Source organism: Ixodes scapularis, unplaced genomic scaffold (genome assembly GCF_016920785.2).
Source record: "Ixodes scapularis isolate PalLabHiFi unplaced genomic scaffold, ASM1692078v2 PGA_scaffold13__105_contigs__length_92229423, whole genome shotgun sequence".
NCBI lineage: Eukaryota > Metazoa > Arthropoda > Arachnida > Ixodida > Ixodidae > Ixodes > Ixodes scapularis.
The window spans coordinates 5,393,996-5,465,119 of record NW_024609839.1 but is presented as its reverse complement, the minus strand read 5'-3'; the positions used below and the strand labels follow the sequence as shown (position 1 = coordinate 5,465,119).

General features: G+C 47.0%; 3 protein-coding genes and 1 long non-coding RNA gene across 4 annotated transcripts; 2 read left to right on the top strand and 2 right to left on the bottom strand.

The window, feature by feature from the left end:
- The first annotated feature begins 20,514 nt into the window (after positions 1-20,514).
- Positions 20,515-22,268, top strand: LOC121835483. The gene is made up of 2 exons (XR_006077611.1): positions 20,515-20,612; positions 21,752-22,268. It is a non-coding gene; the product is annotated as an uncharacterized LOC121835483 (long non-coding RNA).
- A 1,781-nt stretch (positions 22,269-24,049) lies between these two features.
- LOC115318143 (G2/mitotic-specific cyclin-A-like) lies at positions 24,050-48,114 on the bottom strand. Its single transcript, XM_040211890.2, has 8 exons — positions 47,964-48,114; positions 43,675-43,921; positions 42,313-42,437; positions 38,138-38,361; positions 35,461-35,665; positions 32,959-33,072; positions 28,537-28,670; positions 24,050-24,286 (listed from the first exon to the last, which is right to left on the bottom strand). Exons 1-8 carry the CDS (start codon positions 48,072-48,074, stop codon positions 24,238-24,240), a joined length of 1,209 nt encoding a protein of 402 aa, XP_040067824.2. The 5' UTR covers positions 48,075-48,114; the 3' UTR covers positions 24,050-24,237.
- Positions 48,115-49,600: 1,486 nt separating this feature from the next.
- LOC115318145 (vesicle transport through interaction with t-SNAREs homolog 1B-like) lies at positions 49,601-50,296 on the bottom strand. The gene has a single exon (XM_029977856.2). The coding sequence runs from the start codon at positions 50,294-50,296 to the stop codon at positions 49,601-49,603; it is 696 nt and encodes a 231-aa protein (XP_029833716.2).
- Positions 50,297-50,910: 614 nt separating this feature from the next.
- Positions 50,911-70,336, top strand: LOC115318153 (cysteine-rich hydrophobic domain-containing protein 2-like). Its single transcript, XM_029977858.4, has 6 exons — positions 50,911-51,231; positions 54,129-54,183; positions 56,946-57,101; positions 64,592-64,648; positions 68,927-68,986; positions 69,723-70,336. The coding sequence occupies exons 1-6, from the start codon at positions 51,089-51,091 to the stop codon at positions 69,771-69,773; spliced, it is 522 nt and encodes a 173-aa protein (XP_029833718.2). The 5' UTR covers positions 50,911-51,088; the 3' UTR covers positions 69,774-70,336.
- The last annotated feature ends 788 nt before the right edge of the window (positions 70,337-71,124 follow it).

The window sequence follows — 71,124 nt, the reverse complement described above, 5'->3', positions numbered from 1 at the left end:
TGAAGTTTTATGAGTTAGTTTCTTCAATGTTTCAACTTTCAGCGTGCCAACTGGGTAGTGTGTAATTGTTTTTTTCTTATAGCGCAAGCAATATCTTAATCCTGGCGGCAGGAAGATTCGGCTAGCAGTTGACATGGTTGGACAACGGTGTGCATGCTTGCTTTCTCTGAAGCGGCCAATGAAGCGAAATAACAGCATGTGCGGATTGTCCATGCATTTAATTTTTTGTTTGTTCTTTGTTTCAGACTACAAGTGCTCCCAGTACAAGGGGTTGGCCCTCCAGGCTCTGACGACCAGCATGTCGTCTCTGCTGTGCTGTTGAGGGAAATTTAAAGGGTAAATATTGCAGCTGCAGTTTTTTCTATTCTTTCCCTGCTGCACTTCCTGCATATTTCTGTGCATACTTGGTCTTTTTGTTTTCATGGTACTGTAAACTTTTGTTATAGTCCGTTGAAACTATAGAATAGCACAAGCCCCTCCCACAATTCCCTTTGCTCGCCATGATTGGCGGTGTCCTCTTGGCTCTCCTCCTCTCTAGTGTTTGCTTATTAAAAAGAGTGAAGGGCTTTGTGGGAGGGGCTTTGCTATTCTAGAGTGGCAACAGAGTATAGCATGACCTCAGTTAATTTAATCATTTCGAAGAGTCCTAGTGGGCACCCATGCATTTTTATGGGAAGGACTCTGTGTAATATTTTGAACCGAGAAAATGACCCTACAAATGGGAAAGCACGGGCCTTCTTGTACAAAATTAGCCGAACCAAACTTTGTTTTCAAGGTCAGACCGGAAAAAGTCGACTCCTGTCTTATAAACGGCAAGTAACAGAAATCCTGTGCTAGTCTCGCCACGTTGGGAAGCTAATGCTATGACCCCCATCTTGATTTCTTTAATGCTTGTTATGGCTGTTTTCACATCTGGTATTTTCACTGTTCTTTGGCCAAAAGTGAGTGGCAGGTCACCATAGGTTTCCAGAAAAAAGCGGTCGCATATGCAGAAATTTCTAGCAACTTCGTAGCGCAGTGGCGCTTCGTCGCAACCGAGGAAAAACTATGGTATTGTTGGTGCAAAACATTGAGCCTCACGACTAGCAGCAACTTAATCGTGTATATACTGCACCGTACGGCGTTTATTTGAGCTCTACTCAACACAAATTATAACAGGGGCACTTAGGTATCCCTTTGTGGATTGAATGCAAAAGCATTGCCATTCCTTACGACACTTCCTTTTTTTTTTTCCTCTATTGTTAGGAATGGCAATGCTTTCGCATTCAATCCATGTAGGGCCCCTCTAATATTTGTTTTACATTACATCATACGGCGTCGCACATCATGGTACGTCATGTCGTCACGTGGAGTGTGATGTCACCGAACCGAGGACATATTTTTATGACCATCTTTCGGGCACATCAACGCCGATGCCGTCAAACATGATGAAAAAACAGCCTCAGATAAACAGGGACGAAGAATGGGTAAAGACATGCCGTCTTTTGCTGTAATGGGACAAGCTTCTTTTTGAGGGGAGAGTAATGTCGCATTCCGAAGCGGCTGAGATAGCAGAGCAGCTAACATGCCCGGCTCTCACACAGCAGCACTGGGTTCAAATCTCAGCCGTGGAAGCACATTTTATTCTTTCTTTTATTCCTCTGTAAACGTTTGGTACAACTCGGATTTTCCGCTCCATAAACATATAATGCTTTCGCATTAAAAAGGCACATCCAGTCAGGAATGTGCCTTTTCGTGTGGTAGAGTCGCACAGCTGCTCACCACTTTGAAAATCACTACTGAAGTACGAGAGGGCACTAGTGATCACCAAATCAGGTTCACGCCATTCATAGGTGAAGGATCCTTTTGAGTGCACTGAAGATTTCTGTGGCATTTTCTTTCGTTGATTCACTGGCGCATCTCGCCGTTGATCGCTGTCCTGCACCTCGTTAGCTCTAACGGGCAGGATGGACAGCTCGGCAGACTCGTCGGCTGAATACTTTGTGTGTAGTTTAGCATTGTCCTTTGGCTGCTTCAAGTAGGGATGCATGTGAACAGTGCGCAAAACACATGCCTCTTGCCCACGTTTCTATATTCATTGCTGGTCGCGGCGAAATAGCCAAGTGATGTGCGGCCATGTTTGCCCTAAAAAGTTTGTGAGACACTTTGGATAATGTCGTAATATTTCGTTGTAAGTCACACAAAAGTTACGACAATTTTGTTTTGTTAATAAGGATTTCTTCTCGGGTTTTGTCATACGCAATTTTTTATCTTAAGTTTGCTTTTTGAATTCGGCCTCTGATGTCTCGATCCTCCCAATAATTCAAACTTAGTGTGGCGGATCCAGACCTCCATTTTGGTGTGGGCGGAAAATTTTTAAGGATACTATTCTCCCATTCTTATTTGTGCAAGGGGGGTCCACTCATGTCAAATTGCTCTCCGAGAAGGCGGGAGGGAGGGAGGTCAACTTTGTTTGGGGGAATAATGTTAGTAGTGCCACGCATTAAACTATCAAGGTAGTTTGTAAATTAAGTGCCTGGGTGAGCAAACATGTAGGAATTTTGAATGTGACTTTCCGCATTTAGGGCTGGTTCACACATACAGTGCAGCGCTAACTCAGTCCTGTTAAGGCAACGAGTCACTGCTACTTCCATAGCTTGTATCGTGTGTTCTGAGAGTCCTCCTTTCCTAGAGGACTGATGTCCCGGTTTGTAATACTGTTCAGCGCTGAGGTAGTGCTGCGCTGTGAACAGGATGCCTTGCGCGGACATTGAAGTTTAGATAAGCTGATCAACGTGTAACTGTGCATCTTTTTTCTTTATAGGTTACCAGTACAAAGTCTCCCATGGACATGAAGGCAGTACAAGGTCTCCCATGGACACGAAAGCAGTACAAGGTCCCCCATGGACACGGAGGCAGTGTACCGTATACTCGAATTTTGCATTTTTAATAAACCAGTTATTACTCCTTCCCACGGTTTTATGCAGGCATTTTCCGAACACTGCATGCGTATATAGGCATACATAAAAGTGACACTTGCACTCACTTTCCCCTTCCCTCAAAACAACGGTTAGATCCGGACCACATGTCATGCAACCTATTGCCGTCTTCCATCTTAGAGCCGTCTATCTAGAAACCCACGCTAGGAGTATAATTTCTAATACATTTCATTTGAAAGTCTAGATACACTGCTTTGAGTCTCTGTTGAAAATCAAATGTTATTTTCTACTGCGTTGCAATTCAGGTTTTGATGGGCCATCTCATTAGGTATATTCCAACTCGTCGGAATATACCTAATGAGATGGCACGTCAAAACCTCAAGTACAACGTGGTAGAAAAAAACATTTGAGTTTCAACAGAGACTCAAAGCAGTGTATCTAGACTTTCAAATGAAATCTATTAGAAATCCTTATGAGGTGGCACGGCTGAACCTCAATTGAAACGCGGTGGCCAATAGTTTTCGTAAACTCCTTAGGGACTTGTTACAAAACCTCAATTGCTTTTCAACACAGACTCGAAACGGTGTCAATAGACTTTCAAATTATATTCACATGAAATACATTAGAAACTTTATGCGGTTGCTTTGTCGAAACATCAATTGGAACGCGGTGGCCAATAGTTTTCGTAAACTCCTTACGGATTCGTTACAAAACTCATTTGCATTTCTATTGAGACTCGAAAAGACACAATGAGTAGACTCCTTAAACTTTCAAAAGAAATTCATTAAAATTTTTTTGTAAGGGTAGATATACCAGGGCTCGAGGCGCAATTTTTTCCACCAGCTTCTCGGCATTCAATGTGATCGGCAGGTAAAGGGGTGCCCTGATTTCGCCGCGTATTAGTGAATTGTAATGGCCCGGACGGCTTTTCTTGTTTACAACGCATTCGCGGTACGACGCGGCCGGAGTCTCCTGCCGAATTTGAAAGTAGGCATTCATTACGACCGCTCGCGCCTGACGCCCAAACGTGCCTTTGCGAAAGGACGTTCTGAAGCGACTCGGTGAGGAAAGCAGCGAAGCACATGATTTGGCCATTATAGGGAACGAAATCACACAGAAGAACCAAGCCGACCGAGCGCTGCAGCCGTGTTGCCAGCGGATGTACGCGTTTTCACCAAACCGCCTGCATTTACATATATTGATAAAAACATACACTTCAGATATTTAATTCCTTTCGTTGCAAATCATTCTCAGCAGTACACATCTGGAATGTTGTGCAATGTTTACGCACAAAACAGTAATTCTAAAAAAAAAATACTTTTGTGGACTACTTTGTGGTGCGTCGGAATGCTCTTCTCGCAGCCGCGAACCGTCCCTCAGCCTTTGACTGCGCTCGGACAGAAGCTGAAACGAAGTATAGGTTGTGGTCTCGTGCTGCTTGATTAGCCGGACGACCTAGTGCGGTCTAGGGAGCCTTCATGTGCGCTTTGCTAGGGTGGTGCCACCCTTTGTAATACCACTCGCCGACAACCAGCAGCCATTTTGGTCTCGGAGATAATTCGTGGGGCTTATAACCCTCCCGGAAACAAGCACCTTATCTCACAAGTTCGGAGCAGCGTTGTGGAACCCACGGAGGGAGGATTAGCATTTCCGCCCTCGGATGCGGGGACCGATGGAAACAAAGGCCACATTCCGGTGCACGGGAAACGCACGGGGAAACAATGAGGAACAAAATGGCGGCGGGGGAAAGGGAAACAGGCAGTTGGCATCACTCTATGCGAAGCGCACATGAAGGCATCTTAGTGCGGTCTCCTGACTTTAGAAGGTGACTTGGATGGGGAAAACTCGTTTTGCTCCAAAATTCTAAAAGCATTCTCGAACGTGAATTCTGGCCACAAATAAAAATAACACAACATGTATGAAAAACTACGAGGGCACCTCGTAGTTTTTCTCGTGTTTCTTTTTTTTTTGTTTTGTTTGGTCATGTGACCAGAAAAATCTCTGAACGGAGATGTTTTTCTTATTTTTTTCCTTTTTTCTGTCTTGTTTCCTTTTCTTTTCAGTTTACGTTTCTTTTCGCAAAACTCTTTGCACCTATTTTGCGCTACATTGGCTTGCAATTCGCCTAGACAATTTTGTCCGGCAACCAGTTTGGGATTGACGAGGCCAAATTTGTGTACTAATTTTTTAGAGGTTTAAGCATAATTTCGGCATCGTTATCCGTCGGTCTCTATGATTGGCTCTTCAAGTATCCTTTAGGAAAGTAGACGACGGGCATTTTTAGAGAGCACGTGTGTCGACCAGAGTGAACATTGCTGAAGCGCCTGCAGTGTGATTTTTAGCCATAAATAACTGGAGGCCCCGGGCAAACCCACCCAATTCAGAAAAGTATCTACCTTTCTGGTTTTATACAGAGCTATGAAAGCCAGAAGAGGCCGCATCCCAGCTGAGTCAAACAAACGGCTTGCAAACGCAATCATGTTGATAATAGCGCCAAGGAGTTTGTATGACTCTTTCTGGCAGCGTCCAGAGAGTGAAGTCAAGAGATAATATATGTCTTTGCCTAGTCACGTCGCGAACGGTTGGGTATTGGCTGCAGACATCCATTTTGCTTTGTTTTATTACCGTGATTATATTTTTATTTCTGTGTTCCTAATTTCACAAACAGAACAAAATCCCTTTCCTCGTGTGACGTCACGGCGGGGAAATGGAAATCAATCAGTGTACCGAAATTGTAGCGACGCTTGTGCTCGTTCTATATACGCTTTTAAAAGCCGTACGATCCCGGCTGTGCAACGTCACCATTGCATAAACTGCCGTTACCTGTACTCGTGCTGCATCGTGAGGGAACGACTATGACTGGGTGAACAGGAATAGGGAGAATGGTGCTTGTGATTTGTTGAAGTTCGATTCAACAAATCAAGCTTCAACGAATGCGATAGTATAAGCATAATCTTGGGTTCGATGCACGACGAGGGGTCTTCAATCATAAAAACAATATCTTCATTACGATTATTTTTAGCGCTAAAAATTTGAATGCCAAGCAGTGAAGACAACGGCGTTCTTATAAATATTATCTGCACTAAACCTACACTAAAGCTGCCGTGCTTTGAAAAAATGCTAGTCGAATGCATGCAAGCTTGTTCAAGGTGTACGTAGCGTTGCCCATCCGGCAGAGCACATTCGGTCGCTGCCCGCGGTGTTTTTTTTTTTTTTTTACTTCTTTTTTGAGCAGCGAAATAATTTTTAGTCAAGCAGCAGGCACCCTCTCCGGCGGGTTAAGCCTTAAGCCGGATTAACAGAGGCGTCTCCTAATTCATTCTCGGTGTTGGCCCCTCGGAGAGGGCGGTAAACAGAGGGCGCTGAAGGGATAAAAGGAGCAGAGCCGTTTATCGAGAGAGTTTGGTCATACATTGGTTTGAATAGGCGAGCATCTCGGGGCCAATCACAGGCCGCGAAACAGCCCCTAGCGGTGGTCGTGAACTCTAAATTTGTGACACGACTAATTCAAGCCGTTTTAGCGTCGCTAGAGTTAAAAGGTGTAACTCTCAGTGACTGAAAACTTTGTGCGTGTGAGGTTTTCGTCACGCCAATATTCAAGTGTAGAATAAACGAACGTGCGCTCCAAACCAGGGCCAACTTGCTAGAAACAGCGTCTCAGCTGAGACGGTGAAAGAAAGCACTGCCAAATTATAGTTAGCCTAAGCCAGCGCACGAGCTGAGCGGGACTCCGCGTCTCCAGAGGCTCGCGCGCCCCACCCGTTGCACTGTTTTCTTTCCGCCAGTTACAGGACGCTGTTCTAACAAGCAAACATCAGCAGTGCAGAGAAAGGCATGAGCACGAGCGCGTGGCTTTGGAAAGTGGCTCCTATGCACGAGTTCTCGTACAAACAAAAGCGTTTTGCTGAGCCAGCTTCACGCGCCTGTACCTTTGTCTTCACTGCCGACATTTGTGAGATGGAGCAGAGAGGCCGAGATTGAACGCCTCTATTTCACGCTTTGAATGTCGTTTGCAATATTGCGACGTCGCGGTCTCCTGATTGGTCGACGCTGTGTCACAAATTTAGTTTACGCTCTAAGCGCGGGGGGAATATTCGGCGCTGGCGGCGGCCTTTGCTCCGCCTATTGGCCAAACTCTCCCAATACACGGCTCTGGAAAGGAGGGCAGGAGAGGAGGAAACACGAAAAAGTGGAAAGAAGAAGGAAAAAGGAAGGGACAAACATTCGGGGTTCTTTTAAGTATAGGCCGCATTTACCTTTTCAACTTGCGACCGAAGAAGTGGCTATGTGATCTGGAGCCGATTCTGTGGTACCATAGTGGTACCACAAAATGGTGCCCTAAAAAGAAGGGGCTCACCAGTGCGCATGCGCCGAACCCAAAACACGTTTTGAATACGGAGCGTTGACAGTGACTGGAGGCGCAGTCGAGTCAGATCCGAGATAATATAGCAAGGGTGCAGGCGGAGCTGGTGAATGTTAACCATGTTGAATAAACCTGAGACGGGCGCAGAAATGAAGATATAAGTCGAAGGAACAGAAAAGGGAGAGGACGACGTCTCAAACTCAGCTAACAGGTTTATTTAGTTCGCCTCCTCATATAGCCCACAATCAGCCGCCACCAAGACAAAGGGGCAACCTCTAAGCAGTTCAAACGCCAAACCCTCCAATCAGCCACCACCAACAAAAAGGGACAACCTCTGAACAGTCCAAACGCCAACCCTCCAACACACAAAGTAGTACTATGGACGGCCTTCATGCCGATACACAAAGATAATTGTACAATCTCCCCCAAATTCATTTCTGCCCAGTCTAAGGTTTATTCAATATGAGTCACATCCGTTCCTAAGAAAGGCTACAACAAACAACACCTTGTGATTATCGCCCACTCACTGTCCGACACCTCCTAGATAGCAAAGCGTCGTAGTGCCGAATGAGATGGCGTCATCGGAGAAGGTCAACACTGGTCACAGATTGGACATGACGATTGCGTCAACGTTCGGCTCAAACTTGACTTGAAGCCGATCCGCTGACGCAGTACTCGTTTCCAATCCCAGCGTTGGCCTTCTCTTATGACCCCATCTCATGCAGCACTTGGGTCTTGTTATCTAGGAGGTGTTGCACTATCACGGCCCCTGCCTATAGGATGTTTGCCACTATATTCAATTAACGCATCTCATATTGGGCTGAGTGAGGGTGCTGGGGTTCTCACAGACCTGCAAGACGGCCTCCGCAGATATCGTCGATCGGATGACAACTCGTATACCCTGACGCAGTTCAGCTATATCGTGCGGGTGGAAAACGAAATTTATTACGTTGCTTTTTAGGCGTGGCTAAGTCGCACGACAGTGTCGATCATTAATTTTAATATGGGAGTCTCTAGCAGCTTGACATGCCGGATGCCTGGCTGAGCCAAATTCTTCAGCGACTTCGTGCCTGCAGGGTATCACCCGCAGACGTTCCGGTGCGCAGGGAACTCCCTCAGGGTTGCCTATTGTCTCCCGTTCTCTAGGTGCTATATAGATTCGGCATGGAGAAATCTTTGGAACAAACTCGCGTTGGCTTCCCTTGACAGGATATTCAGCACGGGGATGTGATGTAACAGCGGTTCCCTTGGCTTGCTTACGGTGACGATCTTTTTCTAATGTTCGACAATGTGTTAGACATGAGGGTACTGCTGATCGCCTGTGAAGCGGAAGCTAAACGGCTCCAACTGCAATTCAGTGTCAGGAAACCGGCTGTGGTGCTCGTTTCCAGGCAAAGCGAACGCCTTGAGACAACACCCAGAACTCTGCGCTCCCTGTTGGTACGAATTTCAAATGCCTTGAAGTGACGCTGTCTAAATCAGAAGGTTATCTCGCAGAACACCACGAAATTTATAATTAGCGCTAAGCAAGCAAAACGAGCCGTGTCGAAAATCAGTTGGAGCTGCGGCCGCTATTTTGTCACACGAGAGCTTTGTAAAGCTGCGCAGTAACTGGACTAACTTTCTGTAATGTTTTTGTGCCCCCGGCGAGATTCGCCATTCCCTCAAGCGACGACACATAGAGACATGATGACAGGCGCAAGGATGTGATGGTAGTGTTTCCAACCAACTTATCCAGGGACATGTTGAATGGTTCTTCTTTGAAGGGACTACTGCGGACCACGAGGCAGAACGCAAAGCGACGGCCTCCCGTACCAACTGGACCCAAAACACAGCGCTTACTGACGCAGGATTGGATGTCACTATTCGAAGTGGCAAGCTGGCAGTGATCTCACCACTAGACGAGAGCAGATGTATACATCAGTACGACCCATGGCTCAGGCCAACTGGAACTGTCTGCTACACTGTGTGCGGTCCACAAGGTGCGCGAAGTGGCGCGTCAAGGACTACGCCAGGCGGGAGAACGTGTGATTGTCTACACCGACAGCAGAGAGGCGATTAGGCGCCTTCGCAACACTCCCAGGAAGGGCACACTTGCCCGCGACATCAAAACCATGAGCTTAATGCTCCTCAGACCACGGTGTGGAGGTGAGAGTGGACTGGTCACCGGGACACGCAGGCGGCGTCGACAACGAAGCCGTGCACGCGCTGGCGAGCGAGAAGGAGGACAACCGCTCCGTCCCGGCGCTCCATGCCCTTCCCGCCCGCACCCGACGACCTGGATCCGACCGTCCGCATTAGTGCAGCGAAGCAAGAACGTAGACGTACCCGAGCAAGTTCCGGCGAACGATCACCCGCTGCCGCCAAGCTTGCCATGTGGAGCTCAAGTTATAATCGAAGGCCCGCGCAGGGCCCGGGCTAACCGAGGACAGCCAAATGGCGGACTCACCGGAAAGACTGACATCTAACCAGTCTTGGGTGAGTTACTTTTAAAAAGTAACTCGTTAGAGTTACAGCTACTTTCAGGAAAATGTAGCGAAGTTACCGTTACAGTTACCGCATCATAAGAGTAACTCGTTACAGTTACAGTTACTTTTAAAAAGTAACGACGTTACTTTACAGTTACTTCTCTATAACAGGAAAAATTGAGGAAATACTCGAAAACGCCCCTCACCAAGTTTTTTTTAATAAAAGTAAAAAAGTACGCTTTTTACTTCAGATTGTATCAAAGCAGCAGTTGCTTCTCGAAATTAGTATCTGAAAGTTTCCCTCGTTTGATGGTGAACAGGTCCCTGCCCTTGCTGAACAGATCCCGCGCAACCAGAGCAACGAGCAAACCCCGCGCAAACAGCAGTAAATTTTGCCTCGACTGTTGACACCATATCGGAGTAGTGGCGCGAATCAATATACGAAACATGCGCAGTGCCCTTCGTGTGTATTGTTGTTTCACGGTTGATTCACCCGATTAAAAAGCGTTTGCGCAGAAAAAAGAACAACCGCGCATAGATAGTGCTTCAAGATACTAAGATGTAAATGTTCAGTCATAAAGTGCACGCGCGTGCGTATAGATAACTAGATTTTTTTATCACATCAACACGTGTCTATTTTCGGGTCGTGACTCACGAGAAAGAACGTATTCACAAGTTTGTGCATGGCCAACTTGACACTTGAAATGTCGGAACAGGCAATTTTAAAAGTGCCAGAATAGCTAGATTCTACTCGTTATAACAAAACTGGGAAGTAACGACCAAAGTGACGTCGTAACTTTCATCGTTACCTCAGAAAAAAGTAATAGAACTACAGTTACAAGTTACATTTTTAAAAAGTAACTTGTTACAGTTACAAGTTACCAAAAAAGTAGCAAAGTTACGGTAACGCGTTACTTCCTAAGACTGCATCTAACCGTCGCTACCTGTGCAGACTCGGATGAAGAGGTTGCGTCCGCTGTATCGTGTTCGACGTGTACAACGGGAGCCAACCCGACCGTCAAGCACATGCTGCGGGACTGTCCTGGCTACCAGAACCTCCGACAGCAGCACTCCCCGCGAAACGTTCGGACTTTCCTCGAGTGGACCACTCCAGGCAACGATGGCCAGACCCGCGACACGCTGCTCTCCCTGTGGAGGTTTGCGTGTGGTTTTTGGTAGCAGTAGGGGCAAAGGATAGAATAGCTTTTCAATTTTTTTTTTTTTTTGCAGGCACGGGAGTTTATTTACGGGACCACATGACGAGGCGACGTGGCTTTGTTTGAATGGTTACGGGATGGACAGCGGCGCTGTTTAGAATATAGGTTTGCCCATTTCATTTATCGAGTAGATATAGCGTAAAAAGGGGAAATCGGCTAGATTTCAGCAGCAGACCTTGTGGTGTACCACGTGTTTGAGTTTTGTGCCGAATTGGGTTGGGCTCCAGAAGTAGGGAAAAGGGGCGAAGAAGGACGTTCAGGTACAGTCGGGAACAAAAGTCTCCAGGACACGCGAGCTGCGACTGAAACGCATTGCTCTGCCATCTGCCGGCGGGCCGCCTGGTTTCGAGATCACAGAAAAGTGCATGCGCGTCCTACTGTGCCTGCCAACATGTGCGCTTTCCCGCTCTTCTGCGGCGCGGCGCCTAACTAGGAATCGGGCGTGTGGTACCGCCTCGGATATAGCGCTTACTGACATGGCACCTATCAAGCAAGAAGTCACGGCATCTCAACTGAGCGATAAGCTCAACTGGTCATAAAGCAAGGTGCGCTGACACGGCGAAATGCGGCGAATGCCCCAGGCGGTATCTCGAGTTTCGGAATGTGTAGCAGACGCTTGTCAGCCGACAGCGCTATCTCCGAGGCCGTACCACGCGCCCGATTCCGAGTTAGGCACTGTGCCGCAGAAGAGCGGGAAAACAGACATGCTTGCAGGCAGTGTAGGACGCGCATGCGCTTTTGTGTGATCTCGAAACCAGGCGACCCGCCGGCAGATGGCAGAGCGATGCGTTTCAGCCGCAGCTCGCACGTCCTGGGGACTTTTGTCCCCGACTGTACAGTGCGGGAAGTGTCCTATCTGGGTTAATATGTCGGAAACTAGCTTCGAGAGCGCTGAGGCAGGAGAATTTCTACGCAGGCTGTGCGTCTTACAGGCGCGTCTAGACAGGATGGAAACCGAGAGCACGACAATGGTAATACGGGTTGTAGAACTGGAGAACCAACCGAGAAGGGAAAGAGACGAGCGACAGGTGCTGGAGGAGAGGCTGAAGAACGTAGAGGGCAGTCGGACAGAGACGGTCGCCCTGAACGGTAATGGCGGAGAGGCTGGGAAGCGAGACGAAAAGGCGCGTTCTGTCACCAGCGCGGGCGCCGGGGATGGGGACGACGACGGCATCCTTAGACAAAGCTATGCGGGGGCGCTGACGCAGAACAGTTAGAAGAATAGAAGGGAGACAAACGCGGTGAACCAGACAAGCCAAGTGAGGAAAGGAGGGTCCTTGTAGTGGGAGGTTCAAACGTGAACAAGTTCAAGGCAGGTCTCGGTTGGAAAGTAGAGGAAGATGGGAGGGTGATAGTGCAGGCGTACCCAAGTGCCTGCATTGAGAAGGATATTAATGAGTCGAAGACCAACTTATGGGACAGCATGGACGGGCAGAACATTCTGGTAATACATGCTGGGCTGAACAATGTTTTGCAGGGAAGAGAACAGAACCTGGGAAGAGAAATCGAACATGTTTAGGGGTTAAAAGCGCTAAAAACGACGGACGACTAGGAGAGACTCCTCCTCGTCCGTAGTTTTTAGCGCTTTTAACCCCTAAACATGTTCAACCAACTAGCCCAAATCCAAACCCTTCGACAAATCGAAGCCGGGGTACGGAAACTGAGGGCGACGGCTGAAGGGGTGCAAATCGTTATGTGCACGATTCCGGAGATTCAGGGGCAGAGTGTAAAAACGGAGAGGAAGGTAGTCCAGGCAAATGCGGTCATAAGGAAACTGGGGCGGGAGCGTGGGTGCGAGGTAATGGATATAAACAGAGAGGTGTACCAGCCAGCGTGTGTCGGTTCATGTGTAGCAGACGGTATTGACTACCGTGAGCACACCGAAAGTAGGGTGGGTCGAAGGATCGGATGCAGAGCGAGGTATTTGTTTTAATACACACAGGACCCTAAGGGACGAAGCCTGGAGGCCGGGACTGGGAAGCGGATGAAACAGAAAATGTAGGGTTAGGAAACAGAAAAACCGTAGAGCTAGAACCACAAAGCATCTTTGGCTCAATGGCAACATAGCGGGAGAACATGTGCCGCTACCAGAGTCGGGAGAAGTTCCTGGGTGTGAGTACTGCAGGAGCAGCATGAGATAACAGGAGGAAGCCCCGTAGAAGTAGAAGAAAAAATTGGCTCAATATAGGGTTCATAAACATGCAGGGAGGTATAAAACAGAATAAAGTGGGAGGAGATTGGTGAACAATTAGAGGCTGAAAATTTCACAGTGTATGGGGTAGCAGAAACGCACTTTAGAGATGAGGAGGAACCACCGTACAAATACCAGGCTACTACTGGATGGGATGCAACCGGAGGGGAGGCGAACGCAAAGGCGGAGATCTAGGCACGGTTGTTAAAGAACACGACTGGGAAAGAGAGAGGGAAGGCTGCAGAGAACAATTATGGTTGAAAGGTAGGGTAACAGGCCTGAACACTCCTGTGGGGTTTGCTTACCTGAAAACAGCAAATGACTCCACAGAGGGAAATACAGAACACTTCACATGTATATCGCTCGGGACATCAAGGAAATTGGCCTTAATCAGGAAATAATCATCATAGGAGAAATGAATGCCCATTTAGAAGAGTTTGACGAATTCACAGATGCAATCGGAAAGTCGCTATAATGTATCTGCGATGCCCTGGATCTAGTGTTAGTGAATGCACAAGTAAAATGCGACGGAAAAAATAGCGTGGGAACGAAACAGCTCACACTCAAGAATAGACTATGTCCCACAAACTGTATGACAACCTAGGCTAGGAAGTACGGAAATAGATGAGGAAGGTGCAGCAAGCTAGGGAGTGACCACAAGAGTATTAAGACTAAATTTTGCGCATCCGAACCAGAACAAGCTCGGGAACGAGCGGGTTAACCGAAACTAAGTAAAACTCGAGTACAAAAAGTATCTAAAAGCATTGAGAACATAGTATTAAAACTACCTGAAATCGAACGGACATATGAGGATCTAATAGGAATATTTAAAAGAGAATTAGAGAAGCACCACATGAAACAAAGAGGAAAGCAAAAACAAAGACACAAACCAAAAAGCTGGTAGGATGAGGAGGTCAAAGCAGCCATATTGCGGCGCCAAGATGGATCTAGGGAGTCATTTGCATCTAGTCAGTACCCTTTCCTCCTCCTCCTCAAGAGCTGCACTCTACTTCGGTGTTACAGGGTGTTGTAAACGTCTTTCATTTTTTCCCCGATCCCCCATAGGTCATCATGGTGATAACCCACACTGCCTGGTGATAGTTATGTGGAGAAACTTGGTCTGAAAAGCGCGGGAGGAATCATGTTTTCGACCTTTTAGACTTAGGCTAGGTGGCACAAGCTACCTCCCGTTACAAAGGGTATAGCCATTAACACAGGTTAGGGGGGAGGGGGGGGGGGGAAGTGGCCGCCGCTTTCCATGCAGCCTCCTCAGAATTTACGGCTGTTCATGCTGGCCGCCATGAGAAAATTCGGTACCAGTGTTACTGCATCTGTAGGTTATCTTTAAGTTAGAGCTGACAGAAAAGATCTGCCCACGGCGCAACGCCGATGTACGCTGGAAGCTAGAGCCGGCTTGCTTTCGTTGGTTTTGTTTGGTCGGAAAAGACCTGGCAACAACGGACGTTCAACATGGCGCCGGTATTGTTTTGGTTCGACGGGACGCGAGAAGCTCTGCTGTTTGCGAGCACATGTAGCGAAGACGTGACCGGAGAAGTGTCCCTGTGATGTTCCGGTAAGACAGAAAGTATCATTCGTAATCGCCGTGTGTGATTTGAAAGCGAAGGAAATCACCGGGTCCACGAGTGCGCAACCACAAGCCAAGGATCACGACGGTGCTGCGTTGACTTCGGCGATCTCGTTCTGTTTGGTGCAACACGGCGATGTGACAAAGAGCTGAAACGTTCGTGGTGTGTGGTGCGGAGCTTGGAAGTAGAAACCCACATCAATTACCCGTGCCACACGGGCAACTCGAATGCCATTTACAACGAATGACATTTGGACGATCAGCCAATCAGCCCGCGATACTCCGAGCGTGAGCCGTTCCACGCGGGACAGACCGCGAGCCGATTCGTTGATCACACGAATGCCATTCGTTGTATATGGCATTCGAGTTGCCCGTGTGGTACGGGTATAACATGGAGCGCAAGTTGGTTGTTGTGGGGTTGAGGTTCAACGGGTTCAGTCCCGTCGTCGTCAGCTAATCCGGTCTAGCTGGTCCGAGGGGACGCAGTGAGCGTCTTTAAAAGTAAATCTTCTTTCGTTCCTTTTCAAAATATGGAAAATTCCCGACAAATAAAGTGAGTAAAAAGCTGCGGACGTTTTCAACAAGATTACGTCGTTTTAATTGAACAAGGGAAACTTAAGTCACAACCGATATTTTCCTGTAAATCTCGTGCGAGTTCGTTGCGCTCATCATGCGGTGTGAATAAATTTCGGCAAGATTTCCTACCTGCCCACAGATACATGAACTGATACCATTTTGGACGTAGTGAACATGGTGTTTTTTCTTTATTTTGGGAAGAGTCGTTGGTGCATTTATTATGGTACAATCACTTGAGAGTTGAGAAATTGAGGAGAGCGAGCAAGCTTTTCCAACTTTGTCTCTTCTCTCTCACACTGCCCCTATAGTTTCAAGTTGCAGTTTCAGTAGACATACATGTTAGCAGGTACAATCCGCTCTAAAGCATGTAAAAGACTGGGAAGTCAGGACGGTGAGGACTCCGTGTTTTGCGCTTTTCGCGATGTGTCTGGGAAAGTGCATTTGCGAGGTATGCGGAATATGCAAACGAATTTCTTATGCCCGTCGTTTGCGTCTCTCCAGCAAAACGAATAAGATGATCTACAAAGGCGGAATCACAAGCCAAGATTTACGATAACAGTTCGTTTGCTTCGGCTATTCGCGTACTTGTGCTTTACCCAGCTCTCTGCAACACCGCGTCATAACGAAGAGCTGGAACGTTCAAGGCTTCTGCTGGGCTCACGGGGATCACGGTCTCCGAAATCGAAACCAGACAGCGAGATAACTGCCTTGCGTACTCCAAAATGACGGAAGCAATAAGTTGTCAAAAGCCCGTTTTTAGGGTTTCGAACCAAGTAAACGAGATAAAAATAATTAAATTTCGTTTATTGTATGCAAGAGGACTTACGTGACACAATACTATCTCTTTCCCAAACGAGAGAGAGAGAATAAACTTTATTCAAATCGGCCCAGCAGTTTTGCTTTAGGGCGAGATGGGGGAGAATGGGATTACCCCCTGTCCCGTCCCGCCCTTTGTCGACGATGATGGAGGTGGTGGTGCCTCAGGTGACGGCTCGGAGTCCTTGGACCCGGGCGGCATCTTCGGCCTGCCGGACGGCCCAAAGCTGGTCGGCCAGGTCGTCGCTGGTGAGCGCCACCTCCCAGCGGCGGCGACCGCAGCCGCGGCCGCCCCCGGCCCCGGCGCGGCGGCGGCGACGATTGAGCTCGAATTTTCTCCCTGGCTAAGGTCCGCCGCAACGTGTGCAGTGGCCGTGATACTCTCTTTTCCGGCGCATTCCCAAAGCATGTGTCGCAGCGTAACTCTGTTTCCGCACGTTTTACACGCGTCCGTTAGGTATAGGCTCGGGTAACAGTGGCGTGGAGTCGCCGGGCTGGGGTAGGTGTGCGCTTGTAGCAATCTCCAAATTACAGCCTCTGTTTTGGTAAAAAAAAAAAAAAAAAAGTAACACTCAGTCCGCCGTATATGGCAGCAACTTCTTCGCTGCAATACCTATGCTGGCAACGTAAGCGATTTTCTAATGGCCCTCCTCTCGTTCACTTTACCACCACCGCGTTGAGGTAACACCCCTAGAAATAAGGCCATAGCGCTCTTCTGGTGACGTCGCAAAGGAAGGCCATCAGGGGCGCGCGTCGAAGCGAAGGCAACGCGCGTGGATCGGCCGTCGTAACGCGCTTTTAGTCACACACGCGTGTCTTATTAGCTAGAATGAAAGCTGCACGTTGCAGCGGGTCTAAAGAAGACACTTTATTACACGGGCAAAACACTACGCCGCTAAATAATCGATGCCAAATGGCACGAGGCATGCGTAAAAAACGTCTGTAGAAACATGTGATTGTTATAAGTAGAAAATATTGATTCACGCAATTATTGCTGTAGCAATGCATATTTTATACAGAAATATTTCGACAAGATGGCGAGACACGCAGTGATTCGGCACAGCAGTACAGATCAATTAAATATCAGGTAGACATAGCCAACAAGGACACGGCTCGACAAGTGTCACTTACGATCATGTAACCGATGTTATCGCGTGCAATCACTGAATTAAAATTAATAGAATTTCGATCGAATGACAATATGGGGTCGACTAATAAGCTTGCGAAGCTCAAATAATCACTCAAAACACTGAACTGCTGAAATCCCGTATTATTTAATCAAAATATATTAACTTTTCCGTGTGGCAGGGGTACTAAACTTACTATTTACTGTCAACTAATTTACTTCTCCCTATGGGCTCGAGGTGCCTAAGAACAAAATATAACCTATTTTGTATAGAATATTACTACTACCTTAAAGGGGCAGTGCAACGGTTTTAATGTTGAAAGAATTGCCAGTTTGCATTTCTTTATTTGTTTATACAAGCCCAAGTGACCAAAAACGCGTCACCTTTCCCCAAAAAACGGCTATTCTGCTGCGTAATCGCTAGGCAAAAAACGAATCATTTGCCGATCTGCAGCCGCCGGGAACTAAAATGACGGCGTCTCTGGGGGATACGCGGAAGTCAGCAAACCCTGTCCCCCTCCGGTGCTACACTCGCCGTCAGCCCCGTGGCGAACCGTCCTATGTGTCCATCGCTCGCCGCGACCGTCGTCGAGGCTAATACTTTAAAAGTCGACAATCGCGGGGGAAGCGGCTGGGGTCTCTGAAGAGAGGGCCCAAGGAGAAACCACGTGAACCCCCAGAGACGTTACTCGAAAGTCGGCGTGGAGAGTTGAGAGGCACTTCGACCTTCGATTTTTTTTTTAAATAATAACTAGCGCTCGCAAGAAAATGCGGCTTTCGGTTTTTCGTTCCATAGGTGAAGCAGATTAATTTCCGCTGTTAATTGGCCAAAGTCTGAAAATCGTTGCACTGCCCCTTTAATACAGTTCAGATTCTAGTATAAACGCGGAAATGGCAACAAAATAACATTAGTATAAATAAACACATAAGCACAAACAACGCACTTTCAATAATCGCACAAACTTGTTATTTACCTTCCAGTAAAACTAGACTATTACCACGCATATTTACAGATGCCGGCGCAATAGCGAAGGGATAACGACGAAGAACCAAATTCCATTCTATCACGAGATTTAAAAAAATCGACTGCAGCACTTTACTTGCGTCTTACATGACCAAGAAAGCCCGTAAATAAGTTGTTCCTCACCTGTCGATCGTATCCATACGTCCCACAAGATCAACCACAAAAATATTTGAACAAACTTCTAGAAGTCTCTCTCTGTTGAGAGAGAGGTCATCGGCCAGTGTCATCTTGACTAGTTGCCACACACGTCACTCAAACCGTAGCAGGACTTGTTTCGCGAATCCACGCAAATGCCGTAGTATCAAGCAAACACACACACACACAAAAAAAACTACTCGAGACTGCGGGGACGGCAAAAAAAAAAAAAAAAAACGACGGGTAGGAGGATCAAAAGATCCCCCCCCCCTAACACACGCACACACGTACACACACACACACGAGAGCAGCACCAGCAGTGTGGGACGAGAGGCCCTATCTCTTGCTTGTGTGCGCTCCCTCCCTGCGGTGATGACTGGATTTTTTTCGGTTCCTCTCCCTTTAAACCTTGGTAATGTGTTGTATATTACGTTTATATTATATATATAATAAATTGTACAAAACTGCGCTTTTAAAACGTGTATTAATGTCGGATAAACGTGCACGAAGGTTACCGTGCCGCTCGAGAAGAAATATTTTTTTCACGTCGATATGCATCGACAGCAGAACTTTTCTTACGTAGTTGCGCCATGGCCTTCCTTCCTCCGACGCTGTGAGGCACCCACTCGGAGCGCTACGGCCTTATTCCTATACTCGGCGACAACTTTTCTTGGCAATGCAGTGGAAGGTACGTCCCGCGTCCCCTCTCTCATTTTGAGTGTACGCAGGCTCTCCCCCTCCCCCATTTCCGGGGAGAGGAGGAGAGCCCGCGCACACTCAAAATGGGAGAGGGGACGCGGGACGTACCTTCCACTGCGTTGCCAAGAAAAGTTGTCGCCGAGTATAGGGGGTGTTGGTTGAGCCGATTTCCCTTTCCCTCTTCCCCCCTGCAACATATGGCGGGTGCGACTATCTATATGTTACCGTAAAATCCGTCTTTTTTCTATGCAAAATGTCAATTTGAAAAGAATTCCACATAACGGGGCACTTTCTCCTCATCAAGACTACTTTTTAGCAATAAAAACTTCATTTAAATAGAAAAATAAATATCTAGCCGCATTCCTCACTAAATTTCAGCTCCGTAACATCCACAGCGGAGAACACGTTCAGTGATTCGTTGAAATGACAGATTCTCTAAAACGAAAGCTGCTGCAAAGAAGTGAAACTGCGAAAAACCTGTTGGAAGTTTCCACACCACTACATTTGATTTTACTGGTGGTGGTGGCAACTCAAAGGCGCTAAGTGCATAGTGGTGCCTTCCGCTCTCACCCAATCTCCTGCACGGTTTTGCTGAGCGAGTCCGAGCTTACAATACTTTCTTCGAGTGTCATTTTGTTGCCAGCATGTGGATTGTGAAAGGAGTGGGGAATTCAGTATGCTTGCAATACACAAACCAACATCAGCAAGAATGGGCGGGCCAACCATCATCGAAATACACAGCCAGACAAACCGATGTGACTTTCTATAAACAAAATAATGGTTTTAGTCAGTTTTGTGTTCAATCAGAGCAGGCTTTTTGACTCTTGAACATATGTATAGCCTCTTCCACGTGAAAGCGGAACTTCTATGGTGTTCGTGCCCGAATAGAGTTTACTCTAAAACAAAGATATTTAATTTACTGATATTGAAGAAAATCTTTTTCCAAAAAGAGTATAATCATCATTCTAGCAATAAGAGATCTTGTGCTTTAATTAAAGGTATGGAAATGTAAAAGTTCCTACTGTGAACCAAATATGAATATCTAAACTTGACCGTCAATCAAAATAAAGTTGGTCTTAGAGCGCAGCTCCTAGGTGACCGTTTCCGACCTGAGCGTCGGCGTAATTGCGCGTGTTGCATTATGGTGCGTTTCTACGCTAAGGATTGCGGGAACATTTTCCCTCTACATTTAGCTGGGAAATTTTCACGCTAAATGTAGCGAGAAAGATTTTTCCGCCATGTTTCGCGAGAAAATTTATCCGCTAAATTTAGTAAAAAAAATTTACGCTAAATTTAGCGGTGAAATTATTGCTCTAAATTTAGCGGGGAAACATCCCATAATGCTGCGCGTGTGGTTATGCTGACGCAGACGCTCAAGAGAGCTGCACTCTAAAAACAACTTTATTTTGATTCACAGTCCAGTTTAAATATTCACACTTGGTTCGCTCGACATACCGTTGCTCTACACTACTAGCGGGAGCATTTGCCATCACGGTGAGCACAGATTGAGCTGGCGGCCACAAGACCAGAAATTCCCAGGGCATGCGATATACAAAAAAAAGTCCCTAATAAAATTAGACATCCCGGTTCCTTTATGCAACGCTGTGGTGAGGCGGTACACGAGAATTCCCATAATAAGAAGCTCACTTTTTTCATTAAAGCGGATTCACGCACAAACAGACCCAGAATCATGCCGTAATACAAGCACAAAGGCCAACAGTCCCTGCCTTTGTCCTCGCTCCTCTGGTTCTTCGTTCGTTCGCGAGAGCCGGGCTGAAGTTGCGAATGCGAAAAACGTGAAAGGGCGAGATTTCTCTTTTCTGTATTAAATTTTGAACAACCGGACTTTGAGGAAGCTTTTAAGAATGGTAGGGAATTTTTGTGTTGTGATGTCAATACTTCCTACACGAAGGATTTAGGGGGAAAATTCTTTTCTAACCTGCACGGGCCCCACCAGGCACGAGCAGCCAGTGGGAGCTAGACAGTCATGGAATCGGCCAGAAAGGTTTACTTCAATGCAATGTTTATTATTACATTTTTACCGACGGAGGGTTGCGAATTGCATTTGAGGCATTTTTGTTTTGAAATCAAATTAGGGGAGGGCCGAGGGCAAACCGACTCGTGCTCGCTAACGTAATTTTTTTTTTAAACATTCTCGAAAGAAACTGCGTTCCTGTCTGTATCGGGCTTATCATGTACAGCAGATAGCATGACAAGGCATTATAGTCATGCGCAGTGCGCCCGGCGCTATCTGATTGCCCTGCACACAATCCTGTCGACTGCCTCTTTATCATCAATGATACATGGTGTCAGAAGTGGCCGGTGCGGTCCCAAGCGTAGTCGGACGACGCGACGACGATGGATCTGCTCAAAACGCTGGAGCCCTTGCAACTGTCGGGCAACCTCTTCGAAAACTGGAAGCGCTTCAAGGAGAAGGTCGAGCTGTTCCTGAAGGATGCAGCATCGAAAGAACGTCCGAGAAGTGAAGCTGCAAAAACTGCGGTCCATTGTCAGTGCAGACTTCGAGCGGTATGCTCGAAGTCTGCACGTCATGAGGATTTGACACACCGCATGGTCGCGGAAAGCCAAGGTGATTGACACGGCCACTCCCAGGTCTTGCCGTGTGTTGACAGAAGATCACCGGATACCGAGACGTAACCGGCAGCACCTGCTACATACCAGAGAGCACTATGTGGAAGCGAGTGACGACGACTGGAGTACGCCCGGTCCAGACAAGAATGGCACGGAGCTTTCTGTCCAGACAGAGTCGACGCCGTGCAACGAGGCGACGTCACAGATCCAGGAAACTCCAAACGGCGATGCAGCACCTACAGCCAACGGAAACCTGGCCATTGCTACGACAACGCAGCCCTTAGCACCGTCACGCCAACAGCAACCTTCAGGCGGTGGCGGGTCAGGGGCACCAAGCCAGGAAGTCTACTCGCACGGTGAAGCCTCCAGAGCATCTCCATTATGACTCCGACTTCAATCAAGTGGCATGAACTTGTACTCAGTCTTTTGTTACCCGTGAAGAGATGTATCGGGCTTATGTACAACGCCTCGCATGACAAGGCACTAGTCATGCGCAGTGCTTCCGGCGCTATCTGATAAATACCGCCGACGTCCATTAAACTATGTTCTTGTTGCCGTGCACACGATCCTGTCGACTGCCTCTTTATCATCAATGATACACTGTCGAGTTATCTGAAGCAGGACCAAGATTCGGAAAGGTTGAGCAGGTGACAGATTGGCACGTTTGTGTAACTTACTGAAGAGTTACCCACACCGGCAAGTTCTGTCTTATTATTCCTGGAAAGCCTTAAAGTTGGTTTACAAGACACTTCACACAAGCTTCAGTTTTCCCTGGTGTCAAGCAATGGCTGCCGGTGCTGTCACCGTCTGGCTCCCAATACGCCATCCAGCCTGCGAGGGACCACAACACACGTTACTACTTCAAGGCATTGTATTAAAATTTTTGTTTTTCGAAAACTGGGAAAGATTTAAAATAGATGCATGCCTGAAGGGTGGCAAGTCAATAATAAGTTTCAATGGACTTTCCGACTCGTATATACCAGTTTCATTGCGAGACCAAGCAGGCGAAGTCCTGCTCATTAGTCTCTTTCAGCAGATCGCTATACTAAATAGGAGGCAAGAGGGATGTGCGCATTATTTGCTCTTCAGTTTCTTTCATCGTTACTTTTTTGTACCCAGTTTTGTTCAGTCCTTTTTGCGCATCTCTCGGGTGCTCCTGGGACACAGTTTTGCATAGACTTCGCAATCTACAAGCCTTTCAGGCATCTGCCCTTTTGCAGTAGCGGAATTTCATGCCAGATTTGTTTAACCGCTTACCAGTCAGTAAGCCTACCATGGCTACTAGTTGTTACATCTCATCTTCTCCACTCCCCCCTTTCCCATAAACGTCTTACCTCAAAACACGCCAGATTCAAAGATGACATTTTCACTCGGGTTGACGCATTCGGGCTGATCGCAAGACAGAGTCACCGGAGTATACGTTGCCTGGATATATTTTGCATTTGCCGTAGACTCGTTTACAGCACAATGGGAGTTTAGCCCCATGTCAGAGTACAAACATCTTCACCCGAATTGAGAGCTAAAAACATACCTCTTTTGTGAGCCTCGTGAGAGGCCGGCTGGGGAGTAGGTAAACCACAGACTTGCACACTTTCCTGAAGCAATCGCATCCATTCAAAACAAAAATGCAGACCAACAAAATCTGGTTCAGGACATTTATTGGACAGTACAGATACTGGCTTAAAAAGAATACTTTGTTCGACAGTTATGTACAGGGCTTAAAATGGAGTCAGTTTGTTAAAAAAATAAAGGATGTGGCAACTGGATAAATACACCTCCCTTTCATACCTTGGAAGAGACTCTTTGGATAATGCATCCGAATCGTACCTGCACTGTACATGAGTATGTCAGAGACCGACCATGGAAATTAAAAACTGAAGGGGAGGGGCAAGTAAAGGCTGCGCGATGCACTCTATACACGTTTGCAAGTCCGGCTTCAGGGCGCTGCCATCTTGCTTGGCTGGGGTGCACTCTGAGGAGTAATAATATGATTACGAAGCCTTGCTAAGGCGTCGTAACAGGATTATGGCCGCGCCCAAGAGCACACCCCACTGAGGAAGATGGCGGCGCCCTGAGACCGGACTTGCGAACAAGTATACTTCCTCATTTTGAGGCGAACTACAGACAAGGCTACACACCACCAGGATCAATCTCAAGTGAGCCAAAACACATGCGCCATGTTGCTTGAGATGTTGCAGGTGTCTGGTTAGAAAAACTGCAACGCGTTGCATAATTCCTAACTCTCTCGTTACTGAGCCTGGCAGCCAGGCCAGCAGTTTTGCCTATAGTCCGTCGGAGGAAGAGACGAAGCACTGAAATATTGGCCCCCCCCTCCCTCCCCCCGCCCCACATAAAAAAATGGGTTTCATTCAAATGCTTAAAACAGCAGTGGCGACATTCATTCTTTTCACAATGGCACAAGACATGGAATTGCACACTTCGACCATCGATGTACGTTATTGTCCAACATGCAATTAAAAAAACTTGTTCGTGTTGAGCGGCAGTGGTGGCGACGCAGAGTCGTCCACTAGAAGGGCAGCGTGCACGCAGGCTTCAGATTCGCGACGCAGTGAAACCTGGCGTGGAGGAAAAACAAAACGCGGTGTGAGCGACAAGAACCCTTGCAGCACACTTTGTTCTGCAATTCCTTACATTCAAGGGACGTTTACTGAACTAGGCGCCGAAATCGCAAACCTCCCTCCAATCGAGGTGCCCCTCCACTTCGAGGAAGGCGCGGGGGCCGGTGCCGGCCAGTCACGAGGACGAATAGGCGACCTAGGCTCCTTATTCGCCCTTGCGATTGGCCCAGCGCCGGCCCTCTCGCTTTCCTTGAGGAAGTGAAGGAGCACCTAGATTGGAGCGAGGTTTGTGCATTCGGCGGCAAGCCTGCTAGTGCTCAGGAAGGCAGGCAGCACCAAAATGGTGTAGGCCTAAGTAGGGCTCCATATTTTTAAGGCAGAATCCGTTTATACTTCGTTTTAGAACTGCTCCAACTCTCGACTGTTCCTTGTAGGTTGAAGTTATATAAAGTGTATAGACCCATTATTAAAACACAAATGAAAGATCACTCTCGGATGGGGATGGAACAAGGATCAAACCATTCCCAGCCAGATACAACACCGACCGAGTTACACAGAGCGGGTGAACAGGCCGGCTAAATGCACTGGCACGCTGGCGCCATCGATAAGGCAGCTCCAGAACCGCAGTTCCCTAGAGCGAAAGTTTTGTGGTTTTCGCAACGTCAAATGTATGTACCACCAATGGGAGATGGTCGTCCGTAACACCTCCAAAAGATTTTTGAGCCAAGTGAAAAAAAATGACTCACAAATAGAAAAACAAATGAAAATTTATGCAAACGGCAAGCATTCCGCAGCTACTCAGAGGACAGCACTGGCGTGTTCTCTTGTCGCAACAGATCCCGAGAGCTGTCACTTGCATACCTCGGCAAACCTCACTCATGAGGGCCCTCACTCACCCTCATCTTCACAGGTGAGGTGAGGGTGAGCGAGTTTCTGAACCAGGAAAATTCATGAGTGTGAGGGTGAGTGAGGGCCGTGAGGGCCGTGAGGGCGGTGAGGGCGGTGAGGGCGAGTGAAGGGCTGAAGGTGAGTAGCTGTGAGGGTGAGGGAGGGCGACCTAAAATGCCGACCTCTGGTCACTTGTCCGTAAGCAGTCGCGAACATGCAAGCCAGCCTCCACAGTTTGTTTATAAAGTCATATTTACACCAACTCAGCTGCACTGACAAAGACCAGACAAAGAATGTGTCCAGCTAGCATACAAAAACTGCAGTTGTGCTAGCCCAGGAGAAGTGGTGAAGTCGAAAACATGAACGCGGGCAAACCGCTAAGCTGTACGGACCACCTGTGGACTATGTGTAGCGAGTCTTCAAATCCAAACGGCCGCCTCATCGTTTGAACTGTCTTCTGCTCTTTCAAACGTTCCTTGCTTGTTGTCGTCTGCTGCAGAAACAGGCCCTGCCTGACCGATCACTCCAATGACATGCACATGCATTTTTGAAGCAGGAGGTGACAATGTGCAACCAGAAGCGGCAATTTACCAAAAGGGAAGAAGAGGCACCTGCATTCCTGGGCACTACCATGCTATCCAGAAAATCAGCATACCTGCCAACCTGTGGACTTTCAAATTCGTAAAAGTCCTGCAGCCGCGGTCGGGGGGGGGGGGGGGGGGGCGGGGGGGGGGCGGGAGGGGGGTTACGCGAAGCGATGTTGTTGAGCTTGATGTCAGCCTGGCCAGCGTGCGAAACGTTTACATCACACATGCACGTGCTACAGATTCCAAATTTCTCTCGCTTTTTGGGCGGCACGAAGCATGGGAATTCCGACCTGTAGGACTTCAGGAACACCTGAAAGTACCTCTTTTGAGGTTTGGAGTTCAGCATTGCGCCGCAAAGCCACAGTGACCAGGAGAATGCTACAGTTACACGTGCAACAAACAGACGCCGTACTTCTCGCCTCGAAACTGGCCGAAGCAACGAGGCCCAACAACGTCTGAACACGACGAACCAACGTGCACCCGTGCACTGCCGAACACACGAACAAAGGCTTTGAGCTTTGGATTGGTTTTCGATCCGTGGCCACCGGATAGACGGATAGTGAAAACCACGACGCTACTGTGGACGGTGCCTATCGTCCTCTTGTGGCGGTGCAAGATACCGCAAACAACAGAGTTACAAAAACAAAACAAAACAAAAAATTCTTTTCCGTAAGATTTGAAGCAAGATTTGTAAAATCGTAAAATTAGTCCCAATTCGTACATTTAACGAAAAATTCGGAAGAGTTGGCAGGTATGCAATCAGGCACCTTGGAAGCTAGAGTAGTCATTATTTCAAGCTCCAGAAAGCCCCGAATTTCTCTCGAATTATCAGAAATTCATCTAAATACGATGCAAGATAACATTACGATTTGGTGTATGAATGGCTAGACATACAATGCAAATATTTTATGATTTCCTCCACATGGGCCTATAATCATAAGCAGGTATGCCGTGCATAAAACATTGGTGAAACATACAACACAAGTTATTTCACCCTTCAAAAATGTTTATCGTGGACTGTTTAGACAGCACATGTCACCTTAAAACAAAATTAAGTTTGTTCATCTAGCAAAAAGGGTGTCTGCTGTGGACCGTCAGGCAGGGTACGCACGAGCGGTAAAAACAGGCGCTGCACTGCAATTTACATGGCAACTTGCGCGCACGCCGCGCCTATGGCATGCCGCCCCGTCACAGCGTCCGTGCATGTTGCTGTTGAAACTGCTGCACTTTCATTGCTCATGTCTCTCCTGCTTTAGCCCCATTGAGCGTGCTTCTTACCGAGCACCAGAGCATTGCGGAAAAGCAACACCCGCAGATACAAGCTCCGCAGGGGTTGCTTCTCCGCATGGCACTGATGCTTGGAAAGAAGCACACTCAACGGGGGCCGCGAGAAAAAAAATACTGAATTACTGAATTAAAAAAATACTGGCACGAAGCACGGCAATTCAACATGTAGAATTTCAGGAACAGCTGAAAGTACCTCTTTTAGGTTTGGAATTTGCCATTGCGCCGCAAAGCCACCGCGACTACGGAGATGCTATGAATAAACTTGCAACAAACAGACACCGCTCTGCTTGCCACGAAACTGGCCAAACAGCGAGGCCCAACACGCCAAAGCAACGTGCGCCGCTAAACACATGAACAATGTGTTTGGCGGCGCACGTGGATCTGCGGCCACTGGATAGACGAATAGTAAAACCACGACGCTGCCGTGGATGGTACCTATCGCACTCTTGTGGCGGTGCAATATACCGCCAGCAGCAATTTTGCAAAAAAAATTTAGAAAAGAATTATTACAGTTTTGTAAAGTTTAAAGCAAGATTTGTAAAATTGCAAAGTTAGTCCCAATTCATACATTTCTAAAAAAAATTCGGAAGAATTGGCAGGTAGAAAACACGATTGCCAGTTTTCTGGCAAAATAAATTGCCGACGATTGACCATCCGAATTTGACATAAATAAAAGTATGGCAATGCCTGGCACTATCACCATACAGCTGCTGCGAAAAGCCAAAGGAACGATGGAGTTATTGAAGAATGTGGCATTTGGTTATCTCGCATCAGGGGGCTAGCAGAGTGCAGCGGTTTTAAGTTTGCTTGAACACCGAGTAATATGCCTCTTCGCTGCCACAAATACCATAAAAGGGTTCCTAAAAGGGTTTCCCTAAATAAACTTTAAAAAACTTTCAGCCTTTCCAATCTGGTGAAGAAGGAAGACCAGCAAAGCTGTACTATGGTATGACGACCTCGAGGACGACCTCTTGGGCGTCCTCAAGGACAACCTCTCAGACGACCCCATGGGCGACCTCAAGGATGACACCTAGAGAAATTTAGCCTTTCCACTCTGGTTTCCATCAGAGTGGAAAGGCTGGAAAGGTTACCGCCATTGCTCATAGATGACGGTAGCTGGGAAAACTAGCCCTTAACAGCTCCCTGTAAAACTAAAAGGGGCTTGGGAGTTCCCAAAGGAAGTAGAACCACATCGTTCGGAACTCAATGGTACTACCAGTGGTTATACTGCATGACAGCAACAATGCCACCTCCGATGCTCTCCCCAATGTCTTCCCATTTTTGCAAAGGATGTTTGACACCATGCCCGAAGTACCGTCAATCATTGCTGCTTTCTCGAAACAAGCCGCCAGACAAGGCCAAGATATCAAGTTTTAAATCAATGTTCCCCACATGGTCATTTTTGTCACAGGAGTCTTGACAACTGAAATTCGAGGGTTCACAAGGGAGCACAGAACAAAAAGGCATGCAGTGCAGTCGACTCACTTGGAGGACATGAACTTCTCCTGTATGGCCTGCTGTGCTTGTGTACCAGCATTGCAGAAGCTGCTGTGCAGGCTGTCGATGCACTCCTTGAAGTCCTCCACGTTGTAGCCAGAGTAAAGGACCAGGTCCGAGGACTGCACGGAATGAGGAGGAAAAGACGTATGGATTGCGGAAGTTAAAGGGGCACTCCTGCGTTTTCTTCATAGTCCCCGATTTGCCTCAAAATTGACTCAACTGTGAGCATATGTTAACCATAGCCATCTGTTATTCTTCCATCCCCTCGGTTGCCCCCGCTCAGTTCTTCCTTTCCGAATTGCTCCCCGCGACCCGAGTTCTCTAGAGCCAACGAGCCCTCGCCGTTCAAACCCACCGTCCATTCATCTCGCCCTCAGTTCTACCCATCGCCCAAATGAAAACACCAGCCAAGTCGACTCTGGTTGCAAGCCCCGGCAGCAGACTTCGCCGCAGCAGTAACCTTACCCCTCACTTCATAAACTAGCCTCGCCCTCGCCCGCTGCCATCGCCTCAAAGTACTCCAAGCCCACATTCTTCTCTTTCCAGTTGCTTCCGCTCGTCCCTCTGACTCAGACAAACCTTTGTTTTCCGTAATAAACAGTTATCTCAATCTTTAAACTTGTTCTTTCTTCCTGGGGCCTACCACCAGCCCCCACACAACACTGCCGAATTAACCAAATTGTTTGGCCAAAACATTGCCGCCAAGTTATTAAGTTTACAATGTTGGTCCTCGGTTTTCTTTTGAGACTGAAAGTTTCTACTGGCAACAATGAAAAAGTGACGCCAGCGGCAGGTAGGGGCTCACTTTTGGAATGTAGAATAGGTTCCCACTGATTACAAGCAGTTTCATAGCATCAAATAAATGTTTTGGAAGCGCGATCAACCATCCATGCTGCAGCATGAGACAAATCCTTGGCATACTGTACTGCATTTAGACGATTGTAGGTCGAGTCGTAGAAACAAAGCATTCCACAGCCGACAAAAATGATTCAACTGCGACATCAAGACCACATATGCTCGAGTTCAGTCGGTTGAACCAGTAGCATTGCGCCACACCGTACGCTCATTTCACAACTTTTACTCTTCTCTTAATTGGGCAAAAAAGTATTTATTTCCATTCACAAACCAGCCTGAATGTTTGACGGTGAACGGACGCGCCTGAATCACTAGGGTGGCGGCACTTGATGCAATAGCCCCTTTGGAACGACCATGGAACAGCCTCACTCCCCTGCTTTTCGCAAAATGCACAGTCGCACATCGTTTGATAGAAAGTCGAGGTCATGGAAGCTTGCTGGAAAGCCAAACAAGTTTTCTTCCATCGACACTTGTGATCCAGGCAGCTTCAGTTTTTGGTGCTCATTTACGGCCCATACTTCATCCGCAAGCGACCGAAAACAACACTGCTGGACGCAAGTTCGACCCGTCAAAGCAGGCGGTGCTCCGGCAGCGTCTGCAACGGCAGAGGGGTTTAATCGGGGCGACAAACTAAGAAGCTTCCGAGGGCCAAAGTCGGGACAGGTCCAGATGCTTTCCAAAATTAGAGGTCAAGCTTGCAATGTACGTCGCAGAAGCGCGCGATCGGCTGCTGCCCGTGACGGGCGATGCGATCACAGAGGAAGCGCGGAAGATGTGGTCATTTGCTAAGAGCGAGAGTTTCTAGGACGATACCGACGAATCAGTGTCTAGTAGCAGACAAAGAGTGAGAAGGACAGGGGGCAGCTTCAGTTGTTCCGCCTCCAGCTTTGACAACTCTCCGGCATCTCTTGCGCCTCGCATGTGTGTGAGCGACCAAAGCACGGCAGAAGGCATCGAATGCATGCAGGAGGCAGAGGCTGAGAGACGCCCTGCCGTTCTCACATGTTTGCCATAGAATGTGCCTCTAAACTATCATCTGTCTTTTTGTCTGCTGTGGAATGTTTTCACCGGGGGGGGGGGGGGGGGGGGGGTCACTTACAATAGTGTGAATACAGTATTTATACTCCCTGCTCGTCTGTAATGTGAAACTGAAAAGCACAGGTATATTTGAATGTTGGGTTTGACATCACCTTCATTTGCCCATTTCCCAATAACTATTTTGACTTTTGCGATACAAAAAAGTACCAGAGGGGGTAAAGGACCGGTGATTCAAAGAACTGAGTTAGTTGGGGTGGCTGAAAAAAATGTTGTGGGAGTACCCCTTTAAGCACAACAGACTTCAATGGCTTTTAGGTCGAAACTCCTTGACGTTCGCCGCACAACGATGGCTCATGAAGGTCTGCATAAAAAGTCACAGATGCGCCGCTTGCCCGCTGCACAATTGGTCAAGGGGCAAGGAACAGCCCACCTGAACTAGAGTGTCAGTAAAGCAACATGCAAAGCAAACACTCGCATCGAACGTCACGACTAGGACATTAAAAAAAGCAGTCTTGCCGTAAATACGATGAAGATCTCTAACCACTTTACGAGGCCGACAGGGTATCTATGCTCACCGAGGTTCTCATTTTAACATGACCTACAAGAGCCGAACCACCAATAACACAATTTTAATGCGAAAGCATTAACTGACATCATGGAGCAAACCGCAGTCATCAACATTGAAACCGCGCCAAACGGCACCTTTCCCCGTCCAAATGTCGTCTGTAACAGAAATCTGATGGCCCATTGTCTGGTGCATGTCATAGTTTCAAGGAACGAGGCTCCCATTGGCTCTCGCGCGGCATAGTTCCAAGGGACGCCACCAGAGAAGCCCTCTCCAAGGTGGCGCAGTGTACGCAGCGGCCCGGCGAGGTGCGGACCTGGCCGCAGAGTCCACTCGGGCAAACTCAAGTAAGGGTGCACGGCCGAGCTGAGTGCGGCCACTTGACGAGAGCGCGTGCTCGGCCGTCGGCAAGCGAAACCTGGCCGTCCACGCGATGACGCCGCAGACAAACTGAGGGAACGGAAGGTCGACATTCATGCTTTCGCATTCACAACTCATAAGTGCGTAGGTGTCCTCAAAATATATTGGCTGGAAATTCGTTTTCTCTCCACCCAAAAACAGCTGGTTTCAGTGGCGCTCACTCTTTTCTATGGTCACGTGGAGTTCAAACTACAGTAATCCTTAGCTATAATAAAGTCAAGGGGACAGCAAAAAAAATTTGATATGGTGGTAATTCGATAAAAGCGAGAGAGGCAAAAAAAAATAGCGCCAACACCTTGAAGGCGGATGGTAAGGATACGGTACACGATGACCGTACATTTAATCAAACCAACCTTGGTTATGAACATTTTGCGGCCGATTTATGAGGTAAAAAAATAACTAAATGGAGTTTGCAGATGATTTCATCCTGCCACGAGTTCTCCTCGAATTGCTCCAGCCATTGCAAAAACACTGTCACCGCCACCGTACTCCGCTTTGTTTCGAAGTAGCCGTAAGATGTTTCGCATCTCCGCAGTCGTCGGCGTTTCCTGAGTGCCTCTCCAACGTCACTTCTTGTTTGCCCCGGCCGTACGCAAAGTCTACGATCGCAGCATCTGCTGCAAGACCTACAACGGGAACGTTCGCATCGACAAGCACGAACCAATTAAAGTTACCCTCAAGAGCTTTGCAAACGTTTTTTAGGGATGCCGCGAACCTCCCAAAGTTCCAGTTCTAAAGGTTTCGAAATGTTCAAACCCCTCTTAGATCCGAATTTGAAACGTTTGCAACATTATAACTCTGCCAAGGTTCAATGTTTCGAATAATTCGAAAATATAAAGCTTTCTGAAGCTGATGAGTCCAAAGACATCAAAATATTTTTATAGATACAAAAATTTGAACGTTGAACACTGAATTGAACACCGAAACGTTCAAAAGTTGAATTTTAAATTCCAAGCCTGAATTTCACGAGAATTCAGGCTTCGAAACTGCGGATATCAAATTCCACAGTTTCAAACTTAGCGTTTATGAATTTATAAAACAAAACGCGAAATGTGCTGCAAATTTTACTGAAAACGTTGCCTATTTTTCTTACGCCGTGAACATACTCCTTTCTTCTTCGTGCTGTGCTACTGACGGTACTACCTCTATTACTCGTTATTTGTCGTAACTTTCGAAACACGCGTTGAAGTGGTTGGTAGTCTCCCGACACCGTATTAAACCGCCTGGCAAAAAATAAAAGTAATTTTGCGGACATGCCATTGTCTCTTGAAAGGCCGACATACAACCTCGGTTTACTGCAGGGAAGACAATCCTCTTAGCTTTCCCCTCTCCTAAGCTGCGAGAAGAGCCAAGTTGGGGCGAGGTAAAAGCTGGAGAGTATATAGGAAAGGAGGACAGCAAAAGTGGAAAGCGCGATGTCGGCCTTTAAGAGGTGGGGGAGTGTTAGCACCGCTACTTCTGTAGCTACATCCTCATTGCCGTTCACCACCGGGAATAAGAACGCTAACCGATTGATAAGTCAGACTCACCCATGGGTATCGGTTGAGTGTGTGGTTAGCTAGGCACAAGGACGCACCGGCAACAATGCTGGGCAGGTACTGAATATACGGGTCGTCCTCCAGGAACGTCAGCTCGCACAGATACTGGAAGAAATGCCGCGCTATACTCGAGTGGCAACTGGTTTAAAATTAAAAGCACACAGAAGACACTTCCAAACTTCTCATAATTAACACGCTTGATGAAAAGGGTAGATGCCCCTTTAGGCCAGTGTTTTAGAACAAGCACTCTCTTCCCTGCCCAAATTCCAGGGGATTGGTTTATGCCTTTCAACTCCCAGGAGTGAAGACACGGAGCCCATTCTCGCTCCTGAAATGGCTGAACTGCTACACTCCTCCGATTCCTAAACGTCAAAAATGGCTTTTCGCAGCTCCATGGCATTGCCGGCAAAATCTGCTTGAAGTCGACTTCATAAAATGCGTAGCAGACAACTGCATAGACCGGCAAGATGCGTCCACAAAGCAATGATGTGAAGAGCACGTTATGCAAAGCACAACCTCTTGCGGTCCCTTACCTGCAAGAGCACCCCCGGCGCCATCTGTCGGGCAGCTGTGGAACTCTTGCGATTTCTGAACATTTCCCCTTTTTATTCGTTTACTTCTTTGCAGGGGTGTCAATAATGTGAGAACGACGATTTCTTATTGCCTAATGCAAAATTATAGTGGGTAGACCTCAAGGCACCTAGCATAAAGCCTAGCCACTATTCTTTCGATCAAAGCCAATCAGAGCCCGGCGTCGTTCTGACGTCACCACAAATCCTCTGCAAAAAGCTGACTTTCTCTCCGTACTGACTTGAAAACCTTACCGTAAAGTTCTGTGAGAACGCCCGCCCCCGAGAGATCGCCCATCCCATTTTTCTGGCTAAATATCTGCAACATAAAAATTCCGAAACATCGCCCATCCCCGATTCCTGTCAGACGTCATGCAATGTCAGACAGGAATCTCATCAACCGCGCAATTTGCTGTACCAGCGAGGTTATAGCGGTTTATAGTTTGTGTGACAAGCGACTTTATAGCGGGTTTCCGCGTTTTTGTCCGCGATCTGCGTGCGCGATCTCGATTCCACTTGAGTGAGTCCCACATCTATATTTCATCGTAAAATACGATTCTGCTGCATTCACAATCTGCGGGATTCGTTCCCGTAGCATACGAGTTTGTAGCGGATTCCTGCCTCTTTGTCCTTGATCTGCGCGCGCGATATTGTTTCCCGTGACAGACAGGCTTGTAGTGGGTTCCTGCATGTTTATTGCACCATAAAACTTACATCTGCTACGTCCGTGATTTCCTTTCATCTGCTGCGTCCACAACCTGCGGTATGATTTCCCGTGACACATGAGTTTGTAGCGAATTCCTGCTTGTTTATCGCATTGCGACACTCGAATTTGCGGTGTTCACGATCTGCCTTACCAGTTCCTGCATCACGTGGTTTGTAGCCGGTTTTTGATAAAGTTTTGCTGTGGCTCCCCCAAAGATAGCCCGCCCCCGTTTTTCCACCATTAATCTCTTTATTTTAAGTGGGCGTTCTTTCGGAACTTTACGGTAATGTCGTAAACGAGCGATTCAATAAATTAAACATCAGATACTGCAAAACCTTGACTGTAGTCAAACGCAGTTCCAAAGCTGTCTCATAGGTGGTGCCAGTATTTTCTTGTCTTAAAGGGGCACTACCGTGCTTTTGGTAGACGCTTGTTTTTAATGGCCTATTGTTCGTTGGGCATTGGTCAATAAAAATGAATAGTTCTAGATGGCAAGATGTCAGTAAACTAACAGCAAAAAATACACCACGACTTCTTCTTCGGGGAGTACGGAGGGAGGGGCATCCTCCGGTCTCCACTCCCTCCATAAAATTGGACCAATGAAAAGAGGGAGTTGCGTGGAGATCACAAATATCTGTAATATTGCTTGTTAAGAGCATCAAGCATTATATTTCGACAGGAATTAAATCTCTGGGTGCCCGATCGGGGTGACATGGTTTATGGGCCACATTGGCAAAACGAGCTGCAAGGAGGTGACATAAGCGTCGATCGTCTGCAAACATCTCCGCCTTTCCTCCTCGCCACCCGCAAACACAGCGCGCCTGCAACCGATCATCACAGGAGGTGTTTACCATTGATTTGTAAATGCTACCCATGGTTTAAGATGGATCCTCTCTTCAATCTAGGCTCTAGTGAAAATGCCAACCGACGAATCCCCCAGTGTCTGCTTTAAGGCGCAGAAGAAAGTGCGTGTCACAATCTTCGGTTAGATTTTTGTAATACGAAAATCTGGCACCCACGAGCGTAATTTCGGGTCTTTTTAGGATGACTTGGGCCCGCAGATTGAGTCGTCGTCATAAACAGACAATCTTAGAACCCATTCGAGTTCCCCTTTAGGATATTGCGCAAGGTCGTAATTTATCAAGTCGCAAGCGGTCGCAAGAGTGCGCACCGGCCTTTGAGGGCAAAGGTGGCAGCTAATCGAAGAAAGCCTCTCACGTGAGCCAGGTGCTTGACGGCGTCCGGGGCCTTGCCGACTTCCGCGAAGCGGAGCAGGAAGTAGTAGATGGTGGGGGCCGCCATGTCAAACGAGAGCACCTTGAGCACCAGCCGTTCCATCCGGAGCACCTGCTGCTTCGTGTATGTGTCGTTTGTGATGAAGACAAATTCCGACACCTCCGGCGGGTAGATCTCCTCGAACTTCCTGCAGCGCCCACGCCAGACGCACCAATTGGTCTACAGACAACTGGCACATTTACTAAGGGTAAGAGAGAAACGAGAGCGGCCTTCCGGCCGTACGAGCTAGTCGTGCCCGAACTGCTCGTTCAGAAGAGCGTTCGTAAGCCACCGGTTGGCGACACCCAAACACAACAAATGGTGTCAACTCTGCTAAGAGTTTGTCGAATGATGCTCATCTAAGAGGAGGCACCGAATAAGTCATGCATGGCTTAGCTCTTCCACACGACTGACGCCACTTGTGTCTCGTTAAGACTGCTTGCGTCGAGCTGTTGCTATGGTAACCCCTACCACGAGCCAATGGGGAGCAACTGTGCCGCTCAACGCAGCGCATTCGATGCAACTGCGTAGATTAGTGTTAACGCTTCGAGTGCCACGCCCGAATAGTGCAGGGGGCGCTTCCATATGGTGTCTGTGTTGTCTCCCTGCCCCACCCAACCGGGCAGTCTTTTTGGTTTTTTTAAACGTGTAGCAGCATGCAAGGGCAAGCGATGAAAACGATGTTTGATTGTGTAGTGTTACTTTTTGTGGGTGCGTAATTTCTTTTATTTAGGCAACTTCCTCGTGCTCTTCCATTGTTACAGAATGGTAGATCTGTAGGTCAACCTCGCACTTCAAAAAGGACGCCGAGATCTAGAAATTGCCCACCAGCTATATCCGACAACTGCGAGATTGCATCTTAACGAGTTCATTTATGGTAGTGATCAAGGTTTCCTCCGACACTCGAGCATATTTCCTATTACCGTTTCTGATAAGAACATATATGGAGTAAAAGGAAGTCTTAGATAAGGCTCTAGTCAGAGTAGGTTTCATGTACAATGGGTACTAAAAATTATTGAAAAGTGAATCATAGTGCCCCACTCAAATGGAATAAATCCTCTCTCCCTTTTAAACTTGGTAGTTTGTTTAGCCTGTAAATATAATTTATTTAAAATACAAGCAAGAAACCGCATATCCAATAACACGTCTACCAAGAGAAATCTGACCCGTAAGTTTAATGAACCTACCAAACTCGAGACATATGTTAAACTGCAAAGACAACCACCCGAAAAGATTATAAAAGCCTAAACTTGAGCTTTAAAGGTGACACTGCCCTTAGTGGCATAGGAATCGGAGTTTATCAGTTTGCTGCTCTTTCGATCGACAGCTGCACGGGGACCACCGTGCCTACTGTATTTATTCGAATGTATATACTGTAAACGAATAATTTTATCAAGGGTTCAATATTTCGCGATTTAGGTCAAAGCTGAAGTTTTGGAACATTTTGAGGGTTTAAATTTTCCCAGTGCGGTGGGATGATCTCAATATAGATTCCAATGTGTTTACATTTTACCGGAATTGTTTGCGGGACCCGATTTTCGCGAATTGTAAGCGATTCGCATAAATGAGGTTTTCGCAAAAATTAAGTTGTTTACAGGGGTGGCCAGGCTGACCCGGCCTAAAAGCTGCAAACAAAACCACGAAACTTCTAAGAGCCGTGGGGGGGGGGGGGGGGGGGGAACACCTTTTGTTGAGAGCAATGAACGAAACTCGAACAGCTTTCAATCTATCCGAGTCAAAAGCAGATAAGACTACAAAACCGCAATCCGTCTTTCGATGAATTTCAGTAAAGTTTAACGCAAGCGGCGCAAGTGCCCAGGTGCAGCCATGACATGGAGGCATGTGGCAGACACGATAACTGAGGGCTCTTATCAGGAGTATGAGGAGCTGCAATCAACGATCTTAGAATTTTGCATCAGGCTTCTCAAGACTCGGTCTCCGAAATAGACTGAATATTTAGACGTCGGTGATTAACCAGCCAGTACATCAAGCGGCCAGAGCGGTCGATGCCCAGCATCAATGGCTCTGCCCAGTTGATTTGCCGCTTCAAAGCGTGACATCGTGGCGTTCGTCGTCCCCCTGTACCTGTGCTTTCATCGGCTAAACCAGTCAAGTGCAATGAATAGCCCCGTGACTTGCACTGATTATACGAGAGGTTTTGTTTGTAGGCGTTCGAGCCTTTGCCAGTGCTCTGACCTAAGACGAAGCAAACTATTCGGTGTGTAGAGACGCCGTAAAATTCATATTTGTAAAATGTTTCTTTCCCTCTACTTTCCCAAATATTAAAGTGGACCAATAATAAAACATCAATTTTTTCTGCTTTCGGCCCATCTAGGCGCACGCGAGGCACAATTCTTAGCAAAAATGGCATTCTGGCACAAGAAGTACCAAGATTCATAATGCAATTAAGCGCAGCGCTTCTATCACCTGTGCATGGGGCACATAAATTGGGCTTGTGCCATAAAAGCTGCCCTAACCATAAACAAAAAAAAAGAACATGCATCAGTGTTGGGTTCAATCAAGATCGGAGCAGGAGCGTGACGTCAGCACCTTCACTCTCACACACGAAGATAAACGCTTTGGCCGACCTGCCGGCCGCACGGCAGAGGCGTCCACTCACGCGGCGATGTAGAGGGCGGCTGTGCCGACGAGCTGCAGCTTGTTGCGGATCACTGACATGGCGGAGAGGAAGCGGTCAACGTAGGAGACGCCGAGGAAGAGCGTCTCCGGGAGCAGGCGATACTCCTCGGCTACGTCCACCAGCCAGTCGACGAGGATGGCGCGCATCGAGGACGTGATGTCCGGCTGCTCGCTCATGTACGTCGGCCTCGGGGTCAGCTTCTCCTTCGCGCACCCGGGGAGAGAACAGGAAAGCCGTGAGTGACCCGCGTGAGAAGACGTGCTTGAGGTCCTGCACCCTTTGCCGTTCTCACAGTGCCGCAACATTTTTTATATATTTTCAACAACTTACGAGGCATTGAAAATGACTGCTCAGAGTTCCGACACTTTCAAGGACTTGTGGGAAGCCTGCACGATGGACAGTTTCGTTCAATTGCTCAAACTCGTCGTTGCTGGTTAACCAAGGTTTCGTCTGAGGTTGCGGAACAGCTGAAAGGGATGCTGAACCGAAATCTGGATTAACCAAAACACGCGGCAAAAGCGTGCAACGGGATGCTACAAACACCGCAACATCACTCATACAGCGATATCACGAACGGATGACCGTATTTTTAAAAAAAACGAGGCGCATTTGGCAGAAATGTTAACGTCATGTTTTTCTGAGAAAGAGGAAACTGCCTCGCGTCTTCTCAGCCTTGCCGCCTTGAGGGAGCAAAGCGAAGAGAGGAGGAAACAAGGTATCTTGACGTCACGCGCTTCGTCGGCCTGGTTCAATCTCGATCTTTTTTTCCAAAAATACGGCCGTCCGTTTGAGATATCGCCTTACTGGTAGTGTTGTAGGAATTGTAGCGTCCAGCCTACATCTCCTGCATTGTTTTTTTTAAATTGAAATTTCGGTTCACCATCCCTTTAAGCAGCTCCGCGACTGAGCGAGACGATGTTGCCCGAGCCTCTCGACGCCATATCTAAGGTTCACAAAGTCCCAATTCGAGTGGTAGCTATAGTCGAGTGCTCTTATACTTTGCGAAACAATCGGGGAATGCGGCGTCACTACTCTGGGTTCCCAAACTGCCCTTTGGGGGACGTAGGGGGTTCCTCCAGGACTCTCCAAACTCCCAAATTTCCTCGAACGTCCCCGCCCCCGAGTGAAGCGTTTCCTTGGTTTAAGTGCCATTTTAGCAGATCTAACCCGAAGGAAAAATCCATCAATGTAACCCTGTTTGGCAGTCAATGTTTTCTAGTGGACTGCTGACTGTGCCTGACTGTACGTCAAGCATGTCTGATTGGCCAACAAGTTACTCTGACCGACAGTCAAACTCCAGTCAGACCCCGCTTGTCGGCTTTCTGATGGTTTCCTGGTGGCAGTCGGCCGCCGCGAAATGCCATCAGGACGTCTTGGTGGTGATTCTGACTGTACATCGATTGTCTCTGACTGTACGTCAGAAAGCTTTGACGTGCAGACAGACGTACGGTCAAAGCACGTAAAGTTCGTTCGGATACTACTATTTCGTCAAATCTATGAATACGAAAAGTAATCTATGCACGAGAAAACGATTTCGGGACGCGAGTCCATAAAACCGCTGACGTTAGAGATATGACACGCAACCGACCGACAACCTTGATCAGAAGCCCGCCGAAGCGCCGAACACGACACTTCGTACTTCGCCCATAGAGGCTTCGCCGAGCTTTCATGAACGATCGCTCTCGACTCGTTTTGTTTGCCCACTTGCTCCAACCTGTCGATCCTGCCCGGGCTCTACAATGTCTTATGTTTTAGTAGAATTTCTACTCGACAAGACCCAGCCTGTTGTGTGTTCCGACGATGTAAGGGACTTTAGCGGTGTAGTTGAAGACGACAAGGTGTACCAGGTCTACTGGGCCGGTGACGCGCGAACAAAGGGATCGTTCTACGACGCGAAAGTACTCTACATGGCAGGTGAGTAGAACTGAAGTACGGCGAGTGGTGTGCGAGTGCTTTGCATAACATGCTGACGGCTTAACTGCATTTGCAGCCGAAGGATCTCGTATAAAACGAATAGTCAAATCGAGTTTCGGTAACGGTGGCGTAGCATAGGGGTTAAAGTGTCCGATTTGTACCATGTGGTCGCGGGTTTGATGCGCGATGGTCCTGCTTTTTTTTTTTTTTTTTCTCTCGAACATTGTTTTGTCGAGGCATTTGGCGATATTTATGAGTGCGTATAGCTTTACTCTTATATAAATGCCGCCCTCGTTGATGAAAATCCCTTGGCAGTGGCAGTCAGACGTCATCTGATGGACCATCAGATGACGTCTGATGGTCCATCACGTTCCACCAAGGCTGCTGACTGGCAGTCAGTGTCCCAAATTACGTAGCTTGATGGAATTTTCAATACGGAAGCCACCTGTCAATGCTTAACTACAAGCCATACACTTCCTGCACACCCTGTATATCTTGTGAGGAACGGGGGCTCCTTAACCTCCTCACTGAGGCATTTAAAAATCCCTTTACCTAATCAGTCTGACATTTTTTGCAGAATAAATGTCCAGGTTTAAGTAAACCTCTGGGCAAGCCCACTCGTGCAAGCGCAAGCAGACAAGTTAGTCCTGGTGCCGGAGTTTCGAGAGGCTGCAATTCAGGTTCCACCAAGACTAGTTTTCAAGCGGAGTGGCGTGCAATGTGTCCTGCACCAGACGCTCATCGTTTACAGTCACTCGAAGGAAGGCAACACAGTTTGCCCGACCGGTGCCGATCAAGGTGGAGAGACTCCGGCTTTTACAGAATCGCCGAATTCCCCAAACATCTCACGGTTTCCACAGTTCACAGAATGGTATATGTCCCGTTTACTGCATCAATCTCCAGATTGGGGTGTCCTCGAGTCCGGAACGTTCCCCGGAGAGGTTCGCCTTTTGAATGCGGGTATTTCTCCCGGCGAGAGATTATCTGGCGACGTGACTGGCTCAGAGTACGGAAAGTACCTGTACTCGATGTCACTAGTTGTGTGCAGTGCTGGCGAAGGCAACGCCAGGCCAAGAGAGAAAGGGCGAGCACTAGGAAGGTGACGGAAGAAAGGCAGAGCACTACGAACCTTGGAGAGGAAAGGAGGTTTCTCCCCTCGTCCCCAGCCTTCCTAGTGCTTGCCCCTTCTCCTCACCTGGCGCTGCCTTTGCCTGAACCGCATGCAACTAGTAACACAGGCAATAGCGTTCCAGCCGATATCGCTGGTCAGACCCTTGCCCATATTTTTTTACTCTGACTCCAAGATTATCTTTCCCAGAGATAACTTCACATGCCACTTCTAAAGCAGACAAATGCTATTAGGCTCGCATTTCAAGCCTCTTCAACTTCTCGCCCTTGCAAAAGCGTCCTCGAATAGTGTAAGTGGGGAAAGAATTGTGGCAAAAGGGGCCTTGTGCTACGTCTTACTTTCTGTCCATGTCTCGTGGCACTTCTGTCAAAAGGAATGACGTACCAACTAGCGCATCTCTCACTATTGATACAATTTATGGCAGCCATTTGCCAATCTCCGAGTCACCTATGCTGCGCTGCAGAGTCGAGGTTGGCGCATTTTCCACAGTGCTCGCACACCGTAAAAGCCATTCGCTCGAGCGCTGTATCGTCCAAAGAAAAAAAAGACAAAACAGAAAGGAGATAATAAAGGAAGATGATGAAAGTCGTACAACTGAATCGGCGTTCCTTCATCTTACATTCAACTACACCTCATTTACGTTTAAGACGCGTTTACACAGTCTCCTTTGCACAAGAGCGCGTGAAAACAAGATGCAAGACAAAGGCGCGCTCTCGCAGCAGTGCCGAACTGCAGCACAACACAAAAGTCGCTCGACAACATAGCAGAAAACAGTAGACGTCGAGTTTTCTGTAGGTACGTCGTCCTCAGGAAGCCGGTCATGCGACAGTCAAACCACCGGCAGCAATACCCACATTCCCTAGCAAACCGACCCCGGTGGAGAAAGCGGCCCATTCGGCGGCTCTACCACGCCGGCCGCGGCGAAGCCGTTCCAAAACGAAGCAGCTGCACCGTCTCTTCATGCCGCAGTCACACTGCTCGTACAACGTACAAAAGGTATGGTGCGTGCATGGAGCACGTTTGCTTCACACATATGTATGCTTCCAACACATCCTTGCAAACGAATGTCTTGGCATATCAGCAGCAGCGTGACCAAAAGAAACCCACCCACCTCCTGCTGCCTGAGGTGGGTGTAGATGTCCTGGGCGTACTCCGAGCTGGCCTCCAGGTCCCGGATCTCCATGTAGGACATGGGCTCCAGGGTGTGCCGGGACGTGTCCAGGACCATGGGGGAGTCTGGGTCCAGGGTCGGCAGGGTTCCCCGGTTGGAGAGAGAGGGGAAGACGGCGGGGGGTCCGCTCGTCGGTGCAACCAAAGTGCCGCCCCCAACACGTTTTGACCGGAGCGCCCGGCCTCCTGTTCCGCCCACGCATTACACCATCTCCAGAGCGGCGACGAAACGAGTCGCAAGAGCCGTCGAGTAAAGGTGGATTCGGGCATTTGAATTTCAGTGTGACAAACTACGCCGCGACTCCTCGAGTAAGCCTCGCGTTCCCCAGTTTGTCGCACTCTATGCAAATGTCCGAACAGGTGTGCATCAGGTAGGAGCCTCTCTGGCACTTGTCAATGCGTAAAAACTGCACACGTGAGGTAACAAGGCTGTTTTTACTTTAAAGGTGCACTAAAGCCGTTTCTGAGATCGTCTGTTCTCAGGGGCGGATTTAGAGGGGGGGGGGGGGGGGGGGGTCCGGATGCCCTGACCCCCCCCCCCCCTTGATTTCTGAATGTGTAAAATTTAGGGCGTGCAACGAGGAAAGGGGGTTCCAAAACATATGGTACGCTGACCAACACCTGACCCCCCCCCCCCCCCCCCCCCCCCTCAGGAAATTCCTGCATCCGCCCGTCTGTTCTTGTTGATAACTCATTGTACAGGAACTTAGCGCCACAGAAATTTAAAAAAGTATGCTCGTGCGACGTCCATTTTCCTACTAAAAATGTGATTGAAGTTAGTGACATGCCCCTTTCTGAGCGGAAAACTCTGGAGCACAGAATCCAGCGGAGGCGCTACAACGGGCACACGGCCTAACTGACACTCACTCATCGTCACGCGGCTGCCTCCGCTGGATTCTGTGTTCCAGAGGTTTCCACTCAGAAAGGGGCATGTTACGAACTTCAATCACATTTTTAGGGGGAAAATGGACGTCGTACGAGCATACTCTTTTAATTTCTCTGGTGCTAAGATCCCGTAGAATGAGTTGTCACCAAAAACAGACGAACTCAGGAACGTCTTTAGGGCACCTTTAAGTCCGAAAGCTCCTTATGCCATGAGCCAATGGGGCTAACCACAGCGCGATAAGTGCATATATGCGGAGGTCCTTATATTACGGGAAAGGACCAGTAACTCGCGTTTTCTAAGCTCTTTGGTCGGTGCCATCGGCTGCGTCAGAACTTAGTGAAACGGTGTGTAGGAGTTGTGGGAAAGCCGCAACTCCGACGGACGGTCCGCAGGTATGCAACGCGACGGCAGACTCACCCGCGGCCTCGCACTCCATTCCACAGTCTGGAGAGTCTGAGCAGACATCGCCGGACGCCCCCCGATCATCGGATTGCGGAACCTTCTCGCTGTCCTCATCGGGAGCCACGGCGGGGACAGCCGCCTTGACGTCGACTTGCGATCCCCGTGCGCCAGACGACTCTGCGTAGATCTCGAAGCTCGGCGGAGCACGGCACAAACTGAATCCTCTGCAGCTCAGTGTCGCGGACCGCCGGGCGTTGGATTGCTGCGTTCGAACGTCGTTGCCACCGTCGATTCAATCGATCGACAAAGCGACCGAAGAAGGGCACCGTATACCCCAGACTGGAGTCGCTTTAGAGCCACGCGGAGAGTCAGGCGTCCTTCGTTAATCCGGAACGCATTTTAAAAGAAGCAGAGTCGGGATTGGTGCAACCGTTCCGCAACGGTGCAACCGTACGGTGCCACTGCCGGCTAAGTTTCCTGGGCTACTGTCCCGCCGTGAGGAGAGTAAGGAGGAAAGTGAGAAAGAGGCGTCAAGGGAGCATGGCTTGTGGAGGCTACGCGGTCACGCCCTCTCCTACTCTTCTGGCCTCCTTGTGGGCTGCTCTTACGGAGCAGCCATCGGGTTTAGACACTCAGCATGGGCATCGCGAGAGCGACCATGTTTCAAGAGCAGCGAAACACGTGCATCTCAACACCATCGGTGGCTTCAAAATGCCCGCATTGCGCCATGACATTGGAGTAGGCAAACTATGTCAGAGAACAACGACCCAACCTCCCACGGTCCAGACTGTAGACTACTCAACAGTAGCCCTAGCGAAATAAAACCTTTTCATTCATTTAACACTCAAATGCCCACATGCACCTTATGAACAGTCAGAAATCGCAGGTTGTTTAGAGTGTGTAAATATTTTGCATAACCCCCTTTCCCCACCGGATTTAAAGGTGCACTAGAGACGTTTCTGAGATAGTCTGTTCTTGGTCATAACTCCTACGAGAACTTAGCATCCCAGAAATCGAAAAATTATGCTCGTGCAAAGTCCATTTCCCTACTAAAAATGTTATCCAAGTTTGCGCCACACGTCTTTCTGAGCAGAACAATCTGGAGCACATAATTCAGCAGAGGCGCCAGCCAATCGCATGCAAATGCGCCACCAGCAACTCTGCTGAATTCTGTGCTCCCGATTTTGCCGCTCAGAAAGGGACGTGGCACAAACTTCGATCACATTATCAGCAGGGAAATAGACGTCACACAAGCACAATCTCCCAATTTCTGGGATACTAAGTTCTCGTAGAAGGAGCTATCACCAAGAACAAACAATCTCAGAAACGTCTCTAGTGCACCTTTAAATCCTGTGGGGAAAGGGGGGGTATACAAAATATTTCCACACTCTAAACAACCTGCGAAACGCCATTTAGTGCTTCTTGAGGATGGTGCCCTATGACAGCCTATAAAATTTCTTACTTAAAAATCTAAAGCTAAATTTCTCCAGCTGAATCCGACGCCATAGTATAAAGTACTTTTGCCAAATTCAGTGGCTCTAAACTGCACCAGCTACATTTGCTAACAAGTATTTTTTTACTGTTTGTGTTTGGCACATGAGAACTCTAACCAAGCCAGAAATGTCATCGTTCTGACATTGAGGAACCTACTCTATTTCTAGTTTATGTAAACATACTACTCACATGCAGTCTTCTTTAGCACTAGGTTAACGAGGTCACATAGCAATAGAAAGAAGGGGGGGGGGGGATACTAGGAGCGGGAAAATGAGGTCTTCAAGCTCTTAGTTTCTTGCCAAGGGAGAAACTCAGTTCCTCCTTTTAAATCAGAGCACAACGTCGCATATGTACCAGAATTCAAAAAGAGGCCAGGTGAACTGCAAGGTTCTTTACCTCACACACTGGGCAATGTCGATAGTTAAACACTCTGCTTGAGAAGCTGCATGAGCGGTTGTATGTATGTCTTAAATCAGAAAAAAAAGACTAAGAAAGTTCAAGAAACGGTCGACATAGAAAACCACTCATTCCAATGTTACTGTCACAGATATCAGCGAAAATCGCTATGACCGGAAAGCTGACGATTGTTCAAATTTCGCATTGCCAAAAAACATCTAAAAAAAGGGAACAGGTATGATCTTACGCAAACGAGCATGGAAGTAATAGCAAAATGGAAAGGCAGTTCGCACCAAACACTACCGGCTTGTAAATGATGCATGTACAGTGCTAATCACACTTGTCTATAACGCGCGAGCGTGCGGCTTTCTCCGGGGAGCGCTAGACTGGTGGCATTCGCGGAAACTAATGGTGAATTCCGCTCGCAGATCTTGAGCGCTCCAAAAGCGCTCCATATGGAGCGCGCATATTCCGCTCGCAGATCTGGCTCAAGTTGGTCATCTTCCGCTCGTAGATCTCTGGCAGCGCCCGCTCCACGGAGCGCCCCAAACTCCGTCGGACTTGCTCTGTGGGATTTCACAAATCTCTCCGGAAGTTGACAGAGCGGCCCACGTGATTTCCGTCTAAATCGGCGGTGCGCATGCGCGGCAAGGTTGGAGAGATCGGCGGGCCGGCCGGGCCACGGTCGTGGAGTTGGATCTGTTCGGGTGCGTCGGTTGTTTACTCTCGATTGTGACGGCTCGAACGCTTCTACCTCGCTAGATCAGGGATAAAAAGCCGGGAATGTGAAGCGTGGCAAATGGTAAGCGCTGACATCTGTGATCGAGAGAAGAACAAGAAAAAGAACGACAGAAAAGCCGGAGGCAGACGCAAGGTTAGGCCTATTCATTCTGCAGCCAGTGATTGTTTACCTTTTTATCCTGCATTCCGTCGGCGGTTTCCCATGAAATAAAGCAAGAAGTGGTTAGGCAACGACCGCGCAAGTGATGGTTTGTTACCTCCGTGTTTATTAAAGTCGTACTAGAAATCTGAACTCCGCCGCTGGCAATTGCTGTCCGTACCCCGCCGCTTTGAGGCGGCCGAAAGATATGTGGCGGTGCGGAACGCGGACGTCTTCGTTATTTATGACATGGGCGCCGTGGTACGTATAATTTCGCCCGGGCTGTGTCGCGTGTTACTTCTGCAGCTAAGCAGTGACAGTCGTCACTGGTCGTCGGAAAGATCAGCCGGCTGGGGCGTTTGTGGGCTGGTCAAGTTCGAGCAGCGGCCATTTTGAACGGCGGAGGGGGAAGCGGTGGGAAGGGGTGTGGGGGAGGTCGCTTCAAAAATGCAAGTTTATCTTCCCCTCGTCGATTCGGAGCGGGTCCCACGGAGCGGAATTTTGCCTCCATCGCGGATTTTGGAAAGCGCTCGAAATCTACGAGTGGAATTCACCATAAGCTGGTCACGTGGCGCAACATGAAACGGCCCGCTCGAGAGGTGTCCTGCCCACTCTATCAGCTGGCGGCGAACGCGGAAGGATGCTCGCACACTTTTTACAAACATCATTGCTCGAACAATAAACAAACTGAAGCATGAAAGCATATCAACGATGTCGTCATCAAACAAAAAAAAAAACAAAAAAATCATAAAGCATTTTACTTTTATCGCTTATCATGCGATAGAGTGGGCAGGATACCCCTCGAGCGGGCCGTTCCACGTTGCGCAACGTGACTAGCTTAGCTTCCGCGAATGCCAGCAGTCTAGCGCTCCCCGGGGAAAGCTGCACACTCGCGCGTTATAGACAAGTGTGATTAGCATTGTGCTTGCCAATTCCCATAGCTTTTAAAATATATATTCTCACAATAAAATACTGAGATTCTGGCGTCGAGCACTAACGTTCGGAAAAGCCGATCCAGGCTGGATATGTACGCACACTTGCTGCGTCGACCTAGCATGTTCACCCCTGCAGCAATCAGGACTACCCGAGATATTTTTATCCAGTACGCAGAGTATCATAATTGTTAACAAATTTACTCGGTAAAAAAAAAATCTACGAAATCCTCTTTTTGAAAACGCACGTAAGGCACACAACCAAACTAGCGAAACGAGGACGCTTAATAAATGTCGCGAAGATAATCCGGAGTTACCGTGAAAACACACAAGCAGAATTACAGCAAACCGAAGCTTTCACGACAAAGATCCCAGGTCCAAGACGCTCCCAAAATCTCGCGAACACCAGAGAAGCGACGAACAAATCGTTAGGTTTACAAATGGTTCAAGACAACATAATGAACAGGCACATTCATGCAAGGGAAGATCTCTGAACAAGGACAACATAAAACATAAAAGAAGTGAGCAAGGTTCTCCGGAAACCAATAAAAAAAGGGGGTGTCAACGACTGGAACAAAGCGACAAGGCATGAAAAAACGCACCTGTCGAACCAAATCACGCTTCGTGGGCCCGGCCTGCTTGCCACCGCCGACCACTAAATCGGGCTGCAAATTGGTCAGCGCCGGCCTCTTGGTCAAAGCCTGGGTCTGCATCTTGCTGTCGGGGTTCTCGGACCTCTTGGAAGGGGCAGCCCCGAAGGCTCTGAAGTTTTCGTCGCCGGCATCGACAACGGACGCAACGTGAGCTTGACGCCTCGCCATGTTTAAACAAAAAAAAAAAAAACGGTCGGCTCGCTTCTTGCGGTCACGGGCAGAAAGAAAGACGGGTCACTGAAAATCTCGCGTCTCTCGGTGTGGGTTCAACTCACGGCTGCATGGGGGCTCTCTTTTCGGTGACCTTCGTGGCTGACCCGAGCTGGTGTGCGGTCTTTGTATTGATGTCCGAATGTGGATCGCGCCGAGCCCACCGCGCTGTCGGAACCTAACTGACCGGAATGCAGCGATGCAGCTGAGCGAAAAAGCGTTAAATTCCCCGCGACGGGTTGGTTCCGCACAAACGGACCAATGAAATGCGCCCGTTCGGGTCACGCGAGGCCACGCGTGAAGCCCATACGTCGCTTATTTTGATGTTTTTTTTTATCTCGCAAGTTCGCACGACCGCGCGCGACTTCGCGATCACGGCGCCACCAGCGCCACTTCGAACCTTTATTTGGAAACACAAAATCTGTTTAAAAAATAATAGATATTTGGTGTGCGCTGTGCTGCAAGATTTAAAAATCAATCATTTATTTTTTCTAATTAATAATCGCTGTTTCTGTGCGACGTCCCAATGAACTTCAAGCAAGTCATAAATAACAATTTAATGTCTGGTTTATTAAGAATAAAGCTATATACACTCCGGAGTGCATTTCGGTCGAAGCGGCTATACCCACTCCGCTAAACTCGTATAAAACGAAAGGCCACAACGTGTTTTCTAAGTGATGGCGTAGTATAGGGGTTAAGGAGTCCGGTTTGTACGCGAGTGGACGCGGGTTAAATCCGCAGTGGGCCTTTTTTTTTTTTTTTCTTCTCAATTTATTTTGTTTTGTCGAGGCATTGGCGATAATTACATTTCTTTTTTGCGATGATGTTATCGACGAAACTTTGCAAAACTAAATTGTATGGGTCTCCCTTTTCGGAGGTGCGATCGGGGACAGCGGGGCTTGGGTTGCCGGCTGGACTCCGCGAAGCGGCGTGTACTGGTTAAATTTTGTAATTTGCAGCCGATACTGTTGCCCCGAAGCGGCGTGAACGCAGGCGGGGGGCGGTGTTAACGAGCCCCCCAGTGATACACGCGCCGTTTGAAAAGGGTGGCCCGAGCGGCATGAGCTCTGCGCGGAGTGTGTATACCTATTTCGTCCAAAATGCACTCCGGAGTGCGTATAGCTTTACTCGTTTATATTACCTCGGAAGAATAGGAGTACGGAACCCGTACAAAGTTCACAAAATGTGTAGTTATTTGTTTGACGCCCTTATCGAATATATTATTGGTCCCCAAATATGGGCACATGCTTCCATTGCCCGTCGTCCGCGACGCAAAATCACAGTAGAAAAATCTGCCCAATGTCGCGTTCTCAACGTTGACAATTATTGGGTAAAACAACACTACACAACGAAGCAACAACACGCGACTTCCAGATTCACCATCGCCAAATAACTTTTTGATAAAAAAACTTCCAGTACACGATGCCACCCAAGATGATAATTTCCATGATGATGATCAAGATCAGAATGAGTTTGTTGGTGATCACGCGTCTGTACATGGTGCGCAGTATCTTGCGACTCGTCGTCAAGATCTGATCGGTCTCTTTGAGCCGCTCTTTGGACCGGACTAGAGACTCGCGCTGCGTGCGCAGCTCTTCGGAAACTGCAACCCCGACTTGATCGGTCTCGGCAGCGACTTGAAGCGTTCGCGCGAGGGTATCGGTGGTCCTGCCCAAGGTTTCGTTCATCTGAAGCAGCCGACTTCGCTGAGGATCGTTCCCAAAGTCACCGATGACGGTTGAAGGACTCAGGAGTTCCTGCCTCGCGCCGCTGGCGTTAATGCTGGTTGCCAGTGTGACAACCGCCTTGTTGACGTCGTGGAGTTCAGCCCGGTACTTGCGGGTCTTGGCGTTCATCTGGATACGGTACGCGTTGGGCGCCGAGCGGGCTTCGGCCTGGAGTTCTTGGAGGACGCCGTTGGCCTGGTCCAGTTTACGCTGTACTTCGCGTAGCTGGGTTTTCTTGCTTTCGCCGCTTTGAAGGCGATAGTGGGTCCCGTCCAACTTGTGCTTGATGTCGTCGAGAAGGGCCCTGAGGTCCTCTTCGAGATCTTCGAACTTCTCGGACGACATGCCGTGATGCGTCGCTGAGAAGTCCAGTGGAAAGCCGGGGGCGTTCACGGACGTGAAGAATCGCGAAAAACGGCTCCAAGACACAAACGTGACACGAAACACACCCCGCCGTAAAAGATCGCAGAAACCAGCGACAAGAGCAGTGATATGGACGCGTTCGAGAACACCAAGTCCTTCCGTCTCATTTTAACAGTGACGTCATTTAGTATCGAATTTTACGGGTTGCGCTCGTTAATTTATTTCTAACATAAAGGATATAAACCGACCGAAAGAAGAAAACATTGCAATGATAAGCTGATGTGAACAATGATTTTATGTTTTATACCATTAATGCATTATTACTAGATCGCAATTTATATTTATGTCCTCTTAATTTACACTTTTATAATTTTCAGCCATGCCGACCGTTCTGGCATTTGTTTAATCTTGAATTAAGTAAAAGAACGCACTCAAACAAATCAAGTGACACGAACATTTATAAATGTACAAAACAATCTTAGTTTTAATTAGGCGGCTTTTCGCGCCATGTGCCAATATGATTATTATATTTAAACACGTTTTTTAGTGCCGTCACCTGGTGAGAGAAGTAAGAAGCTATCGTAGAGGAACAGGGGAGAGCGAAACAGAGTGGCAGAGATCCTCACAACAGCTGAACGAACCCTAAGCGCTTTTGTTATGGCTCGTGCGGTGCCATGACTCGCTTGAAGTCGCATTAGGTCGTACCGCGGTTACTTCTCGCGCACAGACGGAAACAGGAGAGCGACGAGTGCGTGCCCGAGACCCTGAAGCCGGATGGCGGCATCGACAGAGTCAAGCATGGCAGATTTCGACGCGATCTACGAAGAGGACGACGAAGACCCGAGGGCCAACGAAGACTCGTTGGTGAGCCTCGTACCCGAACCGGTGGTCATACGAGGCGCCGGAAACATGACAGTGTGAGTACCGCTCTATCTCCTCCGCACGAGCTAGCGCCTACTCCATGCGCCTCAACGTCACGCGCTGCAAGAGTTCTTCACCCCCCACCGTGCATGTATGCGCTCGCGCGAGCACTTCGATAGTTCATTTTTAAACCATGCTTCGGTGCTCGCTTACGAAAGAGGGAAAAGACCTCCGCGGTATAACCGACAGCGTCTCTGAACGTCCAGGTCGCTTTAAAAATAAATAGCGGCACAAACAACGTTGGGTTTTTATCCCCTCCGAACGCCCGGAGGCAGGCGGCGAGAGCTGCCAGCGACGCACTTTTTGTTTGTTTGTGCATTTTTCGTGGTAGTTACGGCAAACAAAGGGAACGATATCGCCCAGTGTGTTTGGTTGGCGTGCCGCAACTTTTTCCAGATAGTAACGGCGTGCGTGTGTGGGGAAATGGAGGGGAGGTCTTTTTCCAGCATCGATTCAGCCTCACCCACGTGTTTGTTGTGGTGTCGCGCCGACCCTCATGACGTCTCGCACACGTCACGACCATTAAACAGCTCGTCGATCCAGAATTTTGTTTTCATTATCGATCGGCTGATCTACGAAGTCCGATCCTGAAATGTAAACCCGGCTTTGTAGCTCTCATAAGTAAAATACGCTTCGCAGAAGGCTGAAACTCCTTGAGATTCTGACGCTTGCGGTAAAGATAAAATGCGAAAGTTTGAGCGCATAATGTTGCCATACTACAGAAAAAATATTAAATGGGTCGACGTTTACCTGAGCCAAATATTCACCAAATTACAATTTATACTGTCGGTGCTTGCAGCAATATGTCAGTGAAGAATCTTGTAAGCATGAAAGAATACAGTATTGTCTTTCTAAGTGGCCAGGGGGGCTATGTTCGACAAATGTTTCGTTTCTCCTAAAAAGAAACGGAAGTCACTGAACTGGCATCATGGCGTCTGATTGGTTAGAGGCTCAAATGACGAAAGAGGGAACTTTAGTCCTTTGAGCCTCTAACCAATCAGACGCCATGTTGTCAGCTCCGTCACTTCCGTTTCTTTTTAGGAGTAACGAAATATTTGTGGCACATAGCCCCCAGTTTTTTTTCACTGAAATAAAGGCTACAGGCACCCACAATCTCAAATTACTCCTCGGTGAATATTAGGCTGAAGTAGATGTCGGCTCACTGAAAAGTCTTTTTTTTTTTTCTGTGTGTCTTTAGATCCAGGTAACTTCATGCGCTCACACTTTCACAATTTATCACCACCGCTAGCATCAGATTTTCACTATGGTTCAGCTTTCTGCGATGCATAATTTATTTGTAAAAGCCGTCTTTGCTTTTCTCGATTCGACCACGATTTCCCCCTTTACCGTTCACTTCTCCATGCTGGCAAAAGTCTCCTGCCTGCGAGTATGCGTGCGATTTGTATTTGTATGACAGTGTTGTCCTCATCTAGCATATTGCATCACCACATATGAACACAGTTGTTGCAGTCTGACAAGATGAGAATGATGGCTTCCTACTTTTGATACCGCTTCGGCGACTTGTAAGCCTGCAATGCGCAGCCCCAGCACTGTGCATGCTGGAGCAGGGGCATTTGAAACAGACGCCCTGTCGTTCTTGTCCCGATAGTTTGGACTGTTGCCTTTGTGTGGCTCTCATTAGCCAATAAAGATTTTTAATATTACTTCTCTTTTAGATGCTATGCATTGGTTCATTTCCACTAAGTTCTTTTAGTCGACTGTTCCTGAGTGGTGTGACATGGAGGCACAACCCGGAATAGTCAGGGACATTATCAAAAAACGAGCCCAGTCAGAAAAAATAAGCCGGAAACGCCATCGAGTGCCCTGAGCAAAGACTTGTGGACTTGGTGGAAGAAAAATGGGCAATAAATTTTGCTTAGAGCAGAGCGCAGAGTCTGCTCACTCGATGTGGAGTGTGCTATCCGATACAAAGGGAACAGCCGACAAATCCAGTCCAAGCATTGGATTGGATTGAGGGCGCGACACTAGACTAGACCCTGCTAGGGCTACTAGAGTTACTTACAAATGGGGAGAGCCGCAGACTCCAACCCAAGCTTTACAACGAAACTATCCGAAAGTGTGCATCTGGTGGCCATGCTGCCATTCGGTTATTGACGTGTGTAGTTGAGAGTTGTGCTCTCATCGTGTCTCCGAAAGTGGCCTCTTTACTGATGATGCTGGCAACAAGAGAGTGCTCATTTAATCCGGACTAGACGAACCCGAATATTTTGTAATATGCAAGTTGGATTAAGCCCGTGCAAAATGATTCTTACAGTGTTCAGTGCTCAATGCTTTGTGTTGTAACGGCTTTATATATTTAACCACCTCTACAGTGGTTAGGAAATTTCACCTGAAATTGTCAGAGGTTTTCAAAATAGTAATTTGCTAGACACCCTGATCCACAGAATAAGCTTCTTCATTGACTCCACTCCCGGAGTAACAGGATGCCGTGGTACGGGACAAAGCAAAACACACTCCAGCAGTGACAAGAACTACAGCAACTCATTTTGTGTGTTCAAAGTTGTACCTTCTGTTTAAAAAAAAAAAGACACCATTGAGCTGACAACTTCCAAGTGTCCCTATGTCTCTTTTCCAGTGTTGATCGTTCCCCCGTATCACTGTGCTTTTCAGATCCTTGATGCGAACCACGGTATCTTTTAAATGCGAAGCAGTGCCTCGCTCAATTATTAATATGATTTACAATATATATATAACCAAGCGGGGAGGGGTGTACACACATCCTTTGACTGATCTCTTGTCATGTTACAACAATCACATCTTCATTATCTTAAGCGTGTTATGCGGTCCACGCGTGGGACCGTTCCCATTGTCCAGTGGACATCTTTGAAGAGGAAGCAGTTTCTTTAGAAATGTGGCTGTCTTCTGCTTGCAGGTTTGGTCTGAGCAATAAATTCGACACGGAATTCCCGCCAACGCTATCTGCTAAGGTAAATACCCTCTTCGAAATCCGCTCCCAATCACTGACAACCCTTAGTGGCGGTGGTTATCTTCAGAGACGCTCTTGTAGAGATATGCTAGTCTTAAGAAACAAAGGTTGAGATTTAAGCACAAATCTGGCTGTGATATGGTGACGCACAATGTGGGGTCACGAAATTTTACTGGCTCAATTGTCGTAAAATTGTTTTTTCTTGCTAACATACTTTGGCTCATTTATGGCTAAACCAACTTGATTATAGGCTGTGATATCTGTTGCTGGCTTGCAGAAGCTCCTGTGTGCAAACAATGATTCTGTATTGTCTATGAATGCAACGTTGAGAGAGGCTTGCACCACAGTTTTTTCATAACTTTAGTTTTAATTATTAATAGCTGCCTACTATCACTGAGAGATACTTGTTCCTGTCTAGAATAACAATCTTTGACAAGCCCAGTGAGCTTGTTCGGTGCGTTTGGCGCTAGTCTTTTACCGGCGTCCCCGCTAACCCTATCTGAGTGGACCGTTGATCTCGATAGGTGCAGGCTGCGTAGACGCAACTTCAGACACAGCTGGAAGCTCAACTCTCGACTTTTCCCGATGTTTTGTTTTGCATTTAATGCTGTATGTACTTTCCCAAAGACATTGAAGAAGCATTCTGCCGCATTTAAAACAAAAATGAAACTGCTTACTACTTTTGTTGGGTACGTGCCCGACTAAACAAATGTGGCTGGTATGTTTGTTTTGTTTTACGACGAGTTTTGCTGGCGCCGCCTGCTCGGCAGTGTCAGTCAACAAAGCTGTCTAAAATCCTTGACAACACAAGGTGGTCGAAAGGCACGCATATTTCACGCGCACAAATGATGTGATACCAATCTACATGGCACGACTCTGACATCAAACTTAGCAACCGTCAACATTCAAACAATATATTGCGCATACCACACGGTACACCATTATTCGAAAAGGATTTATCTGAGAAATATATCAAATAACGCGGCACAGCGGTGTTCACGACAGTCGCGCCTCTACAAGCGGCCGTAATTCAAGAGGACCTGGTTTTAGGGAGAGCTTCCTTTTTTTTCTTCACAATACCAGCACCAAGCAGAGAGACAACTGTGCTCTCCAGTCCCTAAGATAAAGCTCGGCGTAGATTATCTCTGGGACTTGAAAGAACAGTTTTCCTTGTTTGCAGAATTGTGTCGTGTGCCGTTCGATGTTCTTTCCTTGCTTTGTTTCTTGTGAATGTCGAGCAGAACCGCTGAAATGGTGTGCACTTACCAGCCTCATTTGTCTCGGGGGAAGGCAACAGTGAAAGGGCATGCAGCATGCTCAAGGAAAATAAAGCAGAAACTTCCAAGAGAGGCTGGAAATCTTTCTATACGAAACCGCAAAACATAGGTGGGGGATCGCACTGAGCAGGTTTCAACAATCCAGGAGCGTGACAGAAAAACTATTAGGGCATGCGAGAGTCGCACCAGACGCTTTCATCATCAGCAGTATGGTGGCGGGCTAGGAGCGTTTTTTGGGAAAGGTTGTGTTTGGTTTGCCCTGGCTGGGCATGCCCGACCCGGAGGAATAACACATAGTCAGTTCCGGTTGCTGTACCGACCGGTATCTGCCTCCAGAAAAGACAAGTGTCATGCTTTCGCCTGTAATGATATCTCGGCCCACGATCACGGGTGCCACGAGTCCTGGCAGATAAAGAAATCGCTGACGCCGCTTCTTTCCACTAAACAGAGTCCGCAGCCTCACGGTTCCTCCAGCTGTTATCGCTGTGCCAGCAGCTAGCTGCAAACGGGTTTTTTCATTCCTGGAGGGTTGTCTCTTATGCTTTGCAGAGAAATCACCTATAAGCGATATGGCGGCCCCAGAATCCTAAAGCATGGCAATGGGAACATGAAGCAGTGAAATCGTCATGCTCGGTTCCATGATGTTGGGCTCCGGCTAGATTCGACGTACCGATGGAATTTGTGCCGCGGCCTCACTGCTCCCAGGGACTGTGATGACCGTCAGCGAGTCGCTGGCTGGACTGAAGCACCACCAGTGCTCGTTGGTTTTCTGTTAGTATTCTTCCTCGTCCCGTCCACGTTCAATTAAATGTAGTTTCTTGTTGTTGAAACCGGTTTGCTCCATGTTATTTCTCCGGGTCGGGCATGCAGCAAGGCAAACCGACCACTAGGTGTACACTCTATTGCAGGTTAAGAAAAGCGAGACAAGCGCTGCCTGCGAAGCCCTACATTCTTTCGATTTTAGCAGATCGAACACTGGAGAGGAGGCAGGTGAACTCACCTCCTCTTTGGCATTCACTCTGCTAAAGTAGAAAGATTGGAGGGCTTTTTGGGCAAAGCTTGTCTACCTTTTCTTAACCTGCAACAGAGTATATACTCAAGGACACCTTGCTGTGGCTATGCGGTTAAAGTTGTCGGCCCATGGGCGCTCGACAACAGAGCCGCGCACGACCGCCCTTCACTTCTGAAATGCCACATGATGCAGTCCACGAGTATAGAGGTTTGCATTCGTGAAGTGTGTAACGAGTTTTAGGAATATGCATTAAAAGATGTTGGGCAGTATACGAGGCAGGCAAGTGGCTCTAACTGAGCAGGCGAAACAAAAGGGCTCTATGAGCAGATGCCGTTGCCGGACCCAAACTTTTCATCCACCGTAGTCGATGGGAAATGGCGCCACCCTCGTTTACACGTAGGGCCGAAAGTTGTTTCTCGTGCGAGGTGGCGTGCTGTGGTAGCTGTAATTTAACCGGCTGCAAAATTACCGCAGGTGGCTCCAGAAGAATTCAAAGCTACCATTGTGCGCATCAACAGCGTCCTGCGCAAGACTCTACCCGTGAACGTCAAGTGGCTTTTCTGCGGCTGCCTGTGTTGTTGCTGTACCCTCTTATGCTCGCTCTGGCCCGTCGTCTGCTTGAGCAAACGGGTGAGTCGTTCGTCTTCTCGAACACTGAGCTCCCTCCCCAACGTTTATCTTTTCCCCAAGTTCTCTTTGGGAGCATCTGGCCCAAGCGCTAAGAGGAAGTACGGTGGAATCTCAATAATTTGAACCCGAAGGGGACCAAAACTTTCTTTGAATAATGCAAACTTTGAACTCCCGGGAGTTTCCTCCCTTATAACTCATAGGACGGGACCTGCATGTTAGATTGAATTATCCACGAGTTTGAATTAAGAGGGTTCGAATTAACGAGATTCCACTGTAGTAATGAACCCTTTTCAAGTAACAAGCACAGTCTAGAAGGTTGCCTGTGAACTTCAAACGAAGTGCAGCCCAACATAGCATCCGCCCGTCAAAACGTGCTGGCATTGTATCGGTTTTTATTGATATTTATGCTGCATAGTACCATTGCTCAAAAGAGAATCGCCGAAAAAGGCTAAATATGCGCAAAGACGGGTTCCGACCACGTGGGTCGTGCGAGACGTTGCCCGTCGAAAAGAACGACAGCGGGAAGCAAGGCAAGGCGAGAGGGTGCATGTACAGGGTGGGGCAGTAAGGACCGCCACATTTGGCACGCCTTGCGAAATTCAAATTCCAAGCATGTATGCGAGAAATTGGGCACGGAAACATAGTTTAGCAAGAAGTTTTATGTCTTGTTTTCAAAGCCCAACTCGGAGGATGTGAAATGTTAGAAATAAAGCGAAACCAGTGGCCGTGTATTTTTTTTGTCCTATAAAAGCCTGTTTGTCGTCTGCACACTGGTTTACGAGTTCGCTCCCGCATGGCTCGCAATACGCAAAAACACTAAGCGCCAATAGTAGAGGCTGGCGATGTGCGAGATAATCGCGTTAATTAATACTTTTAACAATATATGATGAATAATGACCACCTGTGGGAAAGCTCAAAAACCAGTTTGCAGACAACAAACATCTTGTATAGGCCATAGGAAATGCACAGCCGTCGTTTGTGCTTTAATTTTAATATATTACCATCTCTGACTTAAGCTTTGAAAAGAAACAGACATACATCTTGAGAGACTATGTTCGCGTCCCAATTGCGGGTATGCAAGAATTTGAAATTTTGCAATGCAAGCCGATGTGTTGATCCTTATGGCTGCACCCTGTAGAAGCATAGGCATACTGGGAAGAATTGTCCGGCGCAGTTTCACAGGAGCCCAAAACATAGGTAGATAAATGTGGCTGAATCCTTTTTCATTGGGCAACAGGTTGTGCCACCTACAGAGTGCAGATCTTCTCTATTTTTGGTGCCACTTATCAAAAATGGGAAGCAATGGTCCTTGAAGATAGCGATGCTTCCGTCGCTTCTCATATCGAATGTTCTCTACAGGTCTGAGAAAAAAGGCTCTAGTGCAGGCTGCAGTTCTTTGTTTTTCATCTCTTTTCCTATGTTCAGTCAATTTGGAACAACGTAGGAACACTAAAACAGCACAGACGTGTCACCATCTTTGAGTCTCGCAACACAGTCCTCAAAGTCCTGCACGACTTCACCATGAAAAATAAGGTCTATAGCGCTTCGATCCCCGCCATGTCGAATCTCGGGAGATACAGTGAAATACAACTCAAACAAATTTCAAGGCACCTCAAAGAATAGTTTACATCGGTGAAAGTTCACTTCATTAAATGCTTTATGCACAGTGTGGCTTTGCTGGGGAATTTGAGTTTGTTCATCTGAATATTTTTTTTCAATTCAAGTTTCTTCAAGTGGTATTTCACTGTACGCTTTGTTTCTCTATGAGTGCAAGCAACGTAGAAGCTGCTATAGACCAGAGGTCAGATTTATGAAACAGTCTTACGAACGCTGGATCCGAAGATATCCGAAAAAAGCTACAACGGCAGCAATTTCGCCATTCAAGCAGCTGTCAAGGGCTAGTTCGGCACACTAAGCCTAGCAAGGCACTCCTACGCTGTGTTGTTCCGACTGTCCCTGGCCAAGACCGTCTGCTGAATAGAATGTGCTCGCGCGACCCTTCTCGACCCTTCCCGTATAAATAGTTTAATTTCTGACTCCGATTTTCAGCTCAGAAGTCAGTCTCTTCCCCTTGTCATTGCCTTGTTTTCAGAGGCAGCGACGGCAAACGCTCTTGTTGAAAAAGGAAACTTTCGTTGATTCTACAGAATGTAGAGAGATTCATTTCTTCATTCATTCATTCATTCATTTGTTTATTTTTTGTGTTCATGAAACGCTTGAAGCCTTGATAATGATGCGCAACTAACATATAGCAAAAAAAAAAGAATAATTCTACAAATTGACAATAGAAAACTTGAACACTACAAAGATGGTTATAGATTCGTAAGAGAAAACTTGAACGCTGCAAAGGATGGGTTGAAATGTCAATGCAAGAATCATTGAAAGTATTATACAAGGTCTGAATACGTGTCATGGGGCAGGTTCGGAAAAATTCATTAACATAAAATGGAAGAGAAATTCGCAAAAATCTTCTTGGGACATGTATATTTATCGATAAAGTTAGGTCAGGGCAATCATTGACTCCGTGAAGGCATTTGAACAAACATATGAGATCTCTGTTGCGTCGTCTGGCACTCAAAGTAGAACAATTGTATCGCTCTAAAAGTCTTCTATATTCAAAGTAAACAATGCAACCAACATAGCGGTCGTAAAAAAATTCGAAAAAAAACGTTTCTGGACATTTTCAATCGACTCTTGGTGCGTACGCCCAATAGAATTCCACACAACTGATGAAAACTCTAGCTTAGACCTAATTAATGAAAAGTATAACTGCATAATACAGGCCCACATGAAAAACTCGCGTGTAATTCTGGATATGACACCTAACGTACGAAAAGACGCGTTGACAATGTTATTGACATACGTATGAAATGACAGAGAATAGTCTATATAAACTCCAATATCATGAGTGCAATCCACCCTTTGCAATGGAGCGTTGCGGAGTTGGTAAGAAAAATGAAAAGGCCTTAGCTTCTTAGCAAATGACATAACAACAGTCCTAGTGGGATTAAGTGTCACCCTGTTGAGACTACACCAATCGCTCACTGATTTTACATCATCCATTAGTTTCACACAGTCCTCTACACATACTATCTGCCTAAATAACTTGATGTCATCGGCGTATTGCAGGATTTCTGAATGTAGAACACATGAACGAAGGTCGTTTATGAAAACATTAAAAAGAATTGGTCCAAGAATGGACCCCTGGGGAACACCAGACAGGGTGACAAAAGGCCGGGAGAGATGACCGAGAATACGTACAAAGTTCTATCTATCGGAGAAATAATTGTGAAACAATGTGCATAGTGTAGTACTCGTATTGTACGATATCAGCTTTTGTAAAAGTATCGAGTGGTCAACCAAATCAAATGCCTTGGACATGTCAAAATATACACTGTCAACCTGACCCTGCTGACACACGATAGGCGAAACGAAATTAAGAAAAGACACCAAGTTTGATTATACTGATCTTCCGCGCACAAAACCGTGTTGTGAGGGCAGGATGTTAAGTTTAAAAAAGCTCGAAATATGTCCCGAAAGTACTGTTTTGTAAACCTTTGCAAATGGACATAATAATGAAATGTGTCTATACTTTTTTAGGTCATCTGTTCTTCTTTTCTTATGCATCGGCACGGTTATCGCGTTTTTCCAAATCGAAGAAAAAGTGCAAGTCGATAAAGAAAGGTTAAAAATATGCGTTAGAATGGGTGTGAAAATGGAAGAACATCCTTTGACAATAGAACTCGGGATACCGTCAAATGCGACCGATAACTTATGTTTTAGTTTTGGATTGCAAGTTTAATGTCAGCGATTTCAAATAATGGGACTGATAGGCAATTGCTACCGCTGTCACCAACGTCAGGCGCAGATAAACCATTCCGGCTGCAAGAATATACAGAGGCAAAATAGCTCGCAAAAACGTTCGCTACTTCTTCGGGTTCACTTATCGGAATTCCAATGAGTCAGCGATGTTTGTTGTCGATGCAGTTGTGGCAGTAGGGTTCTTGACGTGCCTCGAGAACTGCAATGGTTCACGATATAAACGGCGCTCTGCAGACTCATGGTGCACTCTCTTATCGCGCTGCAACAACGACTTTGCCTGCGCACGTGATTCGGAAAACTTGGCGTACCAAAACGCTGAGTCAGAAGCCTTATATTTCGTATGATAATGCAATTTGGATCTTAAGGCTGATCGCAGCTCGAAAGAATACCAGTGAGGATACCGATTTGTTTGGGGACGTTTCTTAGGAACGAAGCGCTCAAGTGCAGATACGATATGTTTAGTAAACGCTGCTACCGCACAGTTTACATCAGTCATGTTGCATATGTGTGCCCAGTTTACGTTATCTAAATATTGAAATAGACCAAAGTAATCGCCTCTTGAAAAGGAGAACGAGTCAGGATTTGTTTTTTGCTTCACGTTCCCCACGAAAAGCTTAAGGGAGACAAAAAATGGGACGTGCAAAACTTCGGGTGATACCAATGGGTTAAGGACACACACTAGGCTGTCGATGGCAAAGTTAGATAGAGCAAGATCTAGGATTTTTCCTGCATGGTTTTTAAGACTATTCCATTGGTTCAGTCCCTGAAAGTTATAAAAGACAAAATAATATTTGCCTTTGGCGAGGCATTACGAGTGGGCAGAGCTGAGTGTTCTTGACTCCAATTTATATCAGGAATGTTGAAATCACCAAGTATGAGTATACTGTGTCGGTCTACATCAAACTTATCTCCCACTATATCTAACTGATCAGAAAGCATAGATGCATAAAATTTAGGAGGAAAATAAAATGTGCCGATTAGAAGGCTTGTCTTATCACGGAGAGTTATTTCAATCCAAACGGATTCGCAGTCTGACTCAAAATCGAACCTGCGAACCGCATGCAAGTGATTTTTAACTGCAATGAGGACTCCGCCACCGAAGTTTACAGTCAAATTTTCATAATCTCTGTCCCGGCAGAAGACTGTGTATTCGGGGGGAAAGTAATCATTTGTTGCAAAGGAGCTGTTCAATTAAGTTTCAGTTAGTGAAATAATATCGAAATCACTTAGAACGACGTTTTTAAAAAATATATTAGCTTTTGCGCGCAACCCGCGTACATTTTGGTAAAAGAGTGAACAATTTATGCTGCGATCTAATTCGTCGTAATTGTGTCACGATCATCATTACCCCGTACCGCTCCAAAAAATGGTCTGAAAAGAGAGCCCATTGGCCAGACGTCCGCCACATTAATTTTGTTGAAGTCTTCCTCATTCACAGGTATGTGGAAAGAAGAGTAACTATCATGTTTTGTTTTAGACTGGATGCCGGTAAAAGGTTTCCCTTCCAGAAGGGCAGTAAGAGCTGCTCCTACATCATCGCACGAAGTGTCTGGACTAAGGCGGGAAACAAAAAGTTCCTCAAGCCTCGGTCGTCTAGGGACTGACGACAGCTTACTGCTTGCACAGGTTCCAGAAGAAGGCTTGACGTGTTTCTTCCGTTGGACGGGCGTAAATTCATCGGCGTCTTTCGGTGCTACCTCGTCCGTCACCTGGACTGGCAGTGCGGAGGAGACCACAGTCACGGCAGGTTTCGACGAAGACTTGTGTGCGGTAGAACGACTATTTCCAGGCGTCGCCTTGCCGCCGTCCGTCCGAAAGTCTTGGCCAAGGGCCGCAAAGGCCCGCAAAAATCAATTTCTCAATGTATCGCCTCATGTTCACCACTTGTGCAAACTTGATCACTACACCTGAAAAACCTCTTCCTTTTTCTTTTCTTTTTTTTTCTTTTCAAAACTATGTTGTTTGGTGGAATGCCCTTCCCGATTCCTTTGTCACCAAAACTAACCCAAATATTTTTAGACTCTTATTTTTTTTTATTTAGAAATGTTCTGATTTCTCTTCTATCATTTCTTGTTTAAAATAGTGGTGGCTGTGTGACTTGCTTTAGTTATTTATTCTTTTTTTTTGTTTTTTGCTTTGATTCTTTTGGTTGTTTTTAGTTAGTTTTTCCTCGTAAGGTGTGTGCCTTTTCTTTTATGTAATCCAGTTGAGAAAACCTTTAAAGGGTCAAAGAAAAAAAAGAAGTTTTTTTGAACAGTTTGGTTGGGACACGCGTCTCAAAAAATAAATTTTACGTGAAAAAATACATTTTTGGAGCAGTATTGAAGGCTCGAGACTTATTTAAAATTCTGCGTGGAATGTCCATGACGCCACGGAATGGTCATACACTCTCGCCACCTCAAATGAGGGCCAAGCCGATCCACCTCTCCTCCATGCACCCGAAATGCCGAGAGAGAAAACAAGTGGAAACGAGGTTACTACCGACTAAATCGCGTCTCACACCGTCAAAATTGCTCTAAAAACTTATTTTGGTTTTGCGCAAAGTTAGTTTTTTGACACGCGTGTTTCAACCAGACTGTTTAAAAACATTTATTTTCAGTGGATCTTTAAGGTATTTCAGTAAATAAATAAATAAATAAAAATTTGGTCCCGAGGCGCTGACCGAGATGCAGTCCAACAGCGCTGTTCCAGAGATTCGATCAAACAGGCGCATGTGCCCTCCCAGTGTATTAAATAGGTATTGACATGGCTCTTGCCGACACTTTTGTAGTTCACATGTATGTTCTTGGACGACTACTCGCTCCTACAGCCCCGAGGCCGCGAAAAAACGCTGCAGCAATTTTTTTTCCCTGTGCGCCGCTTTTGCAGTCGAACAGTGCAAGCCGTCTTCTTTTAGCAACGATGGTAGTTGTGTTGACTTCGTAGTGATTGAGTTTACAGCAATCGACCGAGGCAGTTATTTCGGCATTCTCTCTGGACATTAGGGCCCATGTAAATCATAGCGTCGTCATTTCACTGCGCGAAAACAATCTCCAGACAAGCATTGGCGGAAAGTCCACCTGCGCTTGTTGTAATTCAGAATCCACGTGCTCCGAAGCGGGTTGAGCCCTGATTAGTTGTTTGTGTTGCCGAAAGGACTATCGCTATAGCAACAGCCACGCTCTCGCTGGCATCGGGAGCTTGCAGGGCGCCAAAAGACTAGAACTTCAGTTCGTAAATATTAACTTTCGCACTTCTTACGATGTGTGTAATTTGCAAACATAGCTAAGTTGCGTAGCCTGAGAAAGACTTCGTGAATGTGGCCTCTGTAGCTTTCAAGTTTCGACTAGTGCCCGTGGCAAGAAAAATCAAGTATCCTTCGGTCGTGTTTTCCACATTGTTTAAAACAAATCTGAAAGAACTACATGCTTATCATTTTGGGAAGACTCTGAAGCCCCGTGCTGTACATTTGTTTTGTCGTTTTTGTTAGCACACTAGAACAGGTGCTGACAGACGCTTGGTGTATGACCACAACTTATACACAATTGAATGCTGCAACGTCACATTTCTGATTGCATCTTGCAAATACTAAAGCGCCAATGTACACTTTTGAACGTGTATAGACGGCTACAGACCTTCAAAGACTGTGTCGGAACGGGATAGAAAACTGGAATCTATCTTATTTGCAGACGCGGCATTCGATAGAGAAAGTCCTGGACTGGGAGAATAGTCACCTTTACCACAAGGTAAGTGTGCCTTCAACTCCATGCGGTCCTGTTTTTGTGCCCATTGCATTTCTGCAGGCAACCGTTAGAGGGCTGTCTCATTCTAAGATTGGGCTGAAGTCAAACACAAAATTACACTATTCTCCTTCATTTCAACTTTAAAAAACGTTGTACCTAGTACCCTATCTGGTGAGAACAGGCATGTCTCAAAATTTGTCTGTCACAAAAAACATTTTTTTTACTAATATTTATGCTACAATACAAACTTTTTGGTTTGCGGACGAAACCGAAACTGTTCTCCTGTGGGATGATGATGATAGGGTTTGTACCCAACTAGTGTCCGCTCCGAGTTTGCTGGACCTCCGAGTTGCCTCAGAGCGAACACTATAGCCAATTTCAACTCAAGAAGGTGGAGTGAGGGAAAGGAAGGCTGGGGAGGAGCATGCAGACTGTATGCTGGAGAGGAGAGGGGGAAACTTCCTCCTTTCTTTTGCGTTTCGTCTGCCTCCTCCTCCCCAGCCCTCGTTTCCCTCGCTCTACGTTTTTGTTTATAATAATAATAGTTTATTTACCATATACATGTATACTATATGGTGAAAGCTGGGGAAGAAAGCCTACAAAGAGCTTGACTGGTCCCCAGCCCCCTCACAGGAACACAGCGGTGTCAAAAATTGTACAAAGCAAAGAAGTCCACCAACGCAAAACAGGAATAAAAAAAACAAAGCGAAGAAAAGCAAACACTGGGCCGAAAATGCCAACTAGATATCTGCCACACGCAACAATGAAGAAAATGGACTTCCAAAATACAAAACGTTAACACGACATTATTTCAAATAAAATATTCACGGATCTCACGTGGGGTTAAAGATACTATAATAACATTGGAATGCGATAAAGTGTTGAGCAACGGAGGCAGGGTTCTTCTAATCGCCTTAAGCCCGTAGTCAGTACGCGATGTATCTATCTATTATCCAAGGGTCAGGGTGACGAAGGGTATGCGTTTGCGGTTTTTTTCTGAGGGAAGCCAAGTCAAATAGGAATTTTTTACTCTCGGTATATTCTTGCATATATACCATGGCAAGTCTATATTTGTAATATTCGTGTATTTTCATTATCCCCAGATTAGCAAAAACTTTCTTGAGTTGGAATGGACAATAAATAGTTTTGTACAAACCTGGCCTAGAGTACAGTTTCGGTTTTGCCCGCAAATCGAAAAATTTGTACTGCATCATCAATACTACAGGGTGATTCGAGGATACGCCAGGCTCTTTAAATCAGCCACAAAATTCGGTTTCTTAACCTATCACGCTACGACTTTGTGCAGCGTTGCCCACGGATGGTGCATTTTCTTTGTTTTTTTTTTGTAACATTTGCAAAGAGCGAACTTACCTGAGGAAAAAGTAAAGAAAGAAAAAGGCTTAGCTCCTATGGAAATGCAGCGAAGCCGCCGGTCTTCAAACAACATGGCGCCGTTTCGCACGGGAGACAAGAGATGGCGTAAGCGGTCGCGACGCCAACTGCCGCCAACAAACGAGGATACGACGCTGAGAGCCGGCGTATTTAGCAGATGAGAAACTGCAGTTCTTTGTTGTTACCGCGCCTGTTTTTGTTTCTGCGACTGTCGCCGCCAGCGGAACGCGCGCCGCTTTTGAGTCGAAAAGATTGTCTGCTAAAAACGCCAGCTCTCGGCGCCGTATGCTCGTCCCTTGCGCCATCTCTTGTGTCCCGTGCGAAACGGCGCCATGTTGTTTGAAGACCGGTGGCTTCGCTGCATTTCCATAGGAGCCGAGCCTTTTTCTTTCTTTACTTTTTCCTCAGGCAAGCTCGCTCTTTGCAAAATTTACAAAAAAAAAAAAGCACCATCTGTGGGCAACGCTGCACAAAGTCGTAGCGTGATAGGTTAAGAAACCGAATTTTGTGGCTGATTTAAAGGGCCTGGCGTCTCCTTAAATCACCCTGTACAAAACAAAAAAAATCATTTTTTTACATGCATTTATTTTGAGACATGTATTTATTCTGAGACGTCCTGTCCTTCCAAATAAAAAAACTTTTTTTTATAGGTTTAGAGTTTTTTTAAGGGAGGATACTACTCAGGAAAGCAAACTTTTTCACCGTTAGTCTTTTTCGTATAAAATTTGCAGGGCACATTGATAGTTGGTAAAGAGGATGACATGGCTAAATTTTAGAAGTATAAATATATCCTTTAAAAAGTACATCAAATGATGTACATGTATATCAAATGAACATGCCCCCCCCCCCCCCCCCCAGAAGAACTCGTTTAGAATAGGAAATGATAATGGCCAGTTCTTTTGAACAAGCATGCAGTAAAACATCTCTGTCACACGGCTTGTAAAGAAATGACAGAACACCATTTCTATTAAAAAAAGAAATATGAAAATTAAAAAATTGTTTGCCAGCGTTAGGTTTAAGTTACTGCAGCTTTTTTTTATAACAAAGGGCCATGAAATGCAGAAAGTAAGCTCATAGCCAAGTACGTTCCTTACAAAAGTTTCAGTACAGAAACTTCAAAAATTGGATCCACACATCGTTTTATTATCAAATGGTAGCTTTCCTGAAAAAAGATTTGATGCTGAAAAGTGAAATTGAGATAAATGTGTTTGAAAGTTCAGAAACTCACACTTCAGGTGGCACCTGCATGTCGGAAGTAATTTATTGCAGAAAAAAATACTTCAGTTACGGGAGTAAACCTTTCTAGCAGCATCCACGAGGATACTTGAAAGCTGCTACAAGCTAGTTGGGACCAATCAAGCAGCTTCAAAACCACAAGATGAACCAGTCTGTTTGCAATTGGTTCAGCGATGAAAGAACGCATACATAAACAAGATAAGCACCATGATGGTGCGCGTCTGACACTGCCTGATAGATCTCATCAGCCCAAAGTGTCGGATGTGTCTGCACTTGACGTGAAACAATGTATAGCTTGATCACGCCGACAAGGACTGGGGGGGGGGGTGACAAAATGCTACGAGCTGTGACAAAACGACGCCGTCATGATATAACCATGTCATGGCGTCAGGTGACGTCACAGTCCTTTGTGACAGTTCTTCATGACTGCTCTTCACGACGGTTTTCTCCTAAGAGTTCGGCTGCAAAAATGCGTTCTGTAGTTAAAAGAACATCGAATTCCTGTTCAGCAAGGAAAGGCAATTGGTAGGAGAATCTGTGTAGTACAGTGTATTCCACGTCTAACGATACCAGATATCACGATGTACTGCTTATAACGGTCCGTTTCTAGAGTTTCAAGACTAGAAACTCCCAGCTTTTCGTCCTTATACAACGATAATCAATTATGAAGAATGAATTTTTTCTTCATTATCTTTATAAGTGGATTGCACTGTAGTCAACCAAGGGAAACTTTCTTCGTGCTGGCTTTACTCGATAATGGATAGAATTTTAATAGAAAGGCTCGCGCATCTTCGACGTGCCTGCTTTGCACGTCAATCATATACAGTTAGTCACTCTAATTTAGAGAGGGAGGCCAGCAAATGTGATCTATGCAAATGTTCTGACCATGTGAACATCACGCTCAACATTCCATCGGTTTCACTTCTTTTTCTAAATCAGATCATTGCCTCGTTGGTTTTGTGCAAACAATTATCCTCCAAATTCTTGGTGAGAAAGTAAGTGTGCGGGTTCGTTCATAAAAATGCCGACCTATAAGTAGAGACACCACAGTGTGAACATTCTTCTGTCATTTTGGTTTCTTCCACCATTTAATATTCAAAGTGGGGGGGGGGGGGGGGGTGTCTACTACGCTGCCTTCGTTTCGTCATGACGGCAGGAACATCATCTGCTGACTGCTCCGATTTTCAGAAACGTAGAGAAATTTTGTGCAAACGCTTGCTCCTTTGCAGCCAGTATGGGCTGCAGACGGTCTTGCATTTACACTATACACCTTCGACAAGCGCACAACCTGATACCAGGTTGTAGAGTAGTCATATCATATGATGATATGATGTATTATCGGTATGTCATGTCATCATCATATCAAGGCGATTCATGCTAGAGTTTAATCTCTTTATACTGAAATCCGAGTCATCACACAAGCCTCTCCCTTTTGACGGGAATTCCACCCATCGAATGACTAGTAGACCACTTCGAAGAAACGGTGAAGTTTCAGTTGCATATCTATAAAGAACTGCCCGTGAGAGTTCCACCAAAAGAGCTTCTGCCATATTTATTTAGCATAGGCGTAAATCTCCCCATGGGGGGCACAGGACTGTTGCTCCAACTCTTGCAGATTATTCAACGGTTAACGAGCGTGTTGCTTTGTTTCAGCTCGGTCTACATTGGAAGCTTGGAAAGCAGCGGTGCGATTCCAACAGCATGATGGAATACGTAAGTACCCTCCTATCGAAAATGGGCTCCAGTTATTGAAACTACGCTGCGTCACCTTGTTCGTGCTACGGTTGCGGGGCTAGCACAGCTTGTGCAGTGCTCAGAGAAAAAGCTTATAAATGAGAAAGTGAAGACGTAGAGACACTTCTTCCGTTCTCTCAGACTTTTGTTGCGCAGGTTGGCAGCAAAGTTGGCGAGATCACTGAATGTCGCTATTGCCCGGTGCCAAATGTGGCGATGGTCGAGAAAACGGCAGCTGTTGTTGCCGTTTTTTCGACCAAATGTTTCCTTAATTAACTTGCATCTACTTCCAAGAATGGCTTTTGATCCGACACAAAGCAAGCAAAGTTTGCCTTCAATCATCCTTTTATACTTCTCGTCTAATGGTAATTACATCAATCTTTTTATTACGAATGAAATGGTCTGAAGCTTACACATTCTTACTGTGTTCGCCATTACACTATCTCACTGTGTTAGCCATTGGTCAGTGTCGGCTATTTGCTTTCTTAATAAGCCTAACTGTAGCCGACAGCCAGTGCGGCAGTTTTCGTGATGAAATGTTTCTGCAATCAATGTACACAACTTCCAAAGAGAGGCTTTTCTTGCAAGACAAAATTAACAATGTAACTTTGCTTATGCTCACTGTTTGACTTGTTGTCTAACCATTTTTTTTTACAAACAAAAATAGTTAAGTTTGCTAATGATGAGGGTCCCTTACCACTGGTTCTGAAACCAGCTGCTGCTCATCGAATTCATCCCCAAGTTGGCCATCCATCGGCCCGACTAAAGGCCGACGAGCCAGTCCCCCTTTCTCAAGTGTTGCCGCGGCGCTCGGACCAATGAGGCGGCAAGAGGGCTCTCGAGGACGACCAGAGCGCAGCGAATCTCTGTCACGGCGGAACGAAGACAGCCCCGCCCTGAGCATTTGCTGCGTCTCTTTGGAGACCGTCTTACAGACAACAAAAACGGCGCAAGGCAAGAGTTCTTAGCCGACACCACAAGACTGCTGTACCAAGTGCAGACGCAAGAGATCTGATATGTCGTTTAAAAGAAACGTGCGACCAGAGATAGGTCGCAAACGAAAAACAGCAGAGAATTGCACAGGTGCCTTTAATTTACCGTGTTTAAACGTACGTAGGACACGCTTAGACTTAACAAACTGGAGTTTGCTGGAAGCAGCGTCAAAGACCTGTTGCTTGTTCGATGCTATCAATCCTTTTCAGATGTCAGCAGTTGCAAGCTGTCTGAGCGTAAACTCGGAAGCAGTAGGAATAAAGTTGTTAGCGGGCGCTCCGATCTAAAATACGCAAATGTTGTTGACAAGGGTGCTCGTACAATTAGCGTCATCAACTCCGTAGCGAGTGCACCTGGCATTTGAGACTGCTTCCTCGTTGACTGCCGACAAAGTTTAGAACTTTATGGCGTGCCATTGATCATGATCGTCGGCTTGGATTGTGTTGGCTAAACCCTTTTAACCGGGCAATCAGTTTCAGAAACGTTAGGAAAGGGTACACACATCAAAACTTGACATTGTGTGTCTCGGAGCTTTGCAAATCGGCGCCAATTGTTCGCTTTTCACGAATACGAGCCGACTGTAAGAGAAGGATGCCACGAAGAGTGTGTTTGAAGACCTCGAGTATTGTACATTCTCCTTGTTCTTGCGACGCATCGGAAGTCCCTAGCCAGGAAATTTTTTCTTCTTCTTTTTTCGTTGTTTTTGTTTTTTTTTGCAGAGAGGAAGGCAATGCAATATGAATGGTGAACTTTGAGAGGCCAAGGATGAGAGTCGTTTCGTGATAGAGGGTGAGCATGTATTTCCTTACCAACGGGAAAATGGTGACTTCAGTTTTGCGATACCGAGAGCATGTAGCTGCACATGGCAATGTTCCGAGCGATTCTTATTGTCAGTTTTCTGAGATGTCTCGACATCCTAATGTTTTGTTGTGGTTGTGCACTTGTTTCAAAGAGTATTTTCTTTCAGAGTTTCCGCCTCATCTCGACTATTGTTTGTTGTACAAACCTTCTTTTTGTGTATCATACACGTGCCATGACATACGGAAACTCAATGCACGACCACCATGAGAACAAAAATATACTGCGGTGGCCACAGAATTTCGCTGCACACCTTCGTCGAGGTT

Coding starts and splice junctions, on each gene's coding strand:
- LOC115318145 (XM_029977856.2), bottom strand. CDS start 50,296: ATGTCGTCCGAGAAGTTCGAAGATCTCGAAGAGGACCTCAGGGCCCTT.
- LOC115318153 (XM_029977858.4), top strand. CDS start 51,089: ATGGCGGCATCGACAGAGTCAAGCATGGCAGATTTCGACGCGATCTAC. Junction 54,184..56,945: donor CGCCAACGCTATCTGCTAAG/GTAAATACCCTC, acceptor AAATTACCGCAG/GTGGCTCCAGAAGAATTCAA. Junction 57,102..64,591: donor TCGTCTGCTTGAGCAAACGG/GTGAGTCGTTCG, acceptor TCTTATTTGCAG/ACGCGGCATTCGATAGAGAA.
- LOC115318143 (XM_040211890.2), bottom strand. CDS start 48,074: ATGCAGACCCAGGCTTTGACCAAGAGGCCGGCGCTGACCAATTTGCAG. Junction 43,922..47,963: donor AGCGTGATTTGGTTCGACAG/GTGCGTTTTTTC, acceptor GTTCGAACGCAG/CAATCCAACGCCCGGCGGTC. Junction 33,073..35,460: donor CCGTCAAGCACCTGGCTCAC/GTGAGAGGCTTT, acceptor CATTTCTTCCAG/TATCTGTGCGAGCTGACGTT.